General features: G+C 44.2%; 1 long non-coding RNA gene across 2 annotated transcripts; it reads right to left on the reverse strand.

The window, feature by feature from the left end:
- Positions 1-9,513: 9,513 nt before the first annotated feature.
- Positions 9,514-54,419, reverse strand: LOC144797811 (uncharacterized). 2 transcript variants are annotated; one of them, XR_013603469.1, is made up of 3 exons: positions 54,281-54,419; positions 15,354-15,442; positions 9,514-9,583 (listed from the first exon to the last, which is right to left on the reverse strand). It is a non-coding gene; the product is annotated as an uncharacterized LOC144797811 (long non-coding RNA). The 2 variants fall into 2 exon arrangements; XR_013603468.1 differs by having other exon boundaries at positions 54,267-54,419.
- Between the last annotated feature and the right edge of the window lie 17,670 nt (positions 54,420-72,089).

Genomic DNA, 72,089 nt, shown 5'->3' on the forward strand with positions numbered 1-72,089 from the left:
TGGGTTTAATCCATCACCGTTCTTTAGCCCACTCTGCCACCCCAGTTCAGACATGGCCATATGCAAATCAGTCTGACCCTGTGCCTCATGGGAAGAGTCCAGCCCGAACTGCCAAGCCATGCCTTCCCTGGACCGGAAACAAGCTTCCGAGGACCGGTTTCTGGCATTTCAGCCGTTTTCAGCCCAGATTGCTTGAATCCAGTGGCAAAGTGAGCAAGGGACTCACGTCTGAGCATACCCTGCCAACTTATGGCGAACAAAGTGGTACAAAAGGGGGTGGTGATGGACGGAGCATCTGAACCAATCAAACACTCACACCCAGTCAACAGATCTGTGTTTAATCCATCACCGTTCTTTAGCCCACTCTGCCACCCCAGTTGAGACATGGCCATATGCAAATCAGTCTGACCCTGTGCCTCATGGGAACAGTCCAGCCCGAACTGCCAAGCCATGCCTTCCCTGGACCGGAAACAAGCTTCCGAGGACCGGTTTCTGGCATTTCAGCCATCTTCAGCCCGGCTTGCTTGAATCCAGTGGCAAAGTGAGCAAAGGACTCACGTCTGAGCATACCCTGCCAACTTATTGCGAACAAAGTGGTACAAAAGGGGGTGGTGATGGACGGAGCATCTAACCCAATCAAACACTCACACCCAGTCAACAGATCTGGGTTTAATCCATCACCATTCTTTAGCCCACTCTGCCACCCCAGTTCAGACATGGCCATATGCAAATCAGTCTGACCCTGTGCCTCATGGGAACAGTCCAGCCCGAACTGCCAAGCCATGCCTTCCCTGGACCGTAAACAAGCTTCCGAGGACCGGTTTCTGGCATTTCAGCCGTCTTCAGCCCGGCTTGCTTGAATCCAGTGGCAAAGTGAGCAAGGGACTCACGTCTGAGCATACCCTGCCAACTTATGGCGAACAAAGTGGTACAAAAGGGGGTGGTGATGGACGGAGCATCTGAACCAATCAAACACTCACACCCAGTCAACAGATCTGTGTTTAATCCATCACCGTTCTTTAGCCCACTCTGCCACCCCAGTTGAGACATGGCCATATGCAAATCAGTCTGACCCTGTGCCTCATGGGAACAGTCCAGCCCGAACTGCCAAGCCATGCCTTCCCTGGACCGGAAACAAGCTTCCGAGGACCGGTTTCTGGCATTTCAGCCATCTTCAGCCCGGCTTGCTTGAATCCAGTGGCAAAGTGAGCAAAGGACTCACGTCTGAGCATACCCTGCCAACTTATTGCGAACAAAGTGGTACAAAAGGGGGTGGTGATGGACGGAGCATCTAACCCAATCAAACACTCACACCCAGTCAACAGATCTGGGTTTAATCCATCACCGTTCTTTAGCCCACTCTGCCACCCCAGTTCAGACATGGCCATATGCAAATCAGTCTGACCCTGTGCCTCATGGGAACAGTCCAGCCCGAACTGCCAAGCCATGCCTTCCCTGGACCGTAAACAAGCTTCCGAGGACCGGTTTCTGGCATTTCAGCCGTCTTCAGCCCGGCTTGCTTGAATCCAGTGGCAAAGTGAGCAAGGGACTCACGTCTGAGCATACCCTGCCAACTTATGGCGAACAAAGTGGTACAAAAGGGGGTGGTGATGGACGGAGCATCTGAACCAATCAAACACTCACACCCAGTCAACAGATCTGTGTTTAATCCATCACCGTTCTTTAGCCCACTCTGCCACCCCAGTTGAGACATGGCCATATGCAAATCAGTCTGACCCTGTGCCTCATGGGAACAGTCCAGCCCGAACTGCCAAGCCATGCCTTCCCTGGACCGGAAACAAGCTTCCGAGGACCGGTTTCTGGCATTTCAGCCATCTTCAGCCCGGCTTGCTTGAATCCAGTGGCAAAGTGAGCAAAGGACTCACGTCTGAGCATACCCTGCCAACTTATTGCGAACAAAGTGGTACAAAAGGGGGTGGTGATGGACGGAGCATCTAACCCAATCAAACACTCACACCCAGTCAACAGATCTGGGTTTAATCCATCACCGTTCTTTAGCCCACTCTGCCACCCCAGTTCAGACATGGCCATATGCAAATCAGTCTGACCCTGTGCCTCATGGGAACAGTCCAGCCCGAACTGCCAAGCCATGCCTTCCCTGGACCGTAAACAAGCTTCCGAGGACCGGTTTCTGGCATTTCAGCCGTCTTCAGCCCGGCTTGCTTGAATCCAGTGGCAAAGTGAGCAAGGGACTCACTTCTGAGCATACCCTGCCAACTTATGGTGAACAAAGTGGTACAAAAGGGGGTGGTGATGGACGGAGCATCTGAACCAATCAAACACTCACACTCAGTCAACAGATCTGTGTTTAATCCATCACCGTTCTTTAGCCCACTCTGCCACCCCAGTTCAGGCATGGCCATATGCAAATCAGTCTGACCCTGTGCCTCATGGGAACAGTCCAGCCCGAACTGCCAAGCCATGCCTTCCCTGGACCGGAAACAAGCTTCCGAGGACCGGTTTCTGGCATTTCAGCCGTCTTCAGCCCGGCTTGCTTGAATCCAGTGGCAAAGTGAGCAAGGGACTCACGTCTGAGCATACCCTGCCAACTTATGGCGAACAAAGTGGTACAAAAGGGGGTGGTGATGAACGGAGCATCTGAACCAATCAAACACTCACACCCAGTCAACAGATCTGGGTTTAATCCATCACTGTTCTTTAGCCCACTCTGCCACCCCAGTTCAGACATGGCCATATGCAAATCAGTCTGACCCTGTGCCTCATGGGAACAGTCCAGCCCGAACTGCCAAGCCATGCCTTCCCTGGACCGGAAAGAAGCTTCCGAGGACCGAGTGCCTCATGGGAACAGTTCATTTAAACCGCACTGGGAGGCAAGATGGCGCCTGCACGCCAGGCGTGTTTGTGAGAGCTCCGTTTTGGGCGTACCAAGTTGCAGCTGTACCTGAGCTTTAGGCGGTGATTCTGGTACCGCTAGACTTCGTCTTCATCCCGTTGCTGTTTCTCTGCTGTTTGCCGATATTTTGCCGCATTTTGGAGCTGCATAGGGGAGCTTTTCTGGAGTGCCCTGGCTCAAGGAGTATGACTCTCTGCTGAGTGGGAGGCACCCGCTGTGCCGAGCGGGGCTGTTGCACGGCTCTGCAGCGGCACCTGGAGTGAATCGAATGCTGATTCTGGTGTATAGAGAGACATACAGAGGAACGCCTCAGCACGCCAGGAGTCGATAGTTGAGAGCGGAGAGCTGCATGAAGCCACTACGGAGCGGATACTGGAGAAACAACACTAAAAGCCGTTGAATTTGGCCAGGATAAACAGCACGGGGGTAATTGAGTAAGACTCTTTTCTTTTTTTTCCCTGAAGCGGAATTAAAAGCAGATAAAGCAGATTTAAATGCAGATTTAAATGTAGTGGAGGAGGAAAAAGAAAAACGCTGGTACACTATTTTTTTTTCTTTATTATAAAAACGGACTTTTGAAGGGTCTAAAAGGATTTCCAAGCTTAAAGAGACTTAAAGAGACTTGATAAACGGCGTGATCAATATAATTGGCAGAGCCTATTAGCGGAAAGGGGTCTTTGCAGCTATTTCTATAAGTTGTATGGTATAAGGATTTTTTTTCTCTTCTTCTTTTTTTACAATATGGCCCCAAAAACTGCGCGCGGTGGTAAAATCAGACCTAGCGGCAATAATCCGGTCGGGACTCGAGCTGCACTAGCAGCAAAATCAAGGCAAGATACTAGCAATAATGACCCGGATAACAGCCAATTGGGCACCCCAAAAATTCCACAAATGTTCAACTCCAAAGTAAAAGCAACAACCATAACAATCACTAAGCCTCAGAATGACGGCAGTGGAGCTGAAAAGGTTGGTTTACCTCTGGATAATGATCAAGATGGAACTTTGGTAGAGGCACTCGAACAGTTGATAGTTTCTCCGACAACCTTTTCAATTAACCCACTCACATATGTCCCTCCATCTGATCCCCCTGCATGGCCAGAAACGCAAAATGCTGCTGCTTTCAATGTTAGCGATGTGAGGGGGGGTGAAGGGGATGTCGAACTGGACCCATCTCGAGCTGAAGGGTTAGAATGCGATGGCGACCCCATCGGTAGTAAAGATAGTGAATTTTACTCACTTTCAGAAAATTCCGAGGGGTCTGATTTGGAAGAGGATTTAGAGGAGGGGATGGGGGATGGGAGTAAGGTAAATACAAGCAAGGAAATACGTCCTAGTGCTACAGGTGATATGCGGTCAACTAGATCCTGGAGTGAGGAAACTTCAGAAGGCGATCCAACTATAATAGATCAAGATCTAGATCAGGATCTAATAGATCCAATTCAACAAACCAGCTCTAGTCCTGGATTTCCTAATCAAACGCCAATAGATATTATACTCAAAGCCATCTCAGAACAACGACTAGAGGCAAAAGCAGAGCACTTGAAAACTCACAATGCTTGTAAAAAACTCCAGAACACGGTGCGACGCTTAGCCAAGTCATGTAATGATTTTACAGACAGGATGGCAGAAGCGGAAGGACGTATATCTACATTAGAGGACCAAGTAACACACATTAAAACTAGTATCGATGACTCCAAGGGGCAGAAAGAAGATGTGAACTCTAAACTGGTTGACTTGGAGAATAAACTTCGTCGCAATAATCTGCGAATATTGGGTGTTCCAGAAGGAAGCGAGGGGCAAGATGTACGTCAATTTGTTGTGGAACTTTTTGAAGATGCTTTTCCTGACGTTAAAGAGTGGCAATGGTCGCAGGAGATTCAATGGGCACATCGCTTTCCTTTTCTCAAACAAACAACACGGAACACCCAAACTCGGCAATATCCTCGAGCCATTTTGATATCCTTGAACAACTTTTTGGCAAGACAAAAACTGTATGATCTTGCAAGGCCGGATAAGAAGCGCTCTGGGAAGGGTATAGAGTTTTTTGTACGCCCCGATTATTGCCACTCTACCGTTGAGAATCGCTGGAGAATACGTCAAATGATCGAACCATTTCAAAAAAAGGGCGCACAAGCTTTTTTGCTTCAACCATCTACATTAAAGATTGTATATAGGGGTCAAAATAGATTCTTTACCGCCGAAACTCTAGCAAAGGCATATTTGAATACATTAGAATGAGGATTAAGATTTGAGTGTTAGATATCAGATGTATTGTGCGGCATAACTCATTCTCTTCTAATGCTTAGAGTTTTGGATACGCCCAAACATCTGTGGTGCTCTCACATACATCACCGGGGCAATAGGCCCCTTTGCCTTAATGTTGGGGAGGGGTCACTGGGGGGGGGATGCGGTGTTGGGAAGTGGGTGGGATGGGTTGTTCACGGGAGGTGTGCTGGGGGTGAAAAGGGGGAAAAAAAATTCAGTCAAAGTCATAGAATATTATGTTGAAATGAACAGCCTTTTCCTGGATGATGGATCGGTACAATGGTATAATTTAATTTTTGCAATGAACTTATACATCTGCCATGGCGAGCTGTAAGTTTCGAATGTGTTCATTTAATGTATGTGGTCTTAATAATGTGCAAAAGCGTAAGCGTGTGATGCATGAAATTCGTTTAATACAACCGGATATATTATGTATTCAAGAGACGCATATACCATGGGCGAAAAGACAAGTATTGAATGATCTTGGACTCATAGTATTGGCTGCTTCACAACAATCTACTACGAATAGATGGGTGGCTATTTTGGGTCGACGCTCTGTAATCACAATGGGGAAAGTTAAAGTGGATAGTCTAGGACGCTGGGCAATCGTGGAATGTGTCATCGGCAATGTTGTAACTACGATTTGTACAGTATAAGGATCCAATATGGATGACACTGCAGTGATAGAGTATTTAAATGTAGAATTAGCACTATGGAGCACCCCAATATTTTTATTGGGCGATTTCAATATTCATGGGGAATTGAATACATGGGATCCAAAATATACTAGATATCAAGGTAGGAAACCCAAGGTATTTAAGACACTACGCCAACTCTTATCTCAACATGGGTTGGTTGATGGATGGCCTGTGGCTCACCAGAAGGATCCTGGTTACACTTTTTTTTCTTCGCCGCACAAGAAATTTGTGCGAATAGACTATATTTTTATACCTAGACACATGGGGCAAGGATCTAGTATGCTAGTTAAACCACGTATCACTTCAGATCATGCTCCAATTGTCATGGATATACCTATACCTAACATCCAACGAACACAAAGATCTTTCACTTTTAATAGGAAACTATTATCAGATGAAATATATGTGAAACAAGTTATGGACTGGGCTCAGCAATTTTTCGATTTTAATAGAGGCTCTACATCTTATGCAATGGTATGGGATTGTTTTAAGGCAGGATTACGAGGTGAAACCTGTAGTTATAGTTGGAGTATACAAAAGAAAAGAAATAATATAATGACAGAATTAATACAAGATCTAATCAATGCAGAACATGATTTAATGCGCGATATTAGATTACATCGAGATAGTGAAACTTCACAAAACGAAGTTGCGAAGCATAAAGCTAAGATAAATGGGGTCTGGAGTCAGGACATAGCACAACAATATAAGGTTTTTCGCGCAGAAAGATATGAATATGGAGAAAATGTGGGTAGATGTCTAGCTCAGAGAATGCGGGGAAGACAGACTTTACAGCGTATAAATTCTATAGAAAATAATCAGGGAACCCTAATAGAATCACTAGAGGGGATATTGCAGGTCTTTTATGAGTATTACACAAATCTTTATACCCAAGAAGATCTTTCATCTGATTTACTTAATCAATATATAGATAAATTGGAATTGCCCCAATTAGATCTGGCACAACAGGAACAATTAGAGCTCCCAATTACAATTGAAGAACTTGAGACCTCTCTGAAAGAACTGGCCCCGGGGAAGGCTTGTGGCCCTGATAAACTCCCATTAGAAATTTATCAAATGATATTCCCTATAATCAAGAGCGATATGCTCGCAACGTTTTTAGAAGCTCAGAGAGGCCACCCCCCACCATCATGGGAAGATGCTAGCATAGTTATATTTCCCAAAAAAGACAAACCTTTGCATCTACCCGGGTCATATCGTTCCATTTCACTAATAAATGCGGACGCAAAATTGTATTCTAAAATTCTTGCGCACCGTCTGAGTCAAATTGTCCCAACCTTAGTTTCTGAACAACAACATGGCTTTCTCCCTGATAGAGGCACTATTAACCATATACACCGGGTTATTGCAACACTAGATTATGCTACTGCAGAACATAAAGACGTCGGATTGGTGTTTCTAGACGCAGAGAAAGCGTTCGACCGCGTCTCATGGGCTTTTCTGTGGGCAATCTTGGTGAAAATGGGATTCGGATCACGATTTATATCTGCTTTACAAATTATGTATAGGAACCCGAGGGCTAAGATCTGTATTTCAGGACAAGAGTCAATGGCAGTCAATATCACGCGGGCACACGACAGGGGTGCCCCTGCTCACCCTTGCTATTCGCTATCTATATAGAACCACTGATTAAGGCATTAAAGTCATCTCAACAAATTCAACCCATGGTTTTGCCTGGAGGTGATATACGGGTGTTAGCCTATGCTGACGACATTGCAGTTATAACATCTGATCCAGAATCTGCATTAATTGAAATAGAAAATCTGACTCGTGAATTTGGCAATGTTGCTGGGTACAAACTTAATAGCCAAAAAACACAGGTCATATGCTCAGTAGGATTGTGTACTAATGACAGCAGGGTTACTCTAGAGGCTAAATATCTAGGCATAAAAATTAGATTGTTACCCCAACAGTTAGTTATGGCAAACTGGTCAGATATATTAGGATCAGTTAAAAGTCAACTAGAGAAAATTGAATGTCTACACCTATCATTGGTTGGGAGACGTAATGTCTTAAAAATGACTATGCTACCGAAAGTTTTATATTATTTTCGAGCAATACCACTGGAAATACCTACACTACAACTGAGGAAATTGCAATCTATAACTGATCGATTTCTATGGAGTGGGAAATCATCACGGAGAGCATTCAAATATATGACATTACAAATTTTAAGGGGGGGCTGGGGAGTCCCAAATTTTGCACTATATTATTTGGCATGCCTTATGCAAAATGTTAAATATTTTTCGATAGGCGGAACTCCACCTACATTTGAAAGCCCTGATATCTTTTCTCTTCTGTTAGGCCCACAATCTCGGCAAATGCTACTCCGTTGTATAGAACCTAGTTACTACAAAAGAACCAGATTTAAACTTATAATGTCCGCCTTTAAAGCATGGCGTTCTATACGGAAGCTCATTTCATTGGGACGTATCAATTTTTACACTCCGTGCAACTCTATAGAATTGCTCCCGTTAACATTCAGGGATCGTATTATGGGTATATGGCGGGAAAAGGGTATAATAGCCATTGGTGACATGGTTAAAAATGGTACAATTGCCTCATTCCAGGAGCTAAGAGATGAATACAGCCTTTCTAAATACGACTTCTTTAAGTATTTGCAAATACGAAACTTTATTTATACACATCCAAAAATTGTACCACTCTGTCCTAATGAATTTATGGAAATACTCAGAAAACCAACACGCATAGGGATTATTTACAATTATCTGATAAATCTACAGCAGGATGATACGGAACAGCAGGTAGCAAAATGGTGTATGAGATTAGGGACATCCGTAGTACCTTTTCAAGAATCAATATGTATGGCCGATAAAATTATTTTATCGGCCAATTTATATTCACAGCATTATAACACTTTGTTTAATCTCTATCATACACCACTTAAAATGCTCAAATGGAGTAATAAAAACAATGGGAAATGCTATAGATGTCAATGTGATCTGGCAGATATTATACATATATTTTCAGACTGCCTTATATTAAAACCGTTTTTTGTATCCATAGAAACTTTTCTAACACATATTAAAAAATGCAATGTTAAAATTTCTAGAGAGATGATTATTTTTGGATTATCAAATGATAATGAACTGTTTCTAGGGCTTCAGGAAAATAGATATATTATATTCATGGCCATGGCTGTAGCTCGCCTTTGTATATCATCAATGTGGCTAAAACCTGACGCACCTACATTTGAAATGTGGCGAGCAAAGCTCTATAATATTTTTTATTTAGAGTTTAATTTATATCGCATTAAATCAATTACGAAAAAGAGAAGAGGATACAAAATATGGCAGACTTTGATAGATTACTTGGATCACTAGCTATTATTATTTATGTATTTAATAAGACAAAGCTGCTGTTCAGACTATATCTATGTGATGTTGAAATCATTTTCTATTGTTTTTATGTTTATTTATGATTGAATATGCTAATCACTAAGATGAAGCATTGATATGTGTATTTTTTTCTATATATGGCTTTGAACTGAATCAATAAAGAAATTTTAAATAAATAAATAAACCGCACCCAGCCTTCTGGAAAGCGCTTTTGCCATCCGCCTGCTCAGAGAAAGGTCGTTCTGTGATCCCTCGCTCAAGAAGACGGCCGCTTACCTCAATAACGATCCTGGAACTTCAGTCTTCAATCCTCGGCATATTCCTGAATGATTAACAGCTCAGCACTTTCATTTCAGCATCGGTATCTGCAAAGACAAAAGAGATAAGTGTTATTTCTTTTTAGTTTAAGGCGCTCTTTGCAAGAAAGGTATCCAGAACCATTTTTGGAACATTCAATCAAGAGAATACTCAAGAATCTTGGACTTGGTGATTTATATTAGGTATTTAGGAGTGTGAATTGTTTTGTAAAAGAAAAGTCAAGAGGTGATCCCTGTAATCAGAAAGAAGTGATTTCTGTATGCCATACCTGTTATTTTTCCTCGCGTTGTGTAACCTCTAATTTTAGATTGCAAGTCACAGAAGTAAAAGACATAGATTCATACTCTGAGTAAGTGAAGAGGGGTAAGAAGCTTTTTTCTTAAAAGAAGGATTTGTATCAGGAAGGGTCAGAAGGGTTTTTTTAACAACTGTTTGTTTATTTCAGTGACTCTTCAAAAGACCACGCTAACAAAAGGACAACAATACAGGAGACAGAAAAATCACCCGACTCAACTGACAAGAAAGACATTCTGGACAAAAGACAGACAACAGCTGTACGCAGGTAGGCGACAGATTGAAAGTCTAGAAAGAGAACAATAGATAGAAAGTTGTAATTAACAAAAGAAGTGAGTACAGAGTAAACTCAAGGTTCTTGTTGTTTCGCAGGTCGTCAGCAAGAACACTTACGTCCAGTACTGGCCCTCCTCCACATTGTCTAGCTAATATCTTGTAGTGTATAATACTTCCTCAAGGTAGGGGTTAGTCTCCAGGGAGGTTGGTCCCTTGTGTCTCTGCGAATCTGCTACTCGTCTCAAAGAATACATATCAAGACCAGGTAAGAGACGACATAGTTTTTGTCTTGACAGAAGGCAAAGCCCAAGAATAAATTCGCCTGGACGCAATGGACCAAGTATCCCTCCAAGATATAGCAGCCATGTTAAACGAGTTAAAACAGGAAAATGAAGCCTTGCGTAGAGACATGGCTTCTCTCCAAACTTCAGTTCAACAACAGCAAAAGCCAATTCTAAAGCCAGCTACCTTCCAGGGAGGAGCCTCTTCTTCCGAAGCTCAGCCTCAGATTCAAGTAGTCGCACCTGTTCCTACACCTTTAGCCCAACCCGAGAGGTTTTATGGAGACCCTAACAAATTTAGCATCTTTCTTAATCAGTGTCATTTACATTTTTTGGCTAAAACCACAGCTTTCCCAGATGATTCTTCCAAGGTGGCTTTTATGCTATCCTATTTAGGAGGGGACGCAGCTCTATGGTCCGTCCCTTTGGTAGAAAGAGACAATCAAACTTTATATAATTTTAGGGCTTTTGAACGGTCCTTAAAAAAGATTTTTGCAAAGCATGTCTTTGTACAATCGGCAGACAGTGAACTCTTGAATCTAAAGCAGGGATCATCAGATTTGCTTCACTATATTTCTGTTTTTAATCGCTTGGTTCTAGAAGCTGATTGGCCAAATGAAAAAAGGGTGTCTTTGTTCTATCGCGGCTTAAGAGACGAGCTTAACCAACTGACCCAAATCTTGGAAACTCCGGAAAAGATCAGTGAATTTATTGACCTTGTAGTGAAATTGAATCATAGGCTATCTGAAAGAAAAGGAGAAAGAGGAAGATTGGATCACAAGATTTTATTTAAAAAAGAAAGGGGCTCGACCCCTTGTGAAACAACCCAAAAATTAGATCCGGTAGAACCTATGCAAATAGGATCTATTCGCAGACCTTTAACAAGAGAGGAAAAGGAAAAAAGACGGAAAATGAACCAATGTTTATATTGTGGAAAAGCTGGACATTTCGTGAAATAATGTCCTTCTAAACCTAACAAGGGGAACCCAAGTCCTCAGAAGTAGCTTTAACTTCTGAAGGGGCGGAAAACTAGAACGCTCGATGAAAGAAGAGGTCAGTTTGTCGAGTGTTTGTTCTAGTTCAGCCTCTACTGTCCCACCCAAGGGGTGTCGACATTTCTGTATTGTTGTGGAATTAAAAAGTTTAGCCAATCCAGTAAGTTCTTTGAAAGTAGAAGCAATAATTGATTCAGGGGCTACTGGAAATTTCATTGACACACATTTCTTGAAACATTTAGGGTTTACCTCTATTCAAAAGATTCACCCAGAAACAGTGAGGGCAGTAGACGGTAAGGAGCTGACTTCTGGACTCATTAATAAGCAAACAGAGGTCTTACAAATGGACTGTTCTCCTATCCACAGAGAAAAAATCCAGTTTGATGTGATTGACGCTCCTCAATTCAAACTAATTTTGGGAATCCCTTGGCTTGTTTTACACAATCCAAATATCCATTGCAAGCAAGAACTTTAACTTTTAAATCACACCATTGTATGAGTCAATGTTTTTTGTTAGACAGGTCAGAAGACACTATTCAAGGTTTTGACTTTTCTGCAGACTCTTCTAGTATCCTGCTCCTTGAGGGAGTGCCTACAGTATATTCGGACTTACAGGACGTTTTTGATTTAAAAAAAGGCTAACACTCTTCCTCCCCATAGGGATTTTGATTGCAGGATAGATCTTGTGCCTGGGGCTACTTTGCCTTGCAGCAGAATCTATGCCTTGACTGAGAAAGAGAATGAGCATTTAAGAGAATACCTGGACGAATACCTCGCTAATGGCTTTATCAGGCACTCTAAGTCTCCTGTATCATCTTCTCTTTTTTTCATTCCAAAACGAGGAGGGTAATTAAGAACGTGCATAGATTATAGAGCCCTGAACAATGTTACAATAAAGAACAGATACCCCTTGCCTCTCATTCCGACTCTTTTAGACCAAGTAAAGAAAGCAACCATTTATACAAAATTGGATCTGCGCGGAGCTTACCATCTTGTCAGAGTCTGAAAAGGCGATGAGTGGAAGACAGAATTCCGTACCAAATTTGGTCTCTTCGAATATCAAGTCATGCCTTTTGGACTCTGTAACGCTCCTGCAGCTTTCCAATTTTTTATAACTGAAGTTTTGCACAAATTCATTGATGTTTGTTGTGTGGTCTATATAGACGATATATTTATTTACTCGCATTCTGAGGAAGAACATGTACAACAAGTTCGCGCCATTCTTCAGAAACTGCTTTCTAATTCTTTGTACGTGAAATTAGAAAAGAGTCTCTTCCATGTGTCCAAAGTAGATTTTTTGGGATACATTATTAGTCCCTCAGGAATTGAAATGGACCCTAAGAAAGTGGAAGCTGTAAGCTCTTGGCCCAGACCCTCTTCTGTGAAACAGATACAAAGCTTTCTAGGGTTTGCAAATGTTTATCGTTGTTTTATCCAGGATTTCTCCGAGATGAGAACCCCCATTACCAAATTACTTCGAAAAGGAGTACAATTTGATTGGACAGAATCCGCTGACCAAGCCTTCCATGACTTAAAGGAAAAGTTTACATCAGCCCCCATTTTGAGCCATCCAGATCCTAAACAACCATTCATAGTTGAGGCGGATGCTTCTCAGTTTGCTTTGGGGGGAATTCTGTCACAACGAAATTTGGAAACTGGTCAAATGCATCCCATCGCCTATTACTCCAGAAAGTTGTCCCCAGCAGAACTAAATTACGCAATTGCTGATAAGGAACTATTGGCGATAAAAGCAGTTTTCGAGGAATGGCGTCACTACTTGTTAGGGGAGCGTCACCCAATCACTATATATACAGATCATAGAAATGTGCAGGCTTTACAAAAGGTGAAAGCCTTATCAGCCAAACAATTAAGATGGTCTCTTTTCTTTAATGACTACAATTTTGTAATTACTTACCGTCCTGGAAAGGAAAATCTAAAGGCGGATGCATTGTCTCGCATAGGAGAAAGTAGTGTAGAACAAGAAATAGTAGTCCATCCGGTATTACCTACTACTTGTTTTCAAGCATGTTTATCTGTCAAGAACATTACAGATGATATAAAGATGGAACTAAAGAAAAAAAGTTTTGAAGAATGGAAAAAGGAGTACCCATATCTTCAGGAGAGAGAGAAGCTTCTTTTTGTACATGATATAGTCATGGTCCCTACAAAAGCTCTACAGGATACCATTATCCACCTTCTCCATGACACCCCTCTCTCAGCTCATCCGGGTGTGGCCAAAACCTACGAATTAATCAAGAGGCATTTTTGGTGGCCTACAATGTTTAAAGATGTTCAATTTTATATAACCACCTGTAGTGTTTGCATCCAAAATAAGGCCTCCCATCAGCCTCCTAGTGGTTTCTTAACACCTCTTCCTATTCCACCTCACCCTTGGCATTCCATATCTCTAGATTTTGTTGTTGAGTTTCCTTTAACACAAGAAGGGTACACTACTATTCTCACAGTCGTAGATCAGTTTTCACGAATGGCTCATTTTATTCCATTGAAAAAACTTCCTACCTCCATGGAATTAGCAAACTTATTGATTAAGCATGTCATCAGATTACATGGAATTCAATCAGTAGTGATTTCAGACAGGGGGTCCCAATTCATATCTCATGTTTGGAAGAGTTTAAGTTCTCTTCTTCAAATGGATATTCGTTTATCATCTAGTTACCACCGCCAAACTGATGGTTTAACCGAACGCACTAACCAAACCATCGAACAATTCCTTCGTTGTTTGTTGACTACAGTTTCAGGAGATTGGTCTGATCTTTTAAGCACATTGGGATTTGCATACAATATCGCAGAACATACGTCCACTAACATGTCTCCTTTTTTCTGTAATTTTGGCTTCCACCCTAAGAATTTTCCAGAAGACATTAAGACTCATATTTCTGTACCTGCAATCTATGATTATATATCTGGTTTGTCTTCTATTCATGAGGAAGCACGTTACACTTTGGCCAAAACTAAAGAATATCAAAAGAAGGCTGCTGATAAACACAGAAGAGAACAACCCCAGTACAGTCCTGGAGACAAGGTTTGGTTAAGTACAAAAAATTTGACTATAAGAGGAAGTAAAGAATTTAACACCAGGTTTATAGATCCATTTCCTATTGAAAAGGTTATCAACCCAGTTTGTGTGAAATTACTCCTTCCTCAGAAGTATCAGATCCATCCTGTATTCCATTGTCCTTAATTAAGCCTTTTGATCCTCAAACCCGGTTGATTCGACCTCCATCTGCCATCTTTATCAATGGACATCCTGAATTTGAAGTCAAAAAGGTTCTGGACTACAAAAGAATTCGAGGCAAACTTTTCTACTTAGTAGATTGGAAGGGGTACGGTCCTGAGGAAAGATCATGGGAACCAATTGCTCATTTACAAAATGCTCCAAAGGTTTTAAGGTCATTTCATATGCAAAACCCCTCCAAACCAAGACCTATTGCTACAGTCTTAGCGGGGATCTTGAGGAGGGAGTACTGTCACGATTCTCTATGAAACCTCCACTGGAAGCTCTGATGTCATTTTGGCGCTATTCGCCTAAAAAACCCACCCCTTTGCTGTGCACCTGCACTCCATTATTATGTGTGAAGAGGGTGTATGTGTTCTTATTACTGTATTTGTACACTTCGTAGTTCTGATTTATAATGTAAACTTCGTAACTCTGATTGTACTTTGACCAAGCATCTCAAAGGCTCGTTTAGAGATTTCGTTCAGTTTAAACATGTCTGGTAAGCTTTTTTCTTTAGGTTTAATTCAAGCAAAAGCGCTTCAGGACAAAGACAGGAAAGCAGTTCTCTCGCGTGCGCATCAGCCCGTTTTGGCTGAGCGCACGCATACGTGGGGTGCGGCTGGGTGCGGTCGAGTATTTAAACCGCACCCAGCCTTCTGGAAAGCGCTTTGCCTTCCGCCTGCTCAGAGGAAGGTCGTTCTGTGATCCCTCGTTCAAGAAGACGGCCGCTTACCTGAATAATGATCCTGGAACTTCAGTCTTTAATCCTTGGCGTCTTCCTGAATGATTAACAGCTCAGCACTTTCATTTCAGCATTGGTATCTGCAAAGACAAAAGAGATAAGTGTTATTTCTTTTTAGTTTAAGGCGCCCTTCGCAAGAAAGGTATCCAGAACAATTTCTGGAACATTTAATCAAGAGAATACTCAAGAATCTTGGACTTGGTGATTTATATTAGGTATTTAGAAGTGTGAATTGTTTTGTAAAAGAAAAGTCAAGAGGTGATCCCTGTAATCAGAAAGAAGTGATTTCTGCATGTCATACCTGTTATTTTTCCTCGCGTTGTGTAACCTCTAATTTTAGATTGCAAGTCACATAAGTAAAAGACACAGATTCATACTCTGAGTAAGTGAAGAGGGGTGAGAAGCTTTTTTCTTAAAAGAAGGATTTGTATCAGGAAGGGTCAGAAGGGGTTTTTTAACAACTGTTTGTTTATTTCAGTGACTCTCTTCAAAAGACCACGCTAACGAAAGGACAACAATACAGGAGACAGAAAAATCACCCGACTCAACTGACAAGAAAGACATACTGGACGAAAGACAGACAACAGCTGTACGCAGGTAGGCGACAGATTGAACGTTTAGAAAGAGAACAATAGATAGAAAGTTGTAATTATCAAAAGAAGTGAGTACAGAGTAAACTCAAGGTTCTTGTTGTTTCGCAGGTCGTCAGCAAGAACACTTACGTCCAGTACCGGCCCTCCCCCCCATTGTCTAGCTAATATCTTGTAGTGTATAATACTTCCTCAAGGTAGGGGTTAGTCTCTAGGGAGGTTGGTCCCTTGCGTCTCTGCGAATCTGCTACTCGTCTCAAGGAATACATATCAAGACCAGGTAAGAGACGACATTGTTTTTGTCTTGACAGCCATATGCAAATCAGTCTGACCCTGTGCCTCATGGGAACAGTCCAGCCCGAACTGCCAAGCCATGCCTTCCCTGGACCGGAAACAAGCTTCCGAGGACCAGTTTCTGGCATTTAAGCCGTCTTCAGCCCGGCTTGCTTGAATCCAGTGGCAAAGTGAGCAAGGGACTCACGTCTGAGCATACCCTGCCAACTTATGGCGAACAAAGTGGTACAAAAGGGGGTGGTGACGGACGCAGCATCTGAACCAATCAAACACTTACACCCAGTCAACAGATCTGGGTTTAATCCATCACCGTTCTTTAGCCCACTCTGCCACCCCAGTTCAGACATTGCCATATGCAAATCAGTCTGACCCTGTGCCTCATGGGAACAGTTCAGCCCGAACTGCCAAGCCATGCCTTCCCTGGACCGGAAACAAGCTTCCGAGGACCGGTTTCTGGCATTTTAGCCGTCTTCAGCCCGGCTTGCTTGAATCCAGTGGCAAAGTGAGGAAGGGACTAACGTCTGAGCATACCCTGCCAACTTATGGCGAACAAAGTGGTACAAAAGGGGGTGGTGATGGACGGAGCATCTGCACCAATCAAACACTCACACCCAGTCAACAGATCTGGGTTTAATCCATCACCGTTCTTTAGCCCACTCTGCCACCCCAGTTCAGACATGGCCATATGCAAATCAGTCTGACCCTGTGCCTCATGGGAACAGTCCAGCTCGAACTGCCAAGCCATGCCTTCCCTGGACCGGAAACAAGCTTTCGAGGACCGGTTTCTGGCATTTCCGCCGTCTTCAGCCCGGCTTGCTTGAATCCAGTGGCAAAGTGAGCAAGGGACTCACGTCTGAGCATACCCTGCCAACTTATGGTGAACAAAGTGGTACAAAAGGGGGTGGTGATGGACGGAGCATCTGAACCAATCAAACACTCACACCCAGTCAACAGATCTGGGTTTAATCCATCACCGTTATTTAGCCCACTCTGCCACCCCAGTTCAGACATGGCCATATGCAAATCAGTCTGACCCTGTGCCTCATGGGAACAGTCCAGCCCGAACTGCCAAGCAATGCTTTCCCTGGACCGGAAACAAGCTTCCGAGGACCGGTTTCTGGCATTTCAGCTGTCTTCAGCCCGGCTTGCTTGAATCCAGTGGCAAAGTGAGCAAGGGACTCACGTCTGAGCATACCCTGCCAACTTATGGCGAACAAAGTGGTACAAAAGGGGCTGGTGATGGGCGGAGCATCTGAACCAGTCAAACACTCTCACCCAGTCAACAGATCTGGGTTTAATCCATCACCATTCTTTAGCCCACTCTGCCACACCAGTTCAGACATGGCCATATGCAAATCAGTCTGACCCTGTGCCTCATGGAAACAGTCCAGCCCGAACTGCCAAGCCATGCCTTCCCTGGACCGGAAACAAGCTTCCGAGGACCGGTTTCTGGCATTTCAGCCGTCTTCAGCCCGGCTTGCTTGAATACAGTGGCAAAGTGAGCAAGGGACTCACGTCTGAGCATACCCTGCCAACTTATGGCGAACAAAGTGGTACAAAAGGGGGTGGTGATGGACGGAGCATCTGAACCAATCAAACACTCACACCCAGTCAACAGATCTGGGTTTAATCCATCACCGTTCTTTAGCCCACTCTGTCACCCCAGTTCAGACATGGCCATATGCAAATCAGTCTGTCCCTGTGCCTCATGGGAACAGTCCAGCCCGAACTGCCAAGCCATGCCTTCCCTGGACCGGAAACAAGCTTCCGAGGACCGGTTTCTGGCATTTTAGCCGTCTTCAGCCCGGCTTGCTTGAATCCAGTGGCAAAGTGAGCAAGGGACTTACGTCTGAGCATACCCTGCCAACTTATGGCGAACAAAGTGGTACAAAAGGGGGTGGTGAGGGACGGAGCATCTGCACCAATCAAACACTCACACCCAGTCAACAGATCTGGGTTTAATCCATCACCGTTCTTTAGCCCACTCTGCCACCCCAGTTCAGACATGGCCATATGCAAATCAGTCTGACCCTGTGCCTCATGGGAACAGTCCTGCTCGAACTGCCAAGCCATGCCTTCCCTGGACTGGAAACAAGCTTCTGAGGACCGGTTTCTGGCATTTCCGCCGTCTTCAGCCCAGCTTGCTTGAATCCAGTGGCAAAGTGAGCAAGGGACTCACGTCTGAGCATACCCTGCCAACTTATGGTGAACAAAGTGGTACAAAAGGGGTTGGTGATGGACGGAGCTTCTGAACCAATCAAACACTCACACCCAGTCAACAGATCTGGGTTTAATCCAGCACCGTTCTTTAGCCCACTCTGCCACCCCAGTTCAGACATGGCCATATGCAAATCAGGCTGACCCTGTGCCTCATGGGAACAGTTCAGCCCGAACTGCCAAGCCATGCCTTCCCTGGACCGGAAACAAGCTTTCGAGGACCGGTTTCTGGCATTTCCGCCGTCTTCAGCCCGGCTTGCTTGAATCCAGTGGCAAAGTGAGCAAGGGACTCACGTCTGAGCATACCCTGCCAACTTATGGTGAACAAAGTGGTACAAAAGGGGGTGGTGATGGACGGAGCATCTGAACCAATCAAACACTCACACCCAGTCAACAGATCTGGGTTTAATCCATCACCGTTATTTAGCCCACTCTGCCACCCCAGTTCAGACATGGCCATATGCAAATCAGTCTGACCCTGTGCCTCATGGGAACAGTCCAGCCCGAACTGCCAAGCAATGCTTTCCCTGGACCGGAAACAAGCTTCCGAGGACCGGTTTCTGGCATTTCAGCTGTCTTCAGCCCGGCTTGCTTGAATCCAGTGGCAAAGTGAGCAAGGGACTCACGTCTGAGCATACCCTGCCAACTTATGGCGAACAAAGTGGTACAAAAGGGGCTGGTGATGGGCGGAGCATCTGAACCAGTCAAACACTCTCACCCAGTCAACAGATCTGGGTTTAATCCATCACCATTCTTTAGCCCACTCTGCCACACCAGTTCAGACATGGCCATATGCAAATCAGTCTGACCCTGTGCCTCATGGAAACAGTCCAGCCCGAACTGCCAAGCCATGCCTTCCCTGGACCGGAAACAAGCTTCCGAGGACCGGTTTCTGGCATTTCAGCCGTCTTCAGCCCGGCTTGCTTGAATACAGTGGCAAAGTGAGCAAGGGACTCACGTCTGAGCATACCCTGCCAACTTATGGCGAACAAAGTGGTACATAAGGGGATGGTGATGGACGGAGCATCTGAACCAATCAAACACTCACACCCAGTCAACAGATCTGGGTTTAATCCATCACCGTTCTTTAGCCCACTCTGTCACCCCAGTTCAGACATGGCCATATGCAAATCAGTCTGTCCCTGTGCCTCATGGGAACAGTCCAGCCCGAACTGCCAAGCCATGCCTTCCCTGGACCGGAAACAAGCTTCCGAGGACCGGTTTCTGGCATTTCAGCCGTCTTCAGCCCGGCTTGCTTGAATCCAGTGGTCAAGTGAGCAAGGGACTCACGTCTGAGCATACCCTGCCAACTTATGGCGAACAAAGTGGTACAAAAGGGGGTGGTGATGGACGGAGCATCTGAACCAATCAAACACTCACACCCAGTCAACAGATCTGGGTTTAATCCATCACCGTTCTTTAGCCCACTCTGCCACCCCAGTTCAGACATGGCCATATGCAAATCAGTCTGACCCTGTGCCTCAAGGGAACAGTCCAGCCCGAACTGCCAAGCCATGCCTTCCCTGGACCGGAAACAAGCTTCCGAGGACCAGTTTGTGGCATTTCAGCCATCTTCAGCCCGGCTTGCTTGAATCCAGTGGCAAAGTGAGCAAGGAACTCACGTCTGAGCATACCATGCCAACTTATGGCGAACAAAGTGGTACAAAAGGGGGTAGTGATGGACGGAGCATCTGAACCAATCAAACACTTACACCCAGTCAACAGATCTGGGTTTAATCCATCACCGTTCTTTAGCCCACTCTGCCACCCCAGTTCAGACATGGCCATATGCAAATCAGTCTGACCCTGTGCCTCATGGGAACAGTCCAGCCCGAATTGCCAAGCCATGCCTTCCCTGGACCGGAAACAAGCTTCCGAGGACCGGTTTCTGGCATTTTAGCCGTCTTCAGCCCGGCTTGCTTGAATCCAGTGGCAAAGTGAGCAAGGGACTTACGTCTGAGCATACCCTGCCAACTTATGGCGAACAAAGTGGTACAAAAGGGGGTGGTGAGGGACGGAGCATCTGCACCAATCAAACACTCACACCCAGTCAACAGATCTGGGTTTAATCCATCACCGTTCTTTAGCCCACTCTGCCACCCCAGTTCAGACATGGCCATATGCAAATCAGTCTGACCCTGTGCCTCATGGGAACAGTCCAGCTCGAACTGCCAAGCCATGCCTTCCCTGGACTGGAAACAAGCTTCTGAGGACCGGTTTCTGGCATTTCCGCCGTCTTCAGCCCAGCTTGCTTGAATCCAGTGGCAAAGTGAGCAAGGGACTCACGTCTGAGCATACCCTGCCAACTTATGGTGAACAAAGTGGTACAAAAGGGGGTGGTGATGGACGGAGCTTCTGAACCAATCAAACACTCACACCCAGTCAACAGATCTGGGTTTAATCCAGCACCGTTCTTTAGCCCACTCTGCCACCCCATTTCAGACATGGCCATATGCAAATCAGGCTGACCCTGTGCCTCATGGGAACAGTCCAGCCCGAACTGCCAAGCCATGTTTTCCCTGGACCGGAAACAAGCTTCCGAGGACCGGTTTCTGGCATTTCAGCCGTCTTCAGCCCGGCTTGCTTGAATCCAGTGGCAAAGTGAGCAAGGGACTCACGTCTGAGCATACCCTGCCAACTTATGGCGAACAAAGTGGTACAAAAGGGGGTGGTGATGGACGGAGCATCTGAACCAGTCAAACACTCTCACCCAGTCAACAGATCTGGGTTTAATCCATCACCGTTCTTTAGCCCACTCTGACACCCCAGTTCAGACATGGCCATATGCAAATCAGTCTGACCCTGTGCCTCATGGGAACAGTCCAGCCCGAACTGCCAAGCCATGCCTTCCCTGGACCGGAAACAAGCTTCCGAGGACCGGTTTCTGGCATTTCAGCCATCTTTAGCCCGGCTTGCTTGAATCCAGTGGCAAAATAAACACGGGAGTCACGTCTATGCATACCCTGCCAACTTGTGGCGAACAAAGTGGTACAAAAGGGGGTGGTGATGGACGGAGCATCTGAACCAATCAAACACTCACACCCAGTCAACAGATCTGGGTTTAATCCATCACCGTTCTTTAGCCCACTCTGCCACCCCAGTTCAGACATGGCCATATGCAAATCAGTCTGACCCTGTGCCTCATGGGAACAGTCCAGCCCGAACTGCCATGTCTTGCTTGCAGTGCTGGCTGCTTAGCCACATGTGACCCAGGAAATAGTGGTGGCTGGGTGGGCATGCTGGATGTATTTTGGCCCTGACATTCACACATTTGGATGTATGTGTGCTCAACATGCATGGTGTGGGGCCTAGGCAGAGTGCCTTAGCAGTTGTGCACGGCAGTACTTGACATTGTGATTGTGGTCATTAGGTTGTTCTTACCAGCCTCCATTCCCTCAGCTATTCCTTCCATGCTCTCTGGGTGCAGTATTCCAAGCACCTTCTCCTCCCATACAGTGTATGGTATTGACTGGATGGGACTTCCTGGGCCAGTACGATCGGCCCGCTCGGGGTTCTTGGCTCTCATGGACTTCACCTTTGCCTTGAGGTCGTGCCACCGCCTCTAGATGTCTCTTTTGTTTCGTGGTGCGGTCCCTGATGCGTTCACTCTGGTGACTATCCTTTTCCACATTTTGGTTTTGTTGGCCAGTGTGGTCTGTTGTACAAGGTTTCCAAACAGGTTGGGTTCTACGCGTATGATCTCATCCACCATGACTTTCAGCTAACTCATTTGGGCTGTTTCTTGTGGGCCATGGTGTGTGCTGTGCAGGGTGTTGGGGTGCAGGTGTGTGCTTTGTTGTGATGGTGTTGTGGTGGATGGTGAGGTGTGTGTGTTGATGTGCAGGTTGTTGTGTTGCTATAGGTGTAAGTGGTGCTGTGCTCTGCTTTGTATGTGGTGCTGTGCTCTGCTGTGTGCCTCTTCCTCTCAAATCTGCTGTGAGCCTCTTTCTCTCGGTTCTGCTGTGATGCAAAGGATTGTGGGGATGGGAGGGGCTCCTTTTATTTTCGTCTTTGTGGATCTGTCCCAATGAGATCTCGCAGACAGGTATGTTATGGGTACGGGCCCTTGCCTGTCAGGTGTTCCACCATGGGGCTTTGTTTTTGATGTGGGTTATTGGGGGAGGGGTGTGTTCTTGGTAGATGTGAGAAGTTGGCCTGATAACAGGTGGAAGTTGGCCTGATAGGTGATGTTTCCAATTCTGGAACCACCTGTTATCAGACCAAACAATCCCTTATGGTGTCTGGTTGTAAGTCAACCTTATTAGACAAGCTATCCTAAGGGTAGCATGGACTAAGCAGCCTAAAGGCTTAACTTAAGAGGTTGTGTTAAGCAAGCTGTTTTACCACATACAATCCTGTAATATCAAATGAAAGGACACCACACAAGTATATATTATAAAAATATATGTGTTTATTACTAAAAACAATCCCCAGTACTCTTTATGAATAAAGGGGCACAAGCGTTAAATCAAAAGCACAGTTTAAACATATAAAGTTGCACAAATATGGATGAGGGCGGGGGGCCACTCAAACCATATACTAAACAAGTGGTATAAGAGATACCAATCGAACAGTGGTTAGGCCTAGGGCCTAGGGAATCGCTGGGAGCAGTCGGGACAAGCAATGCTGAAGTCGGGAAAGGCCCACGGGATTCGGGTGCAGTGCGGAAAGCGCACGCATGCACCAATGTTAACCAATGGTGCGTAAAAGTTGTAAAGTTAAAGTTTGAGGACACTTCCGCTGAACCTAGAGGAACAAAACTTGAGACACAGACCCTAGAGATGTGTACCAGTGTGGGAACACCGGCAGAGCAAAGTTACCTCACCCACAGGAAGCGGGTGCACAGGGTCGAAGTTGAGTCGGGTTTCGTCACGCAGGCTCTTGGTGCTTGAAGCTGAAAGGGCTGCAGGCGGGGTGAAAGAGAAGTGTCCGGTGGAGTCCAAGGGTGGACTCAAGTCGAAAAGTACCTGAAAGCAGAGGGGACAGAGTCTGGGTCACTCAGCAGTGACCAGGGTGGAACCAGGACGGAACCAGGCAATGTCGGGCGCAATCAGGTGGTCGTCGAGGAGCTTCTCTCTGCTGTCACGTGGGCTCGGGGGCATCTACGACGTCCAGGAGCAGGTCACGATCTGTCCCACGCAGGCTCTCGCCGTCGGCGCTGTCGGCTTCAAGATTGGAGCAAACAACACTTGGCAAAAGCAATCCACGCGGAACCGGGAGATTGCTTCTCACTCGAACCAGGAGGGTCAGAGTGGGGGCTCCTTTTCAGGGGAGCTGGTGCAAATCTGGAGCAACCAGAATCGCAGGTCGAATTTCACGTTTCTTTGGCACAGGGGCCACAAGCCGGCTGGCAAGTGACCGGGCCAACGCGTTGAGCCAAAAGAAGCAGAAGGGCCCCACACAGCACTCGTCGAGTGTGGAGGGCTGAACTTCGGTGCAAGTGTGGCTCAGGGTTGGGGCTTCTCAAACCCCGGTGTACAGCTTCAAGGGTCACTCGTGGGCTGCACGGTCAGCGTCTCGTGGTCTTTCCAAGATGGCGTGCCCCACGCTTCCGGTCACCTCCACGGGTCTCAGCTCTGCAGGGACTGTGGATCGGGCTGTTGGAGGGCAGGCAAGCTTGATCTCGTCGATCTCTGTCGCTCGAGTTCCGGCGGGAACTGCGACAAAGCAGACGTCGATGGCTGGATGGTGCCTGTTTGCACAGGGTGGTCACTCCTTGACCACAAGGGAGATTCTTTGGGCTTCTACGTCGAGTAGGATGTCGAAGGGTCCAGAGTTTCGTTTCTTATGTTTCATCAGGATAATCTGAAGTGCATTGGCACTGCTCCCAGTCTTATACTAATTTTGGGGGCTGGATTACCTGCTAGGTCCCCTCCTATGGGTGGGACCCAGGAAGGGGGTGGATACACCCCTTTCCTTTGATCCAGGCCGCCCTGGCACGAGGGCTGGAGTGCCCCAGAACCGGTTTGGCCGGATTATGCAAGGGGCAGCCTTGTGCTCCCCATGCAGTGTCTGGTTTCTTTCAAACCTCCCTGCTACAATCCACTATCTCCTGTCTGGGGGGGTGTAACACCTCCCTGCGACAGGAAACCCTTTGTCCAGGCCCCATTTGGCTGAGTTTCGGTCAGCTTCAGGGGGTCAGACTCGTGTCTGTGGCAGAGGCATCCATTTTGTGAATCCAAGGTCCTTTTAGAAATTAACCGCATTTAAGTAAAGTAACATGTCTTACCCCTCTAGAGGGGTGGAATGCTATCCCCGTTGCCAGAACTGGCGAGGGGATAGTATTCCAAATCGTATGACACCTTACACAACATGTTTTGATAAAGCCAAACCAAAGTTGCTATATAACCGCGAGGATTATAATGCACTTAAGAGTATATGGTATGGCATTATCCTGAAACAGCTTAGGGAGTTGTTCCCGACAGCTGCAGACAGGCTCAGCTCATGCTAGAGCTCCATCTCACATTAAACCACGCACTCTGCCTCCAGGATTGATGAGGCCTTCCATAGGAGTGGCTCACAGGTTTATATGTGTCCAGATATAGGTTTAGATATAGGTATACTATATCTAAGCAAGGGGTGATTACACCACCTTACCCCAGCTGAGTGATCAGCCAGTTGTGTCAATTTAAGAACCAGCCAGGGGTGGCAAAAGATATGCTGCAGCCCCTGGGAGGCCTTGGTGGCCCCTATGCCCTGGGCACCTATAGTGCATTATACAGGGGCTGACAAGGAGTCCATTTCCAATTGTGGTATGTGCCTATAGCACATGTATCATTAATTTAGTGAGAGAACAGCAGGCTGGGGGTCTGATCAGCAGGCCCACAGCCTCAGTAGTCGAAAACCAGTGAAGCAAAAAGCAAACATTTGGGGTGACCATAGGATAGCAGACCCTACTCTCCTACACAACCCCCCCCCCCCAAACGCAGGGACATTAAACTAACCTTGACCAGATAAGTCTTCATGTTCTAAGTGGAAGTACCTGGAGAGACCATCTGCATTACCATGGTCAGTCCCTGGGCGGTGCTCCACTGTAAAGTCCATCCCCTGTAGGGAAATGGACCACCTGAGCAGTTTGGAATTTTCACCCTTCATCTGATTGAGCCACAAGAGGGGCTTATGGTCTGTCTGAACTAGGAAGTGAGTTCCAAACAAGTAGGACCTCAACTTCTTCAGGGCCCAAACCACAGCAAAGGCCTCCCTCTCAATGGCTGACCAACGTTTCTCTCTGGGGGTCAGCCTTCTGCTAATAAAAGCAATGGGCTGGTCTTGACCATCTTGATTAAGTTGTGAGTGCACAGCTCCCACCCCCAACTCAGAAGCATCTGTCTGTACAATGAACTGTTTGGAGTAGTCAGGACTCTTCAGGATAGGTGCAGAGCACATGGCCTTCTTCAGGTCATCAAATGCCTTTTGACAGCTAACTGTCCACTGAACCTTTTTTGGCATCTTCTTGGATGTCAAGTCATTTAATGGTGTCACTATAGACCCATAGTTTTTCACAAACTTTCTGTAATACCCAGTCAGGCCCAAGAAGGCTCTGACTTGTGTCTGGGTAACTGGAGGAGCCCAGTCCTGTATGGTCTGGATTTTGCTCTCCAGTGGCTGAACCTGACCCCCACCTACTAGGTGGCCCAGGTACACAACCTTACTCTGCCCTATCTGGCACTTAGTAGCCTTGATAGTTAGGCCTGCCTTTTGCAGAGCCTCCAAAACCTTCTTCAGGTGGATCAGGTGATCCTCCCAGGTGGAGCTAAAGGCAGCAATATCATCTAGATATGCTGCACAAAAGTCATCCAACCCAGCAAGGACTTGGTTCACCAACCTTTGGAAAGTGGCAGGTGCATTCTTCAAACCAAAGGGCATTACCACAAACTGATAATGTCCACTAGGGGTAGAGAATGCTGTTTTGGCTTTTGACTCCTCAGCTAGTCTGATTTGCCAGTAGCCAGCTGTCAAGTCAAATGTGCTCAGAAACTTGGCAGAAGCCAATCTGTCAATGAGCTCATCTGCTCTTGGAATGGGGTGAGCATCTGTCCTAGTGACAGCATTGAGACCCCTGTAGTCCACGCAAAATCTCATTTCTCTCTTTCCATCTTGGGTATGAGGTTTTGGCACAAGGACTACTGGGCTGGCCCATGGGCTCTCTGATGGCTCAATCACTCCAAGCTCCAACATCTTCTGCACCTCAGCCTTGATGCAATCCCTGACATGGTCAGGTTGCCTGTAGATCTTATTCTTCACAGGCAGACTGTCACCAGTGTCCACCTCATGGGTGCACCAGTTAGTCTGGCTGGGTGTGAGTGAAAACAAATGCCTGTGGGCTTGCAAAACTTGTCTGCAGTCCATCTGTTGCTGGTCAGTGAGGCTGCCCGCCAAGGCTACTCCATCAGCTGAACCATCATCAGGGTTCTGAGAAAGCAGGTCTGGGAGAGGGTCACTCTCTTCCTCCTGATCCCCATCTGTGGCCCTGAGCAAGCTCATGTCCTCCTTGTCCACAAATGCTTTCAAACGATTCACATGGATTACCCTGTGAGGGCTCCTAGGGGTTCCCAAGTCAACCAGATAGGTGACTTCTCCCTTTTTCTCAATGATAGGATAGGGTCCACTCCATTTGTCCTGGAGTGCTGCTGGGGCCACTGGCTCCAGTACCCACACCTTATGTCCTGGTTGGAACTCTACCAGTACAGCCTTTTGGTCATGCCAAGCTTTTTGTAATTCTTGGCTGGCCTCCAGGTTTTTGGATGCTCTCTCCATGTATTCAGCCATCCTGGAGCGGAGACCAAGTACATAGTCCACAATGTCTAGTTTGGGCTTTTTGAGAGGTAACTCCCATCCTTCCTTCACCAAACACAGTGGACCCCTCACAGGGTGGCCAAACAAAGTTCAAAAGGGCTGTAGCCAACCCCCTTCTGTGGGACCTCTCTGTAAGCAAAGAGCAAGGAGGGTAAAAGAATGTCCCATTTCCGCCTAAGCTTCTCTGGTAATCCTTTTATCATTCCCTTTAGGGTCTTGTTGAATCTCTCCACAAGCCCATTGCACTGTGGGTGATAGGGTGTGGTAAACTTGTAGTTTACTCCACACTCCTTCCACATTGCCTTCAGATAGCTAGACATAAAATTTGTGCCCCTATCTGATAGTACCTCCTTTGGAAAGCCCACTCTTGAGAAAACTGCAATGAGGGCTTTTGCCACCACAGGTGCTGTGGTGGTCCTCAGGGGAATAGCCTCTGGATACCTGGTGGCATGATCCACTACCACCAGTATAAATCTGTTTCCAGATGCTGTTTGAGGATCCATGGGACCCACAATATCTATTCCAACTCTTTCAAAGGGTACCCCCACCACAGGTAGTGGTATGAGGGGGGCCTTTGTTGTGCCACCTGACTTACCACTGGCTTGGCAAGTGACACAGGAGCGACAAAACTCCTTGACATTTTCTGACATATGAGGCCAGTGAAAGTGTGAAACAAGCCTGTCCCACATCTTGTTCTGGCCTAAGTGTCCTGCAAGGGGAATATCATGGGCCAAGGTAAGGAGGAAGCCCCTAAACTTCAGAGGTATAACCAACCTCCTGGCTGTACCAGGCTTGGGGTCTCTAGCCTCTGAGTAAAGGAGTCCATCATCCCAATACACAGTATGGGTACCTTGGGCATCCCCAGCAGCCTCAGCAGCAGCCTGCTGTCTGAGGGGTTCAAGGGAAGGGCAATCTAATTGAGCCTGCCTCAGGTCTGCCCTTGAGGGTCCCCCTGTCCCCAGAAACTCAACCTGGTCAGGTTCAAGTTCCTCAGAGACAGTCTCCTCTTGGACTGCAGAATCAGTTTCCTCTGAAACTTGATCCTCAACCTGGGGCAAGGTGGAAGGCTCAGCCTTTCCTCTCTTGCTCCTTCTCTTGGGTTGTGGTTGGTCTATTGTTCCAAGATCCACCACTGGTTCAGGAAGGCACTTCTTAGCCTGAGACCTTGTCACTGCAAGGACATGAGCTGAAATCCCTAGCATTTCTGCATGAGTCCTGTACTCCACTTCTGACCAAACTGAGCTTTCAAGATCATTGCCTAACAGACAGTCTACTGGGAGGTCTGCACTCACAACAACTTTCTTTAGGCCATCTACCCCTCCCCAGGAGAAGTTCACAACTGCCACACTATGGGAAGTAGTGGAGTTGCTTGCATTGGTCACTAGGTAACTTTCACCTAGTACAATCTGTCCAGGGTCCACAAAGTCAGGTGTCACCATTGTGACACTGGCACATGTGTCCCTGTAGGCCTGAGCCAGTTTCTCATTGATTAAGGGCGTCTGCCTATATTTGCCCAGGTTACTGGGACTCACTGTAGTGGACAAAGCTAGGTCCACATCATATAGGAGAACTGCCTGAGTAGGGATTCTGACTAGGCCAGATCCCACTTCAGTACCCAGGGTTAACCCTACTACACCCTTTGGCTGTGTTCCACCACTGTTAACTGTACTAGGGGGTGCAGGTGCTTTAGGAGCTGCAGTGGTGGGGACTGGATTTGTCTTGGTGCATTCACTGCCCCAGTGTGAAACTGATTTGCAGGTATTACACCAAGGTTTCTTTGGGCCATTATTCTTCTTCTTCTTGTTTCCATTTTGGGAACCACCCTCCTTACTATTAGTTTGGGGGCCTGAAGACTTCTGGTCTTTTTCTTTATCTTTCTGTTTTCCACCCTTCTGGTCTGTTTTCTTCTGGTCACCACCTTGGTTCTGGGGTTTCTGCTTAATCCTTGTTCTGACCCATTTGTCTGCCTTCTTTCCCAATTCTTGGGGAGAGGTCAGATCAGAGTCAATAAGGTATTGATGCAACAGCTGGTTTGTACAGTTATTAAGGATCTGTTCTCTCATGATAAGATTGTACAATCCCGTATAGTCTGAAACTTTACTTCCCTGCAACCAACCCTCCAGAGCCTTAGTGGCACAATCTACGAAATCAGTCCAGTCTTGAGTCTGTGCTTTTTGGGTGTCTCTGAACAACAACCTGTATTGCTCAGTGGTTAGGCCAAACCCTTCAATAAGAGCACTCTTCAAGACAGAGTAGTTTTTGGCATCCTCAGGTCTAACTGTGAGGAGCCTGTCCCTCCCTTTCTCTGAAAAGGAGTACCATAAAATTGCAGCCCACTGATCCTGAGGAACCTGCTGTACCATGCAGGCTCTCTCAAGAGCAGTCATCCATTTGTGGATGTCATCCCCTTCCTTGTAGGGGGCCACAATTTTTGTCAGGTTTCTATTATCATAGCTCTTGTCTTTTTCTCTAGGAATATTGCTGCCACCAGTGGCATCTAAGCCACACAATTTCTGCTCTCTTGCCAAGGCAAGTCTAGCTTGAGCCAAGGCTACCTTCTCCCTCTCTATTTGGAGTTTGACAGCCCTCATTCTGGCCCTATGCTCTATCTTCTGAGAAGCAGTCATACCTCTCTGAGATTCTCTTGAGGCACTAGAAATATGAGAGTCCCCTGAGGGAGATCTCACTCTTCTGTTGCCTGGGAGAATGACATGGTGGGATCTGGGGAGGTGCTGGCCCTCTCCATTTCCCAGTAGGTCTAAGTTGGCCTGGTTAAGCCTGGCAACAAGGACCTGGCTACCCCTCTGATCCTGTTTCTCTGGGTCCTCTACATCTGAGTCCTCCTCCTCCTCCTCTTCCTCCTCTTCTTCTTCCTCTGGAGGGGTATCAGTTACAGGGGGGTTCACTCCATCTCCTGACTCTAAGGGAACTGCATTCGCCTTTTCTAAGTCATCCTGTTCTAGAATGGCTATCAGGGAAGGACTGGTGGGACTTCTGCCCCCTTTTAACCCTCTTGAGATGCACAAGGCAACCAAGTCTTTGTGGGTTAGTTTGTCATAACTGGAAGTTGCCTTGGTAAGGTCAACTGTCACAGGAACAGACCCTGAGGCTTTCCCTGTGTCAGACATGACTCTAGTGTGGTGTAAGTGATGCACCTACCTACACTAAGTGTTTCCCTACTGTACCTTGCTAGTGAGTTGTAGTCAGGGTGTGCTAATCCCTTTAATCTACAACTACTAAGTTCAGTAGAACTTAAATATGCTAAGCTTTTGATTTATATGTACCTAGAGGTACTTGATGTGATCTTTCAATTTGATAAAAGATTGCAATGGTAAAACAACAGCAAGCTCAAATCCGCACCGCTGCTCACCAATGTGAGAAGTTGGCCTGATAGGTGATGTTTCCAATTCTGGAACCACCTGTTATCAGACCAAACAATCCCTTATGGTGTTTGGTTGTAAGTCAACCTTATTAGACAAGCTATCCTAAGGGTAGCATGGACTAAGCAGCCTAAAGGCTTAACTTAAGAGGTTGTGTTAAGCGAGCTGTTTTACCACATACAATCCTGTAATATCAAACGAAAGGACACCACACAAGTATATATTATAAAAATATATGTGTTTATTACTAAAAACAATCCCCAGTACTCTTTATGAATAAAGGGGCACAAGCGTTAAATCAAAAGCACAGTTTAAACATATAAAGTTGCACAAATATGGATAAGGGCGGGGGGCCACTCAAACCATATACTAAACAAGTGGTATAAGAGATACCTATCGAACAGTGGTTAGGCCTAGGGCCTAGGGAATCGCTGGGAGCAGTCGGGACAAGCAATGCTGAAGTCGGGAAAGGCCCACGGGATTCGGGTGCAGTGCGGAAAGCGCACGCATGCACCAATGTTAACCAATGGTGCGTAAAAGTTGTAAAGTTAAAGTTTGAGGACACTTCCGCTGAACCTAGAGGAACAAAACTTGAGACACAGACCCTAGAGATGTGTACCAGTGTGGGAACACCGGCGGAGCAAAGTTACCTCACCCACAGGAAGCGGGTGCACAGGGTCGAAGTTGAGTCGGGTTTCGTCACGCAGGCTCTTGGTGCTTGAAGCTGAAAGGGCTGCAGGCGGGGTGAAAGAGAAGTGTCCGGTGGAGTCCAAGGGTGGACTCAAGTCGAAAAGTACCTGAAAGCAGAGGGGACAGAGTCTGGGTCACTCAGCAGTGACCAGGGTGGAACCAGGACGGAACCAGGCAATGTCGGGCGCAATCAGGTGGTCGTCGAGGAGCTTCTCTCTGCTGTCACGTGGGCTCGGGGGCATCTACGACATCCAGGAGCAGGCTCTTACCGTCGGCGCTGTCGGCTTCAAGATTGGAGCAAACAACACTTGGCAAAAGCAATCCACGCAGATCCGGGGGATTGCTTCTCACTCGAATCAGGAGGGTCAGAGTGGGGGCTCCTTTTCAGGGGAGCTGGTGCAAATCTGGAGCAACCAGAATCGCAGGTCGAATTTCACGTTTCCTCGGCACAGGGGCCACAAGCCGGCTGGCAAGTGACCGGGCCAACGCGTTGAGCCAAAAGAAGCAGAAGGGCCCCACGCAGCACTCGTCGAGTGTGGAGGGCTGAACTTCGGTGCAAGTGTGGCTCAGGGTTGGGGCTTCTCAAACCCCGGTGTACAGCTTCGAGGGTCACTCGTGGAATGCACGGTCAGCGTCTTGTGGTCTTTCCAAGATGGCGTGCCCCACGCTTCCAGTCGCCTCCACGGGTCTCAGCTCTGCAGGGACTGTGGATTGGGCTGTTGGAGGGCAGGCAAGCTTGATCTCGTCAATCTCTGTCGCTCGAGTTCCGGCGGGAACTGCGACAAAGCAGACGTCGATGGCTGGATGGTGCCTGTTTGCACAGGGTGGTCACTCCTTGACCACAAGGGAGATTCTTCGGGCTTCTACGTCGAGTAGGATGTTGAAGGGTCCAGAGTTTCGTTTCTTATGTTTCATCAGGATAATCTGAAGTGCATTGGCACTGCTCCCAGTCTTATACTAATTTTGAGGGGCTGGATTACCTGCTAGGTCCACTCCTATGGGTGGGACCCAGGAAGGGGGTGGATACACCCCTTTCCTTTGATCCAGGCCGCCCTGGCACAAGGGCTGGAGTGCCCCAGAACCGGTTTGGCCGGATTATGCAAGGGGCAGCCTTGTGCTCCCCATGCAGTGTCTGGTTTCTTTCAAACCTCCCTGCTACAATCCACTATCTCCTGTCTGGGGGGGTGTAACACCTCCCTGCGACAGGAAACCCTTTGTCCAGGCCCCATTTGGCTGAGTTTCGGTCAGCTTCAGGGGGTCAGACTCGTGTCTGTGGCAGAGGCATCCATTTTGTGGATCCAAGGTCCTTTTAGAAATTAACCGCATTTAAGTAAAGTAACATGTCTTACCCCTCTAGAGGGGTGGAATGCTATCCCCGTCACCAGAACTGGCGAGGGGATAGTATTCCAAATCGTATGACACCTTACACGACATGTTTTGATAAAGCCAAACCAAAGTTGCTATATAACCGCGAGGATTATAATGCACTTAAGAGTATATGGTATGGCATTATCCTGAAACAGCTTAGGGAGTTGTTCCCGACAGCTGCAGACAGGCTCAGCTCATGCTAGAGCTCCATCTCACATTAAACCACGCACTCTGCCTCCAGGATTGATGAGGCCTTCCATAGGAGTGGCTCACAGGTTTATATGTGTCCAGATATAGGTTTAGATATAGGTATACTATATCTAAGCAAGGGGTGATTACACCACCTTACCCCAGCTGAGTGATCAGCCAGTTGTGTCAATTTAAGAACCAGCCAGGGGTGGCAAAAGATATGCTGCAGCCCCTGGGAGGCCTTGGTGGCCCCTATGCCCTGGGCACCTATAGTGCATTATACAGGGGCTGACAAGGAGTCCATTTCCAATTGTGGTATGTGCCTATAGCACATGTATCATTAATTTAGTGAGAGAACAGCAGGCTGGGGGTCTGATCAGCAGGCCCACAGCCTCAGTAGTCGAAAACCAGTGAAGCAAAAAGCAAACATTTGGGGTGACCATAGGATAGCAGACCCTACTCTCCTACAGTAGATTTGTGTCCTGATTTGATGGATTGCACAGTGCCTTGCTGCCGCCATTTTTTTTGCGGTCAGACCGCCGGGGGGGATTAGCTTTGGCCCTTCGCTCTTACTTACATTTGTCTATGTTATTTTCCGCGACGGTCGTGGAGGGGATTCTTTACGTTGCCCTGGCGATGTAATGCTAATCGTGTGGCCGGTCACTCCGCTGTACTGTCAGCGGTTGGGCCTGTTACCGTGGCCACTCCGTCTGCGGCGGTCGTCTTTTTTCAATGGTTCCATCCATGGTCGGCGGTCTTTGTTGTCATCCCTCCGCCGCGGACGGGTTATACTGTGGACTGCAGAAATCACAATTCGAATTGTTTTGATGTATTTATTGGAGAGTATTTTGTCATTTATGTTGTATTTTGTGAAGAGGAAGTAAGAAAAAGTATTCATGGTTGTCTGTGTGAGTATTGCCTTCAATTAACACTGCAGACAGCAGTGTTCACAATTTAGATCCAGTCGCTATCGTAGATGACGCAGTGCTGTAGGAAAAGACATTGCTCTAGTGCGCTCTGTCTGCACCATGCATAAGTATTATTACAGGCTCCGCACTCGCTTTTTTTTAGCTTCGCTTATGACAAACTGGGCTGGTCAAGTCCACGTTACATAGCTGTGGGCCCTTGCTGACCGCTCTCTCTGGCCTACACTGCAGACAGAAGTGTTCACAATCCAGATCGAGTTGTGATTGTTTAATTATAGAATCCAGTAGTCAAGTAACTACAGCGTCTATTAAAATATACACATTATCCTTTTATTGTACTTGCTTGAAGACATTTTTTTAGATGACTTACAGGTTTACTGCAATGACCAAATGTATCTTGCAAGTGCCAAGAAACACTGAATAGTCTACACTGTGGACAGCAGAAATCAGAATTTGAATTGTTTTGATTTTTTATTGCAGAGTTTTTGTAATTTATGTTGTTGTATTTTGTGAAGAGGAAGTGAGAAAAAGTATTCATGGATGTGTGTGTGAGTACTGCCTTCAATTAACACTGCAGACAGCATTGTTCACAATTCAGATTGAGTCGCTATTGTAGATGACCCAGTCCTGTAGGAAAAGACATTGCTGCTGTGCGTTCTGTCCGCACCACGCATACGCATCATTGCAGGCTCCGCACAGGCTTTTTTGTTGCTTCGCGTATTGCAAACTGCGGAGCTCAAGTCAATGCCACGTGGCTGTGGGCCTTTGCTGACCGCTCTGTCTGGCCTACACTGCAGACAGCAGTGTTCACAATTCAGATAGAGTCTCTATTGCAGATGATGCAGTGTTGATCGCAACAGATATTGCTCCTAGTACGGCCCGTCCGCAGCACGCATCATCGCTGGCTGTGCACATGCTGAATGCTTTTGATGTGAGTATGTGAGTGCACTAGAACTGATGGAGCGTTTATGTTATAATCTTTTTGTGTATTATTTCAGATCTATTGATTGTGTCTCAGTATACCACAAGTTGTGGTTCTTTTAAAATAGAATTTTTTCTGTATTATTTCACATCTATTGTCCCTATATTACTGAAGCACAAATTATTGTTTCTTTTAATATCGAATCTCTGTGTGTGATCCAATGATTACTGTTTATTTATTTATTTATTTAATTGCTTGTATCGCGCAGGAATCGACCAAAAGGTATCTCCGCGCTTTGCTCGCAAAAGTTCTAAAGTATGTTGTCTCTGTGGAAGCCACATGAAGAATTATGCCATCTGAAACAGGTTGTAGTTGTTGTAGTTGATGCTAGCAGCAACCCTTCCCTGAGGGTTGCTTTACACTCACCCCACACGCATCCAGCACAGACGTCACTGGATATGTGACGCTGGTAATAAAAGGAGTCAAGCGCAAGTGGCCATACCTACTTCCACTATCTATCTGTGTCCGTGTGTTGATTATGTGTGCATGATACTGCCTCTGGGCCGTACTACATTATATTGTTCTGTGGACAGCGAATGCAACCATGTTGCCTCTGGTAGTGGAGAAAACTTTGGTTATGTAACTTTTAGGTGTGTGGCTATCACAGGTGGAAGGCTACTTTACAAAGTATGAATATTGATGAAGACGATGGTTGCATGTTGTGTGTAGTGTAAGATATGTGTACATTGCAAAAAGTTTAGAAAAAAGCTCTCTAAGCAGAAGAGGTGTGTCTCATTAAATGCAGTACAGAGATCGACTAAAATGGGTGGCGTTTTCCAACAGTTACAATGGGAAATGTTATGAACTAATGAAATGCTTTTTTTATGGTCACATGGCAATCGCGCACCCAGTGACAAGGAGACTGCACCTAACGTGATTTTGAGAAAATATATTTAATATAATATACGTTTATTACATTTAGAAATATATAAATGTTTAAAATATTTTTGATTATCGCTTGCTCTCATATACACTTTAAAGTTATTTAGATATGGTTTTGAGACAAAAAAATGAGGGAATGGCGTACGCGGCGTGACACTGTACGTCTATGACGTAACACAGGGCATGGTAGCGTGCACTCGTCGCATACGCAACGCGCAGCGGCACGACCCCATACGTATATGACGTAACGTGCGGCTTGGTAGTGCGTACCCGTCGCATAACAAAGAAGCAGCTGACGCGACCACATATATATATGTTGTTATGCGGGATGCGGTGCCACAAACCCGTTCGATATGAAATGCGCATCATTTAAATGTGGTGGATAGGATTCACGTGCTGATCGAGCTTGGTAGACTACCGGTACCGGACTGTAGTTTTCTCAAAAACAAAAAAAAATGATATACATATTTTTGGAAGATATAAAACATTACATAATTTTTAAAGTTAAAAAAAGGATAATAGAGTTGCAAAATATTAAAAAACAATTAGAAAAAATATAGGTTTTATAAATATTAAAATATGAAATTAACATTTAAAAATCATTTGAAATTCACTGAAAAAACCATAGATTTTACAGACGTTGTAGTTAGGAATTAGCATTTAAAAAACCTTAGAAATTCACTGAAAAAAACATAGGTTTCAGGGACGTTATAGTTCGTTGGACATTTGACTCATATAAAACCAGAGAAATTCTCCAGTTATACTTAGTTGAGCTAACTATAACTTGCGTGCCCGCAATGCACTGCTGATGACGTTACATATTACATCACTCATGACATGGTCATTGACATCACTGATGACATCACTGATGAATATCACCAGTATACAGGTGAGTGAACTTACCTTGTATGCCTGTTTACTTGAGTGGTTAAGAGTGTGATGAAGATGAGGGGCATATTAGATACAGCAGGGTGTGTAGGGAAGCCTACAAACATTTGTCTTCATAGGGGGGGCAGTATGATCACCTTATATATGGGTTGAGGCATTGCCAGATGACTACAACTCACATGAAGATGAGCGACTGTCTGCCCGCACACAGCAATGACAACAGGGGGGTGACGGCATTGCGGCCGGCTTATAAGGCTCACCCACGCACACAAGTCTCTCCACGACCTGGGCCCCAAGTACCTCAACGACCGCCTGACCTTCTACACGCCCACCCGCCAGCTACGGTTCACCAGCCTCGCCCTCGCAGCCGTACCATGCATCCGAAGAGCCACCGCCGGAGGAAGATCCTTCTCTTACCTGGCTGCCAAGACTTGGAACTCCCTCCCCATCCACCTTCGGCTGACCCAGGACCATCTCGTCTTCAGGAAACAACTCAAGACCTGGCTGTTCGAGCAGTAGCATACCCCTCCCCCCAAGCGCCTTGAGACCCTCCCGGGTGAGTAGTGCGCTATACAAATGGCATGATTGATTGATTGATTGATTACGCTGCTGATTATTCATGTGTATTTAGCATTCTGGAGAAGTTTTGAAAAGGCCCTTGCAGGAGCAGTAAGAGTGCGTCTGCCCAGTTCTCCCCCTCCATACCCCTTGCTGCTGCCTTGCTTGTTTGTTGGGATCTCAGCGGGCACATCCAGTGTATATGTCACCAATTCTATTTTGGGACACACTCAACAGGAGCACCTCCTCCCCTTCGCACCGTGGATGCCAGGAGAACTAACATTGGCTCCGGCGATCAAACAGGCACATGCATCAAAAGAAAAACTGGTCGCAAACGGGCAGATTCTTAGAATCTGCCCCTTTGCAACCTATATTTTTTCATTTGGGATGCATGATCCCAAATGCAAAAATCGCAATTTAAGTAATCTCTAAATTGCGATTACTTAAATTGCGATTGAATTTAAGGAATCACAAATTGAGATTCCTTAAATGCAATGCATTTAAGTAAAAAAGTGAGTGATTTCGCTAATACGGGGCGCAAATTACCATGAAGTTGAACTTCATGGTAATTTGCAAAAACTTAGAAAAATGCAGTTTTGTGCATTTTTCAAAGTTTCATGTTGCACACACACATGCCCTTAGGGCATGTGTGTGTGCAACGTATGTGCACATCACAATTTCAGGGGTGCAACAGGGTGTCATTTTTACACTCTTGCACCCTTGAAATTGCATGAGCAACTTCTGAGTACCTACTGGTACTCGCAAATTGCGCATGCAATCTCCCATTAATTCTTATGGGCCTATAGGCCCATAGGAATGAATGGAAAGGCATTCCTTAATTGCGAGTCGCAATTTGCGAGTCGCAATTGAGGAATGTTTAGGAATCGCTATTTTTATAGCGATTCCTGCATGCATAGGCTTTTGCGATTCCTTAATTGTGATTCCTTAATAATCGCAATTTAGGAATCGCAAAAGCCTACCTTGATGCATGTGTCAGTAAGAGAGGTATCTTTCAGCCTCTAGACACTGTGCAGTGGGGTTTGTGAATTGGTCTTCATTTGACTTGGGATCAAGGCTCTGTGAACCAAAGGAGTGTAGTTGACTACTTAACAACTGATTGCTTTGGGATTTTTGCCTAATGCTTTGATTTGTGGGCTATAGATGTGAAATAAGCTATGTGTCAAAATGGATTCATGTGAAACTAATTGCATTGTTAATATGCCATTTTAAGAAGGGGTCTCAAGAGACCCTAAGTTAGTTCTTCCCCTGTGATGCAGGCTTAATGACCCCTCTGGGGGGTATTGCGGAAACCCTTAGAAAGCTTGTCCAGTTTAAAGTGGTTACTTCTCGGATAAGGAAATAATAGGTAATAATGAACTCTCTATATTTATGATATTACGTAAAATCTTTAGTAGGAATTATTGGGACAAGAATATTAATTATCCCCTTCCACATAGGAACAAAGCCTTTTTGCTTTGTAGGTAATTAAGGGCAGTCTAATATATATATATATATATATATATATATATATATATATATATATATATATATATATATATATATATATATATATATATATATATATATATATATATATATATATATATATATATATATCACCATCCTGACAGCATTCAATCAAGCAGGCACCGACACCGTGATTATTCGTGGCACAGGGAGCTGTTTATTGCATCTGCAAGGTCAGACGCGTTTCGGCGGTACAACCGCCTTGGTCACTGCACTGCATTCCTGTTGCCGCTGCTGCTTTGGCACTTCAATTCTGAGGAAAGGAGCACGGACCACATCTCAGCGCATTCAAATATTTTTATTTCCTTGAGGTAAGTCAGCCATAACGCGTTTCAACTCCGTAAAGCCTTGATCACATGGTACGCTTTAGATGTCATATGACTGTTTAAATACCATTTTTTATGTGTTTCTTTCCCTTCTCTTCACCGTGAGTGTTAAAGTGACAGTGCTCAAAAACAGTTTTTTATGTGTATTCACATTGCCTGGTTGCTCAGTATGCAATTAGTTGTGGTACCAATACCTGGACATTAATTTTGCCCCTTCATTTACAATTTGTAAGGGTGTGGATGACTTGTAGCATCTGTTTGTTTACAGTCAATTGTGCAAAATAGTGCAAATAGTATATTCATTTACTTAAATACATAAATAAATAAATAGATAAATAAATATGAATATAAATATAAATACTATGATGTACATATAAATAGAACATGTTATATGAAATTACAGATTTTAACATTCATAAAATCCATAGATAGAGATAAGAAATATGTAAAAACAATCCTGGTGTAAATACCTAGTTAGTCCCATTTTCTCGATTTTTTATCTCTTTGTCTATCGCACTATTTAAAGAGATGATATTTGTGTCATCATAATCCAACATATTCTTAAAAGCTTGCTAATGGGACATGAGACATCCTAGGCCCAACCATCTTTGTATTCTACCATGGTGTCTCTGGATCACCCATTGGGCATCTGAGCTGACAAACATTTTTGTGCAAATTAGTGCAAAATGTGTGCAAATATTCAAAAAACTTTATTGACAAAAGCCTTTGTCAATTAGATATTTTAAAATATCATAAAGATGTTAAAAACACACCAAGATATAACTTATATCTTGTGTCAACTTCTGTATGTTGTGAGGTTCAATTTGGCTGCTGTATAACAGTTTGTAGCTCAGACACGTTACTAGTTAAATTTCATGAAAAGACAAAAATTCTTTATATATTTAAATGAATACTAGATTGGCAATCATAAAAAAGAAGAAGAAGACGAGGAAGAGGGGGAGGGAGTGTATAAGGGGACGGGTAACTGGAAATGATTTTAAACGTCAAAACATCTTGGATTTAGTATCTTCGGCATGTTATAAATAAAAAGTATGCAGGTCTTCTGTGACATTCAGACCGTTAGGATTTTTTAAATCTAATTCTAAGATGTAGCGGGTTTCTAACTGTCTTAATGTCTTTTCTCTGTTGCTGCCACGCCAGCTAAATGGAACACAATCAATGATAAAATACTTGAAATGTTTTGGGTCTGATTGGTGATGTTCCATAAAGTGCCGAGCCACGGGATATACAGGGTCTTTGTTGGTTATAGCTCTTATGTGTTGTAAAATCCTCTTGTGCCCCTGCAGCTTGGTACTTCCCACGTACTTAAGTCTGCAGGTGCACAAGAGAACATACACTACATATTCTGTTTTACATGATAGGGCTTTATCAATAGTGTATTTCTGTTCGCTAAATGCAGTTTTGTATGTTGATGTGTTAGTGCCAAATTGGCACACTTTACACGTTCTGCATGTAAAAAAACCTTTCTTTGGCTTAACCAATTACCTTTTGGTTTGTCAACCGGATTATTCTTTACCACCTTATCGCGCATGCTAGGAGCTCTCCTGTTAGTAATGGAGAGTTTAGTTGGCAACATGTGACCCAAAATAGGATCATTCTTCACTAAGGGCCAATTCTTTTGTATAATGCGGTTGACTTCCCTGCTTTGCTTATTATATCCGATTATCATCCGAAATTGATCATTTAATATCGGTTTCGGTTCGGATAGTGTCAGAGACGGCTCTGTGGTTTCGACTTTTAGAAGGGTATTCCTGTCCACTAGCCCACTTTTCTGAATTGCTGCATCTATACATTTTTTGCTGTACCCTAGTTGGAGAAATCTAGACTGACTAATCTATTGGGCCTTGACTAGTTCACCTTCTGTACTACAGATTCTTTTTAGTCGGATTATCTCCCGGTAGGGGATATTTTGTATAAGATGTTTGGGGTGCGGGCTGGTTGCATGTAGCACCGAATTTACTGCTGTGGGTTTTCTGTGGATTTTAGTTTCAATTTGCCCTTTCTCAGTGTATACTTCTACATCAAAAAATTTCACCTTTTCAGCACTGATGTCAGATGTGAAGTTCAAATTGATCTCATTCACGTTTAGTTCATCAATAAATTGTTTAGCCTCCGTTTATGAACCATCCCATATTAAAAACAGGTCATCGATGTATTGCCACCAACATTTTACTTTCTGTTGTAGGGTGTTGGTGAAATTTCTATGGAGGACCAGTTCCTCCCACCAGCCCATATGAAGGCAGGCGTAACTGGCAGAGAAACTGGCCTCCATAGCTACACCCCACAACTGTTGGTAAACTGTGTTCTGAAACAAAAACAAATTATTGTGGAGGCAAAAGTCAATCTAATCGATTAGCATCCGATTATGTGGTTCATGCTTGGCATCTCTTTTTTCCAGATAGTGTTTTATTGCCCGCAGACCATCCTTATGGTTGATCCTCGTATATAAAGCAGAGATGTCCATAGTTATCGATAAATACCCCTGTTGCCACTGTAAATTCTGTATCTTTGTTAAGAAATCGCCAGTATCTCTCAAGTATGATGGCAACGCTTGTACGTACTCCTGGAGAAAATAATCTATATACTGTGATGCATTCTCTGTCAGGCTATTGATAGCAGAGATGATTGGACGTCCAGGCGGGTTAGTAGGGCTTTTATGTTATTTGGGTGTAAAATAGATAACTGAGGTAGTAGGTGTATTGTTCCTTAGAAATCCATATTCATCTTTGTTGATTAGACCCAAGCTCCTCCAAGCCATAAGTTTGCTGTAATAGCTACGGTAGGTTGCTGTTAGCATCAGTTGGTCACTTCTACGGTAGCATTGTTGTTCTGTGAGTTGACTTAGGGCTTCTTTATTGTAATCTTCCTTTGCCCAAATTACAAAATTTCCGCCCTTGTCGTCGTTCCTTATAATTATATCATTATTGCTTGATAGTTTTTTCACTAGTTGTTGATATTGGGTTCTCTGTTTATTCCTTTTCGTCCTCTGGGTATCTTTATTTTTTTTTACTTTAATGTTCAAATCCTTAAGTCCCATTATAATTTGCTCGTGGTATGCATCTACGGCATCTCTAGGCATGACTGGAACATAGACTGAACGTGGTTTGAACTTGGTATTTACATTTGCCTCATCTGTGCATTTTACATTGATTGCCACCTGTCCATTTTGTTCAGAGGGGGAGGATGCCAGTGCTTGCATGTCTTTGAAGAGTGGCATATCCTCATCAGTTAATCCATAGATTGAGGGAGAACAACTGAGAGAAGGCGATGTAGCTATATTTTTAGCAGCGCTTACTGCTTTGATTAAGTGATATTTCTGGTGCTTTAGCTTTCTTATTGCCTTGAACAGGTCTACCCTAGTTGCAGCATAATTAAATTAACTTTCTGGGCAAAAGGAGAGTCCTAAAGAGAGCACTTGTGTTTCTGCTGAATTTAAAGTCATCGTTGTCAATTTGGTTATCGTGATGTTCTTTGTATTGCCCTGTACCTCCATCATTTGCGGTTCCATCGACGTGTTTGGTACGGTCTGGTTTGTTCTCCTTTGTTTTGCCCTTCTCCTTTCTCTTTGCTTGGCTGTTTTCTTGTTGGTTGTTGTTGTTATCTTTTTGGTTGAAATGTTTGTTTTCTTTCATCGACTAAAAAATCAAGTTCTTCAGCAAGAGAAATGGCAACTGGGACTCTCTTATCTCTGTTTTCAGCTTCGGTTTCACTTTCGATTACCAAGCTCAGATCTGAAGCGGATGACATAATTTGTTTAGAACTGTTTTAACCTTTGGATGGCATCTGTGACTTTCCACTATATTTAGATATTTTCATATTTTCATATTTTTTGGCAAAGGTAAAAATGTGTCTGTATTCATAATCGGCTTTGTCCCGATGGTACTTGTATGTTTTGCGGTCCCTTATTTTATCTTCTTCTTTCTTTAAGCGTTGTATTATTTCCGCTCCCAGTTTTTTCCCTTCATCACTCTGCCCCATGGTTTCTATTTCATTGGTTAGGGTGTCTATCTGTGTAGTAACCATAGAGACAGTGGTTAATGAATAAAAGCCTTTATTCATGAGAGTACATCTTCATATGTGTACAGCGACTTCCAGCTTCTTCAACTGACTGTCTTTACAGAATCTCTCAGTGATGTCATTTCATGGCGTCACTGAGTTCTACAATGAAAGCATAAAACTCCACACATCTCCTCCCTTACAAGGAATTATAATAAAACGTCAGTAAATATACATGTCAAAATCCATAACAGGAAATAAAACATTCATATGTTATAATAGCTAATATCCAAATAATCACTCAATAGAATTTGGAACATCAATTTTGCATAAGTTACCCATGATCCACATTTTTCCAACATCAAGAGTTGCCACTGAGTTCATTACTTTTATCACTCTTTGTGGCCTCGAATATTTGCTTTCTCCTTTTCTCACAAATCCCATTTTTTTAGTAACCACCCAATCACCATTAACAATTTTAACAGCCTTCACTCCTTTTCTTTTGTCCTAATCATTCTTATTCCTTTATTGAGACTCCTTAACTCTTTCTGCAATTTGCTCACGATCCACCCAAACCTGATCTTTCTTTTGCAGCCACACAGGAGATTCTTTGTTTGCTGGCTCTCTTCCTTTTAAAGCCACAAAAGGTGACACACCCGTGACAGAATGGTGATTCACCCTGGGAGCCCACATCATCTTGTATAATTCTTCTTTCCACCTTAATCCATTATTCAAGGATAATTGGATATTGTCCAATATGATGCAATTAACTCGCTCAACCAATCCATTTGCTTGTGGTCTGAATAACGCCACCCTTTCATGTTTAATACCCAGTCCTGTAAGAAACTTTTCCATGATAGTGGAAACAAGTTGAACTCCATTGTCCGTAACTAAACTCTTAGGTATCCCCTCTTCCAAAAATGCATTCCTCAAAAATTCAATGACAATTTCTGATGTAATATGTTCTACAGATTTCACTACAAACCATTTACGGTGGTAATCAACTACAACAATTGAAAACCTACTCCTTGCACCTAATCTATCAATTGGACCCAAAAAATCCATTGCTAACTTCTCCCAGGGTCGGTTAGGAACACCTACACATCCCAGTGGAGGTTGTCGGATCACTCTACATTTGTCACTATTGCTACATGCTTGACAGTCTTTTACAATCTCTTCTACCTCCCTATTCATTTCAGGCCACCAAAAATGTTGTCTCAATCTTCTTTTGCAAATGCTTCTCCCTAAGTGTCCTTTGTGTACAAGTTTGACTAATTTCCCTCTTAACATCCTAGGTGGAACTATACGGTTACATCTCAAAACTTTATTCATTTGAATACTCAACTGGTCTTTAACCTTTAAATATTTCTTTAATTCTTCACTCAAAGTCATCACATTTTTCCATCCCTAACCTATGACATCCTTAAGCTCCATATACTCCCTATCACTATTCAAGGCTTCATCCAACCCTTGTCGCCATAAAATGTAGTAACCACAGAGGCAGTGGTTAATGAATAAAAGCCTTTATTCGTGAGAGTACATCTTCATATGTGTACAGCGACCTCCAGCTTCTTCAACTGACTGTCTTTACAGAATCTCTAAGTGATGTCATTCCATGGCTTCACTCAGTTCTACAATGAAAGTATAAAACTCCACAATGTGCTCTTGTAACTTGAGACGATCCGACTCCGCATATTTAACTAACAGAATCACGAGTCTCCTTGAAGATTCCAGATTTGTCTCTGCCCACTCCTTCATCATCTGTGGGTCTGGCGCCTCGTAGCTCGGGGCAATTAGTATGCGCAATCCGTGTGGAATCCTTCCGACCTCTAAATATCGTTGGAGGCAGCGACCCACCCACAATTTACTCTGCTCGCTCTTCATCAACTTTTCCAAGTTCCGGTATTTGTTTCAGAGACTTGCATTCCTGGTCACAGTTGGTGCATTCTGGGCTATATAGTTTGTGCTTGGCGTGTTGAAGTCGCCAAACATCGCCGTTGCGGCCGCCTCACGATCTCTGAGCGTATCGGCTGACATTGCCTCAAGGGTTTAATTTAAAAAAAATATTTTATTGAATAAACATAACACAGTACAATAGTGAGCATCGCGCCACACATTGTCATATCTTACCGAATCGCCGCCCCCCCGTCGGGGAACATTGCGAGGATATAACTGCCCATGACTGCTATCTGAATAGCTTGTGGCGCGGGTGAAACCATTGTTCATTCGAAAAGTACTGTGCCCATAGGCCGTCAAGGAATCTATGACAAAATATCGACTACAAAAATATCGAGGTACCAAAATATCGCAACAAAAATATCGAGGACAATAATATCGGGATCCTATCTCTAACAAGGTAAGTACAAAAATATCGGGAAAAAAAATATCGATGTCAAAAATATCGTTTTTTAGAAAATATCGTTTTTTTAATTTAAATAAAATGTAATATTAACAAAATAATACTTATAAATATAATACACATAATTAAACATATATTATAATATTTAAAATTAATACATAATGTAATAAAAACTAAATAATAAAAATATAATACATAGTATATACTTAATATTAACTCTAAAATAATTATTTTACTAACTTATAAATAAATTAAAATATAATAAATTACAAATAAACTTATATACATTAAATAATAATATAAATAACAATTAATAACAATGTAAAACTAATTAAAAAAATTAAGTAAATTTTGGATAGCGTACGGGTAAAAATTACTATTCCCACTCCAGAGAGTGCAACAGTAGGGACAGTGTTGGATAGCGTAGGGGTAATAATTACTATTCCAACTCCAGAGAGTGCAACAGTAGGGAAAATGTTGGATAGCGTAGAGATAAAAATTACTATTCCCACTCCAGAGAGTGCAACAGTAGGGAAAGTGTTGGATAGCGTTGGGGTAAAAATTACTATTCCCACTCCAGAGAGTGCAACAGTAGGGAAAATGTTGCATAGCGTAGGTGTAAAAATTACTATTCCCACTCCAGAGAGTGCAACAGTAGGGAAAATGTTGGATACCTTAGGGGTAAATATTACTATTCCCACTCCAGAGAGTGCAACAGTAGGGAAAGTGTTGGATAGCGTAGGGGTTTAAAATTACTATTCCAACTCCAGAGAGCGCAACAGCAGGGAAAGTGTTTGGATAGCGTAGAGGTAAAAATTACTATTCCACTCCAGAGAGTGCAACAGTAGGGAAAGTGTTGGATAGCGTAGGGGTAAACATTACTATTCCCACTCCAGAGAGCGCAACAGTAGGGAAAATGTTGGATAGCGTAGGTGTAACAATTACTATTCCCACTCCAGAGAGTGCAACAGTAGGGAAAATGTTGGATAGCGTAGGGGTAAAAATTACTATTCCCACTCCAGAGAGTGCAACAGTAGGGAAAGTGTTGGATAGCGTAGGGGTAAAAATTACTATTCCCACTCCAGAGAGTGCAACGGTAGGGAAATTGTTGGATAGCATAGGGGTAAAAATAACATACTTATAAATAAATGTTTTATTTTAAATATTAAAAATATTAACTATTAAATAAATATAAACCATTTTCAAATACCAATACATAATTATTAAAAACATGTGAACAAAATATATGTAATTTTAAAAATTAATAAAAATACCATTTAATAATATTTAATTAACAATTAATACTTAATTGACAATTAGATAATTAACCAAACAATTAATTATAGAACATTATTACTTAATTACATTTAAATTACTTCCCACCTTATTCCCCTATAAACCCACAACCCGCTACAGAACATATTTATCAATTAATCAATTCATTAAAATTAATGACCAATTAATTAAAAATAATTACCAATTAATAAATATTAATTTATAATTCCTACTAATTAATAATTAATTTAACATAATTAAATTACTTCCCACCCTATTCCCCTATAAACCCACAACCCGCTACAGAACATATTTATCAATTAATCAATTAATTAAAATTAATTACCAATTAATAAATATTAAATTATAATTCCTACAAATTAATAATTAATTTAACATAGTTAAATTACTTCCCACCCTATTCCCCTATAAACCCACAACCCGCTACAGTACTAAAATACAAAATTTAATTAAATTACAAATAAATTAAAAATATAATAAATACTTAATATTATACACAAAAATAATTTAAACATCGATATTAGTAACATCGAAATTATTAACATCGATATTACTGACATCGATATTTAAAACTTCGATATTACTAATATCGATATTAAATTTATCGATATTACTTACCTTCTATATTTTGTCCCATCAATATTTAAACTTCGATATAATTGTATATCGATATTTAAATATCGATATTTTGTCTGCATACCGCCGTCAAGCTATCATTTTCAGAGATTACAAAACATACAAAATGCATATAGAACCAAGAACCTCCCCCCCACCCCCTAAGGCTCGGTAACACAAAAAATACAGCATAGTACATAATTGGCCTCAACCTGACCCTTCTGGTGTCGTTCATAGAGTTACACATCATCCGTGGTCGAAACCGTAAACCTCCCGTATTGCCCGTCATATTTGCTCTTCAATAAGACAAACTTCCATCAAACAGAACTCCTGTAGGGGAGCACTCCATAGTGGCATGGCTCTGCATCCCAGAGACCTCTGCCGCAGCCCTTTAACAAGCACAGAAGGGCACTGAGCATTGGAAGACATAGTCCAGACTATCAGGGAGCTAAATCTAATGAGCCATTAACAAACATAACTATCCCCACCCCAACATGTGCAACAGATCACTGGGTTCGAGTCACAGAATCGCTTAGGATCAGAAGGCAAGAGTAATAAATGCGCACAGAAGCCGGTCCACAAAACCACCCCCCACCATAGGCCCCGTCCACCCCCCTCCTTCCCCTCCCACCCTCTCCATACCCCCATACACAGGTCCCCCCAATCAACCCCCAGGGAGATTAGCAGGCGCAGCCGGGGCATCCAACCACAATCCTCTATAATCAGCACACCTCTTCCATATCTTATAATGTTTGCGTGGGCAGCCACGGGCCAGGAAAATGGGTTGTTCCAGCCCCATATTAAAGTCGAGGCCATTTTTCCAGACCGAGAGCGGCGGAGCCTGGGCATCCCTCCATCTCCTAGCAATATCACGCTTTGCTAAGGTAAGCCCCAGGAGCAACAAGTGACGTTCATATGCATTGTCCCCGACCCCCTCCATGAGATGTAAAAGAGCAAGCTGTGGAGTACGCGAGAGCGTCCACCCCAGGACCTCCGACATGCACGAAAACACCCCCGCCAAAAACGGTCCAAAGCGGAGCATGAGCACACCGTGTGCAGGAGCGTGCCTTCCTCCTGACCACACCTTAGACATTCCGGGGAGGCCACCATCCCCGCCCGCCACAGCCGGACCCTCGTGAAATAGACCCGATGTAGATATTTAAACTGTATGAGCTGGAGACGCATAGCTATTGCCACCCCCCGCGGAGCAGTCAGGGCCTCCCTCCAGTCCTCCTCCTCCAAAGTACCCACATCCTCCTCCCACGTCCCTCGTAACCCCTCTAAGGTCGGAGCACTGTGTGTAACTAGTGATTGATAGATCTTTGAAATCTTCTTGGTCTATAGATCTCCCATGAAGACCTTGACTTCTAGGGGGCTAAACTCCGGCAGTGTGGTAATACCCTCCAGACTGGGGGACAACGCATGAAGGAGCTGTAAATAGCGAAAGAACTGAGTTCAAGGCATGCCAAACTCCCTCTGAAGCTCCGTAAAGGACTTAAGAGACCCATGCCTCACCACATCTTCCATGGTCGAAACCCCAATGGCATCCCATCCCCTAAAGCCCTGCAGAGTCACTAGCCCTGGAAGGCGCCCATTATGCCACAGCGGGGTCTACCCCTTCAGAGTATTCCACCACCCTATACGTTTCAGAGACTGTCTCCAGATACGAAAGACCAGCCGCGTAGCCAGCGGCAAAGCCTTCTGCAGTGGTGCCGAGTAGAGAGTGGTGCGTAGTGAGTGTGGATCCATCAGGTGGCGCTCCAGCGCATATGCCGGGTCCCCTCTGTCCCCATACCACCATTCATTCAGCACAAGGAGGTGGGAGGCATGGTTGTAGGAGAGGACATCGGAGGTCGCCAGCCCTCCACAATAGATGGAGAGAAAACATTTGCGTATTGCCACTTGCACCACTCCACCCCCAAAGGAACTGCCCCAGCGCCGAGTTCACCTGCTGAAACCATTTGGGCACTATCGCAGTTGGTATAACATCTGGGGGAGCGTGACCATTTTGAAAATTGCCGACCGGCCTAAGATTGTGAGGGGCAAGCGCGACCAGAGCTTCATATCCGCACGAGCTCGGTCCCACACCGGTGCCAGATTCCTCTCCCATGCCACCTCCGGCCTGTCCGTCAGGAACACCCCCAAGTACTTAAGGCCTCCGTCGGCCAACTGCAGCGCAGAGGCCCAGGATCCCACCATCCCGGAGTCCCCCTGGACCAACAGGGTAGACTTCCGGGGGTTCATGTACAGCCCAGAGGACTCCCCGAAGATACACATGATCTTCAGTATCCTAGATCCCGACTTGTCCAGCTCGGTCAAAAGAAGACGACATCGTCGGCGTATAACTCAATCCTGTCTGAGACACCAGGTGCCCAGTCCAGCCCCTTCAGTTGCGCATCTATACGCACCCAGGCCGCCAATGGCTCCATCGCTAGGGCGAATAAGTATGGTGACAGGGGGCAGCCCTGCCTAGTTCTGCGCCGCACCGAAAAGGTAGATGACACGGCCCCAGCCACTCTTATCGAAGCAGCCAGGTCGGTATACAAAAGGAGGATATATGACAGAAATTAAGTCTACGCAGCAGGGCGAATAAATAGACCCAGCTGAGGGAGTCGAATGCTCAATCCAATTCCGCCAATAGGAAGGCTGCGGGGACCCCAAACCTCCGGCCCGCCGCCAACGCCACATGAGCCTTCCGACTATTATGCTGTGTCGTCCGCTGGGGCATAAAGCCCGCCTGATCTGGGTGTACTAAGGCCGATATATGTGGCCAGAGGCGATTTGCCAGGGCCTTGGCCAGCACTTTGGCCTCCACATTCAATAGGGAGATTGGGCGGTATGATGCGTGTTGCTCCGGAGGCCTGCCCGGCTTTTGAAACACAACCACCTCCACATGCCTCCAGTCTGGGGGAAGCCGGCCCACCTCCCTGGATTCTTCCACCACCGCTTGGTAGTGGGGGGCTAGCTGAAGAAAATATCTCCTAAAAAATTTGCAATGGAACCCGTTGGGGCCAGGTGCCTTTCCCGCATTAAGCTCCTCCAGAGCACCACCTACTTCTCATCCGAGAGGGGGGGGTCCAGTTGCCGCCGCATCTAATCAGAAACCACCTTTGGCGGGAGGTCCGCAATGAACCTCTCCACCCATTCCTCCGCAAGGCATTCCTGAGGGGCATATAGGGCCGCATAGTAATCGGCGAAGCTGTCTGCTATAGCCTGAGGGTGCACTAGCGGCGCTCCACTCACATCAAGCACTCCCGGAAGTGCCTAGGGGCTAAGGGTACCCTGACACAGCCTATGTAGCATTTTACCAGATTTATCTCTCCATTGGCAAATTCTGCTGCGTGTCGCCAGCCAAACTTGCTTTGCTTCTTCCAGGAGGATGGTGGCGTAGGACTGCTGCACCTGAAGCAGGCGTTGCACCCCCCCACCCCATCTGCCTCCCTCCTCTGGTGGTCAAGTCTTTCATTCTCCGCTTCTGCCCGGACCAGTTCCTCTCTGTGCTGCCGGCGAGCTGCCGCACACCAGGCTATATCCACACCCTGGAGAGTGGGCTTCATTGCTTCCCAAACTGTTGCCGCACCAGACACCGAGCCCACGTTCGTGGCTAGGAAGTCCGCAGTCGCAACCCTCATGCAATTATCATATCCTTCATTCGATAGGTGCCACACCGAGAGGCGCCAACGGAAGGGCAACCGCCTCCCGTTCAGCTGCAGCACCACATAGATCGGGGAATGGTCGGACAGCCCCCTTGGGAGAATGCCAGCAGACACCACCCTCGCAGCCACCCCTCTAGGGACAAAGAGGTAGTCCAACCTGGAGAACGACGCATGGACGGACGAGAGGTAAGTGAACCCCCTCTCATTGCCATGACAGAGCCGCCATGTGTCCACCCAGTCAAGGCTGGCGACCAGCGCGTGTAATCTCATGGGTTGAGTGCCCCCCCCTACTCTCACCAGACCTATGTCTGTCCTGGGATAAGTCCATAACGTCGTTCCAGTCCCCCCTATAGCTGACACCCCTTCAGGCATGTCGGACCATAACGTCAACAATCGCTCTACTAGATGCCACTGCAAGGGGGGCGGGGCGTAAATGCAGCCTAGCACAATCAGAACATCCCCAATGGTTCCCAGGACAAAGAAAAAGCGCCCCTGCCCATCCAACCACTGCTGTGCATGCTCATGGGGGACCCTACGATGTATAAGAATTGTAACCCCCCTGGACTCTTGTGTAAAGCCTGCGTGAAAGACCTGTTGGTAGCCATAGCGCTGTAGACAGAGAACCTTAGAGCCCATCAGATGGGTTTCTTGCAAGAGGAGAACGTCAGCCCCGACCCTCTTGGCATGGCGCAGCACTGCACCCCGCTTAATTTTGTCGAGGAGCCCGCAGACATTCCAACTGACAATGCGGAGGGCTCCCGTGGACCCCGGAACAGTCATCAACTCACTAGCCATCTAAGAACATGCAATCCTTCTGCCCTATCCTGTAGACCAGATGGAGAGGGAACCTCCATGCGAAACCCAGTACGCAAGCGCATTGCAACCCCAAACCCAAACCACCCCAACCCGCAACAACCCCCCCACCCCACACCTCAAAAAACTCTGAAGTACCTGTTGTGGTGAGACGGGAACCAAGCCCCCAACGGGGGGACCCGGGCCCATCCCACCAATGGATCCCTAACTTACCACCCATGACAGTCCAACCTGCTGCCTACGGGCGTTGAGTCAATAGGGTCCGAGCCCTCATATGGGCTCCCTCAAGAAACCTGCAAGATGTTACACATGGTCCAGTTATGAGGACTCCTCAACATGATGTCCGCTTGCCGGGACAGACGACCCAGTGCTCGGCAACTGTGTCGCCGCATCGTCCACCAACACTGGACTGCAGGACAGCGACCACCTCTGGGATCTAGATTTCCTGCTACCCCGTCTGCGATGTCTCTGCGAGCCCTGCTGTAACCCCTCGCTCAAGGTAGAGTCAGAATGCCGTCCGGGCGGTGTATGGGCCCTCACCCGCACAGTTTCATACGTCCATTTAAAAACGTCCTCCGGGGTGTCAAAGAACAAGGTACGGGACTGAAAAACCACACAGAGGCGTGCCGGGAACAGCAGGGCATACGGCAACTTGAGCTCCCGCAGCTGGGCTTTGGCTGCCAGGAAGGACTGGCGCTGCTGCTGCACCAGGCGTGTGTAGTCGGGGAACACCATGATCCGCTGATTGTCATAGAACAGAGGTTCCTTGGCTCGAGCCTGCTTCAGAATTGTGTCCCGATCAAAATAGTTCAGGAGCTGCGCTATGACTGGGCGGGCCGAGCTCCCACCTGCGGCTTCTGAGCTAGCGCCCTGTGCGCCCGCTCGACCACAAAACAGCGCGATAAGGCATCTGGAGGGAGCCAGCTTTCCAACCACTGCGTGAGGAATCGCTCCATGTTGCCAGATTCACATCCCTCCGGAAAACCCACAAAGCGCAGGTTGTTACGCCTGGCCCTCCCTTCGGCATCCTCAATACGCAGTGCCAGGCTCCTCTGCGTACTCTCCAGCTTCGCCACCTTCTGCTTGAGAATAGCGACATCGTCCTCCACACCCGACACATGCTCCTCCACCTCCTTTATGCGGGATACTGCGTTGCGCAAATCCTGCCGCAGCAGCATTACATCCGACTGAACCGCGCCAATCTTGGCGTCCAGCATGTCCCTTGATTGGGTAATCGCTGCCAGCAGCGCTGCATTGTCCGGCGGGCCTCCTGTGCATGGCCCGCGGCGCCGCCCGCATTCCCCGGGCCAGTGAACTTATTGATGGGTCCCTGTGTAGCTGGGGTGCTGCCTCCCTTGCCCTCTCGTCATGGCGAGTGCCCGTTGGCACCCCGCCGGGGCACCCGGGGATGGACCGGCCGCAAACCAGCGCCCCCACTACAGCCACAGCCACCGCAGGTCCTAGTACCTCCCTCAACAGTGGCCGGCACCCCCGGACCCGGCACCCGGACTGATCTCAAGCAGGGCCGCCTCCAGGAAGAGGACACTGTCGTCCGGCAGGGAAGATGGGGGATCTACGCCACCAATACCTCCGTTATGTTGGGGCCCTCACCGCAGTCACCGGCATCTACAATATGGCGTCCCCTCTGGGTCCTGCTCACCACTGCTCCGCAGCGTGTGCCCCGCAGGATCTGCTGTCTCTGGCCCCTCTCCACTCGCCACTGCCAATGGCGCTAGGGGAGGTCGGGCCCCGTTGCTCTGGGCCACCAGCGCTACCCCTGGGCCGTGCCTCCTGGACGTGGGCCGCCTCAATTGCCCGGGCAGCTCCCACCGCGCCTCCACGCACCAATGCGGCCCAATCAGACCACCGATCGCAATCTCGGCCAAGAGAGAGGGTAACCAGGAGGAAGGGAGCCCCCACTCTGTGCCCCCAGCAGAGCGGCGATCACAGCCGCGAAGAGCCAAGATGGCGGCCACGGCTCCCAGCACTGTCGTTTCCGCCAGCCCTCCGGCTATGCAGGGTCAAAGGCTCTGGGCGGAGCGCTCTCCCACCAGCTCCTCACCGGGGGAGCATCTCGCCCGGTGAGAGCTGGCCGTCTGTCTGTCTGCCGAGAGCCGCCAGCCGCGACCTCCCGGGCCTCCTCTGCGGCAGTCCCCGGCTTAAAATATGGCCACTAGGCCGCGGCCCTCAGGATCAGCCGTGCCGGCCCGCTGACCCACCAGCCGTCCACATCGGGGTGCCGGATCGTCGCCGCCAGGGTCTGGAGACCAAGCGCCCCCTCCAGGACCAGCTACACGTCCGAGGGAGCCAGGATCAACGCAGGATAATCACCGGGCTGGACGGAGCTCTCTAGCATACGTCCGCCATGTCGGCCCGGTAAGCCACGCCCCCTCAAGGGTTTAATTTAATTGTCTCTAATACTGGACAGGCTGTAGAGTTTATAGAGCCGGTGCTTTAAAAATTAATTTTTAGTTAGCAGTCTCTGACTCTGCCTCGAGTCTGTAGCGCACCCCTCTACCCAGCTGTTTCACTTACTTTGCCGCTCCTACCTCTAGCCACCGTCGTCAGCACTTCCCGAGTCTGCCGACCCGGGTCCGTCCTGCTTGGCTTTGGCTTTCCTTCCGTAGGTCACATCATCCCTTTCAGTGCTGCTGGGGGGCTGAACACGCAGTAATCCTCCTGGATTCAAACAATGGTGTATGTTGCCAGACAGCCTCTTCCTTGTGCACTGTCAGCCCACATCGAGGGGGGGCCTGTGTACAACCAGGGAAGGCAAAAAAACGGTTTAAAATATCAAAGCACACCTGCTGCCGCTGCTGCTGTGGCACTTCAATTTCTGGAAGAAAGGAGCACAGACCACATCTCAGCGCCTTCAAATATTTGTATTTACTTGAGTTAAGTCAGCCATAACGTGTTTCAACTCCGTAGAGCCTTGATCACATGGTACGCTTTAGAAGTCACATAACTGTTTAAATACCATTTTGTTGTGTGTTTTTTCCCCTTCTCTTCACCGTGAGCGTTAAAGTGACAGTGCTCAAAAACTGTTTTTTATGTGTATTCACATTGCCTGGTTGCTCAGTATACAATTAGTTGTATCATGGTACCAATACCTGGACATTGATTTTGCCCCTTCATTTAAAATTTTCTTACCATTTTTAAAGGTGTGGATGACTTGTAGCATCTGTTTGTTTACAGTCAATTTAGCAAAATAGTGCAAATAGTATATTCAATTACTTAAATACATAAATAAATAAATAAATAAATAGATACATAAATATGAATATAAATATAACTACTATGATGTACATATAAATAGAACAGGTTATATAAAATTACAGATTTTAACATTCATAAAATCCATAGATATAGATGAGAAATATGTAAAAACAATATATATATATATGTACAACAAACTTCAATGTCCCATTCCAGCGCTGATAGGAAAGCACACAGGTATCTGATTTCAAAAATGCTTATATATATATATCCAACTCCTGCTGCTTGTGTCAGCCGTTCGCTGCTTCAAATCAGAGGGCACTTCGCCAAACTAGCCACCCAAGCAAGGTCCAATATTAATCAGCACACAATTCCTTAAATTAAGGATGACGAAGCAAAGTCTTGACAAAATAACGATTTATTTGTCAGCTGTCGGTTTTACAATAGTAGCTCTGTTTACAAAATTGACAATATGCCCACTTGGGCATGATTTGTAAAATGTTTATGCATTGCTATGCCATAGCACAAGCAATGTTAGTGGGGTTTTGTTCACAATATATTGACAATAAGCCTATTTGGGCGGGTATTGTAAATTGTTTTATGCATTGCTATAGAGTAGCGCCAAAAAATTACAGTGAGGTATGCTAAATCGCCCACTCGGGCAGAATTATATGAATTGTATTCCGCAACATGGCATTCAGCTAAAACGAGAGTGTCATCAGCAGCCAAGAATACTTAACTCGTGATTATGAACAGTGTACTAATTTTTCCATGCATAACAAAGTTTATCAACTGTCGTAATCGTAAAAATAAGTAGTATTTATTAATTTTGTAAATACGCTGTGATTCAATTGTAATCTTGAAGTTTTAAAACAAAGCGTTATGAAAGCAGGAAATATTGTTTGTCTTCTCATGCACTATGGTTGTAGTTTCACAAACGTTGATTCACGTAAACACATTTAAAATGGCTGAAAACTTTGGGGTATATTACCAACCAATAGAGATAATTTTTGTCTCTAACTTGTTTAGAGACAAAAATTATCGCCGCACATCGGCGATTTTTACCGCAGATAAACCTTGCTATTAGCAAGGTTTATCGCAAATGCGATAAAAAACGGCCGCAATGCATGAATATCGCTGAAAAGTCAGCGATATTCAGGCATCACCGAGCTAATGCTCTTAGCCATGTTATCCACCTCCCATTGGATAACATGGCTAAGAACTGCTCTGGGCAGGTGTTAGCTTTTGGAGATATTCGCGCTTAGCGCGAATATCTCCAAAAGTTGGTAATAGGAGATAGCGATGTTAGCGACTGTTTCCAGTCGCTAACATCTTGGCACGCCCACTTTGCATATCATTAGTGATAAATATCACTGACATGCAAAGTGGGGCCCATGATGGTCGCTATCTCCTATTAGCTGTCGCTAACTGGTGTTAGCGACAGCTTGGTAATAGGGAGATAATTTTATCTCCGCTTTCTTGGCTTTTAAAGCCAAAAAAGCGGAGATAAAACCCCTTGATAATATACCCCTTTATTAGTTTGTTGGTGAGCAAGCCTGCAGGTCAGGCGAAACGTATCCGACAGCTGACAAATAAATCGTTATTTTGTCAAGACATTACTTCGTCATCCTTAATTTAAGGAATTGTGGGGCATATTACCAAGCAATAGCGATAATTATCGCTATTGCTTGGTTAGAGACAAAAATTTACCGCTGAGCTGCGGTGATTTTTATCGCAAATAAACCATGGTATTATTAAGGTTTATCGCAAATGCGATAAAAATCGGCCGCAATGCATGAATATCGCTGAAAAGTCAGTGATATTCATGCATTACCGAGCTAATGCTCTTAGCCATGTTATCCACCTCCCATTGGATAACATGGCTAAGAACTGCTCAGGGCAGGTGTTAGCTTTTGGAGATATTCGCGCTTAGCGCCAATATCTCCATAAGTTGGTAATAGGAGATAGCGATGTTAGCGACTCTATCCAGTCGCTAACATCTTGGCACGCCCACTGTGCATGTCATTAGTGATAAATATCACTGACATGCAAAGTGGGGCCCAAGATGGTCGCTATCTCCTACTAGCTGTCGCTAACTGGTGTTAGCGACAGCTAGGTAATAGAGAGATAATTTTATCTCCGCTTTCTTGGCTTTTAAAGCCAAAAAAGCAGAGATAAACCCCCTTGATAATATGCCCCTGTGTGCTGATATATATCTATATATACCTATAAATAAATAAATAAATATATATATATATATATATATATATATATATATATATATATATATATATATATATATATATATATATATATATATATATATATATATATATATATATATATATAGCAGCTCCAGAACACCAACCAACCGCACTCTCGAGCGGGTGCACACAAAGCGGGGGTGTGCCCGCGGACGTATTGCAGCTCCAAATTCGCAGGATATTAAATCCAAAAGAATGCAGCACACGCAGGGGTGGTTCCAGACAAGAATCTTTAATGTCGGAACACTCACAGCAACAAGACGCGTTTCGCCATCGGGCTTTGTCAAATTGTGCAGAGAGCCGAGGCGCCGGTCAGCTTAAAAAGACGTCATTCTTGAAATCATAAGCAAAGAAGGACTTACATGTAACACGCTACAGTGGCCGCCATCTTAAAACGGTCACAATGTGAATTAAAGTGAAGAAATGACCTTATAATACATAGTTATACAAATGTAAATACAAGCGCCGAACATTACGATATAAAATAAACATCGCATTTTAAACAGTTATGAGTCCTGAATTGAGCCCTAGATGGGCTTGTACATGTAGACATTGCGCAAGCACAAAATACCACCAGTATCCGACTCAAATGGTAAGAATGGTGAAAAGACATAGTCATGAATATAACTATCAAAGCATAACAATTAGTGCAAGTTTGTGCAAATCTTGTTAGACGACCATAATGATAGTCAATACATAAGAATGCGCACTGCCGACAATAGAGCCCTGTATGGGCAGGACCTAAGACTCCACTTTAAATACAAGTAATGTCCTACTTAGCAGAATGACAATGATAAATATGAATTTCATACTATGAAAAAGGATGATTATTAAAATATTTTTTTAGAAAAATACCAAAAAGTTCAAAGTTTCAGAATTATGGATGATAAAACAATCTGCATTCCAATACTGTGTATCACAATTACATCAAAGGTCATCCCAAGTGTACTGATAACTCCTCGTGCATATTCAATCCATGTGGGATTTTACATTGCAAGTCAATTATATACCTGGATTCCAGGCGTCGTAATTTTAGAAGGCGATCCCCCCTCTGATGTTTGCAGGAACACTATCGAGACATATGTAAACCAACAGATCCCTGTTGCTATTGTGCTTTTTCTCGAAGTGCCTGGCTACAGGGTAAGAGGCATCCTTATTAGCAATCGCACGCATGTGCTCCAAAATTCTAAGTTTCACAGCATTGGCCGTGCTGCCTATATATTTCAGGCCGCAAGGACATATAAGAAAATATATGGCATAAGGTGTTGAGCAAGTAAGAAACTTGGTGATGCGTTTGGGGATTGCCAGGCCAGGTATTTTATATGTAAGCGTCCGCTTACTATATTTACATGCCTTGCACTTACCACAAGGATAAAAACCGTTAAGAACCGGCATCTTAGGAGTTAAAACTTGGGGCTGGAAATGACTGGAGACTAGATGGTCTCTAAGAGATCTGGCCTTTCTGTAGGTGACTAGGGGGTTGGGGGGCAGATCTGCCTTGATGGTATTATCTGTCAATAAGATATTCCAGTTTTTTCTAAATATCTTCTTGATTTGCCCAGCATTCTCAGAGTAGGTTGTGATGAGGCGAAACGTGCCATTACCGGTTTTGGTAGATTTTCTAGGCATTAATAGCTCTTGTCGCCTCAGCTTCTTGACTCGTTCATATGCATTGGTCAAGGTACCTTCACTGTAGCCCCTTACTCTAAATCTCTGTAGGCTAGACTTGGCTGCTCTCTCGTAGTCACACTCATTGGAATTATTCCTTCTTAACCTGAGCAATTCTCCATAGGGTATGCTCTCGATAAGAGGACGTGGATGACTACTAGTAGCGAAAAGGGTGGAATTTCCAGCCGTCTCCTTCCTGTAAAGTTTGGTTTGTATTCTACCATCCTCATCAATGTATATTGTGAGATCTAGGTAATTCACAGATGTCTGGCTAATTTGTCCTGAAAATCTGAGATTCACATTGTTGTTATTCAGAGCATCGACAAAATTACCCGCTGTTTCTATGGGATTCTCTAGGATGATAAACAAATCGTCCATGTAACGATGCCATCCTACAATTTTGTTGTTCCATTCTTGATTCTCATTACTCCAGGCTACTTGCTCCTCCCACCATCCCACGAAGAGATTCGCAAAACTGGGGGCGGAGCAAGCACCCATGGCAACGCCTGACAACTGTCTATACAACTGTTTGCCAAATAAGAATATGTTGTTATTGAGACTGAATGTCATAAATTCAAGTAACATCTTATTATGCTCATAGAATCTAAGTGGACGTTTTTCCAAAAAACTAGCCATAGCTGCGAGACCATCACCATGTGCTATACACGTGTATAGACTGGTGATGTCAAGTACAAGCATACAATACGTTTCTTTCCAGGAGATTTTATTGATGCAATTCAAGAAATGCTTGGTATCTCTTACATAAGAATCTAAGGACATGACTATGGGAGAAAGAAATGAGTCCACATAAATGGATAGATTTTCTGTTAAGCTCCCATTGGAGGCCACAATTGGCCGGCCAGGAGGATTAAACATTTCTTTATGTACCTTCGGGAGGTAGTAAAAAGTTGGAATGACAGGGCTCAGGCATCGTAGAAACAAGTATTCATCAGTGTTTAACATGTTCAAGTTATACCACTTTAAAATCATGTCGTGATATTCTTTCACACTTTGATTGTATACTTTTTCATGTACAGTCATGTAGGTGGTTGCATCACCCAACAGACGCAAGGCCTCTGTTTCGTATTGTGTCTTGGTAAGAAGGACAATATTGCCCCCCTTATCCGAAGGTTTGCAAACCAGGCCTGAATCCTCACACAAAGTTTTTAATGCCTTCTGTTGTCGTTGAGTAAAATTGTCTTTTGAAGGCAAATATTTATTAGTGTGTCTAAGCCTAGTGAGATCCCTCACAACGGCCTCTGAAAAAGTGTCAATGGCATCGGGACACATCATGGGCATGAAAGTAGAGACCGGTTTAAAAACACTGGCCACCCCTTTCTGCTGGACATCCGCATTTACTAACATTTGAGTGTTGGTTACCTCACCGACACCTCCGATGTTAATTTCCTGATGCAAACCTTCAATCGCTCTTAGACCTCCCAAATCTCTGCACCTCAAAGCGGTGCTGTCTTGCTCATTTGCATTCCTCTCCCCATTGTAAGTATTGGCACTGTCAGTATTATCTGAATGGGGTTTAAGTTTGAAAAACTTATAAAGTTTTAATTTCCTGGCAAATTTAAAAACATCAATCCTGGTTTGAGCAAATTCAAAATTCCTTCTTGGGCAGAAGGATAAGCCCAATGCCAATATGGAATTCTCTTCTTTGGTCAGGACTTTATCCGTGAGATTGATGATTGTCAGGTTATCAATGGGGCTCAGTTCTTCTTCTTGCTGTAGAAGTTCCGCTTGCTGCTGCGTGTGACAGGTGGGGACCCTGCTACGTTTCTTGCCGCAGCCCCCCGCCGCGTTTTCCTTTTGCTGTTTGGTTGTCGGGGGTTTTCCCCTGCCTCCCTCCAGCTGTTGTTTTCTCATGACATTGAACTCTACATGAAAAGAAGAAGAAGAACCTGCTTCATTACCATCCTCGCTCTCTGCTTCATCTGCAGTAGCCTCTGACTCTGAGGTTACGAGTTCGACAGTAGCTGGCTCGTTCATCTTGGTCTTCAATTGCTTTCTGGTGTTTTCGTATTTTTTTGCAAATGTAAGGACCCTGCCCATTTGATAATCTTTTTCATCCCTCTCGAATTTTTCCTCCTTTCGTTGTTTGATTTTCTGCTCATATTTTTTCAGGCATTTTTTTATTTGTTCTCGTTTATCTGCCAGAAGTCCCTGATCCTCCTCCTTTGATAATTCGTTTTCAAGATCCTTGATCTGAGACAGAGCCTTGTCTCTGTCGCTCCAGGCAAAGCGCACCAGTATAGCAAGGCTCCCCTTGCAAGATGCCGCCGTGTGTTCTGCCCACGCATCTAATAACAGGGGATCAGGGTTTTCATACGCCGGGATGGTGTAAATCCTCAGACCTCTGGGGACCCGGTCTACGTCAATATAATTCTGCAGTGATGTTGCCTCCCACCACTTTCTGATCTCCCTTTCGTACAAACGTTCCAGGGAGACCAGTTTGGTGTTAAGTGATGTACTGCCCCCATTCATTTGGCTAGTGCCTGCCTTAGATGTACCATCCATTTTTTTCTTATTTTTGAACATTGCTTGTTCAGCTTCTCGTCTCTCTGCCTCGCAAAACATATTTGGTGGTTCCGCAGCCGCGGATACCAAATCAAACGCTGTATCCCCCTTCGCTCAGAGTATAATGCCTGGTGCAGAGTCTATGAATGAAAGCAGCAAGCGGAACTTCTACAGCAAGAAGAAGAACTGAGCCCCATTGATAACCTGACAATCATCAATCTCACGGATAAAGTCCTGACCAAAGAAGAGAATTCCATATTGACATTGGGCTTATCCTTCTGCCCAAGAAGGAATTTTGAATTTGCTCAAACCAGGATTGATGTTTTTAAATTTGCCAGGAAATTAAAACTTTATAAGTTTTTCAAACTTAAACCCCATTCAGATAATACTGACAGTGCCAATACTTACAATGGGGAGAGGAATGCAAATGAGCAAGACAGCACCGCTTTGAGGTGCAGAGATTTGGGAGGTCTAAGAGCGATTGAAGGTTTGCATCAGGAAATTAACATCGGAGGTGTCGGTGAGGTAACCAACACTCAAATGTTAGTAAATGCGGATGTCCAGCAGAAAGGGGGGGCCAGTGTTTTTAAACCGGTCTCTACTTTCATGCCCATGATGTGTCCCGATGCCATTGACACTTTTTCAGAGGCCGTTGTGACGGATCTCACTAGGCTTAGACACACTAATAAATATTTGCCTTCAAAAGACAATTTTACTCAACGACAACAGAAGGCATTAAAAACTTTGTGTGAGGATTCAGGCCTGGTTTGCAAACCTTCGGATAAGGGGGGCAATATTGTCCTTCTTACCAAGACACAATACGAAACAGAGGCCTTGCGTCTGTTGGGTGATGCAACCACCTACATGACTGTACATGAAAAAGTATACAATCAAAGTGTGAAAGAATATCATGACATGATTTTAAAGTGGTATAACTTGAACATGTTAAACACTGATGAATACTTGTTTCTACGATGCCTGAGCTCTGTCATTCCAACTTTTTACTACCTCCTGAAGGTACATAAAGACATGTTTAATCCTCCTGGCCGGCCAATTGTCGCCTCCAATGGGAGCTTAACAGAAAATCTATCCATTTATGTGGACTCATTTCTTTCTCCCATAGTCATGTCCTTAGATTCTTATGTAAGAGATACCAAGCATTTCTTGAATTGCATCAATAAAATCTCCTGGAAAGAAACGTATTGTATGCTTGTACTTGACATCACCAGTCTATACACGTGTATAGCACATGGTGATGGTCTCGCAGCTATGGCTAGTTTTTTGGAAAAACGTCCACTTAGATTCTATGAGCATAATAAGATGTTACTTGAATTTATGACATTCAGTCTCAATAACAACATATTCTTATTTGGCAAACAGTTGTATAGACAGTTGTCAGGCGTTGCCATGGGTGCTTGCTCCGCCCCCAGTTTTGCGAATCTCTTCGTGGGATGGTGGGAGGAGCAAGTAGCCTGGAGTAATGAGAATCAAGAATGGAACAACAAAATTGTAGGATGGCATCGTTACATAGACGATTTGTTTATCATCCTAGAGAATCCCATAGAAACAGCGGGTAATTTTGTCGATGCTCTGAATAACAACAATGTGAATCTCAGATTTTCAGGACAAATTAGCCAGACATCTGTGAATTACCTAGATCTCACAATATACATTGATGAGGATGGTAGAATACAAACCAAACTTTACAGGAAGGAGACGGCTGGAAATTCCACCCTTTTCGCTACTAGTAGTCATCCACGTCCTCTTATCGAGAGCATACCCTATGGAGAATTGCTCAGGTTAAGAAGGAATAATTCCAATGAGTGTGACTACGAGAGAGCAGCCAAGTCTAGCCTACAGAGATTTAGAGTAAGGGGCTACAGTGAAGGTACCTTGACCAATGCATATGAACGAGTCAAGAAGCTGAGGCGACAAGAGCTATTAATGCCTAGAAAATCTACCAAAACCGGTAATGGCACGTTTCGCCTCATCACAACCTACTCTGAGAATGCTGGGCAAATCAAGAAGATATTTAGAAAAAACTGGAATATCTTATTGACAGATAATACCATCAAGGCAGATCTGCCCCCCAACCCCCTAGTCACCTACAGAAAGGCCAGATCTCTTAGAGACCATCTAGTCTCCAGTCATTTCCAGCCCCAAGTTTTAACTCCTAAGATGCCGGTTCTTAACGGTTTTTATCCTTGTGGTAAGTGCAAGGCATGTAAATATAGTAAGCGGACGCTTACATATAAAATACCTGGCCTGGCAATCCCCAAACGCATCACCAAGTTTCTTACTTGCTCAACACCTTATGCCATATATTGTCTTATATGTCCTTGCGGCCTGAAATATATAGACAGCACGGCCAATGCTGTGAAACTTAGAATTTTAGAGCACATGCGTGTGATTGCTAATAAGGATGCCTCTTACCCTGTAGCCAGGCACTTCGAGAAAAAGCACAATAGCAACAGGGATCTGTTGGTTTACATATGTCTCGATAGTGTTCCTGCAAACATCAGAGGGGGGGATCGCCTTCTAAAATTACGACGCCTGGAATCCAGGTATATAATTGACTTGCAATGTAAAATCCCACATGGATTGAATATGCACGAGGAGTTATCAGTACACTTGGGATGACCTTTGATGTAATTGTGATACACAGTATTGGAATGCAGATTGTTTTATCATCCATAATTCTGAAACTTTGAACTTTTTGGTATTTTTCTAAAAAAATATTTTAATAATCATCCTTTTTCATAGTATGAAATTCATATTTATCATTGTCATTCTGCTAAGTAGATCATTACTTGTATTTAAAGTGGAGTCTTAGGTCCTGCCCATACAGGGCTCTATTGTCGGCAGTGCGCATTCTTATGTATTGACTATCATTATGGTCGTCTAACAAGATTTGCACAAACTTGCACTAATTGTTATGCTTTTATAGTTATATTCATGACTATGTCTTTTCACCATTCTTACCATTTGAGTCGGATACTGGTGGTATTTTGTGCTTGCGCAATGTCTACATGTACAAGCCCATCTAGGGCTCAATTCAGGACTCATAACTGTTTAAAATGCGATGTTTATTTTATATCGTAATGTTCGGCGCTTGTATTTACATTTGTATAACTATGTATTATAAGGTTGTTTCTTCACTTTAATTCACATTGTGACCGTTTTAAGATGGCGGCCACTGTAGCGTGTTACATGTTAGTCCTTCTTTGCTTATGATTTCAAGAATGACGTCTTTTTAAGCTGACCGGCGCCTCGGCTCTCTGCACAATTTGACAAAGCCCGATGGCGAAACGTGTCTTGTTGCTGTGAGTGTTCCGACATTAAAGATTCTTGTCTGGAACCACCCCTGCGTGTGCTGCATTCTTTTGGATTTAATATCCTGCGAATTTGGAGCTGCAATATATATATATATATATATATATATATATATATATATATATATATATATATATATTTATATTCACTGAAAAAACCATAGGTTATAGACCATATATAGTTAGGAATTAGCATTTACAAAACCCTATTTTACTCACACAAAACCATTGAAATTCCATATATAGTTAGTTGTACTAACTATATATCGCGCACCCGCAATCCACTGCTGATCATGTCACATATTACATCATTCATGACATGGTCAGTGACATCACTGATGACATCACTGATGACATCTCAAATGACATCACTGATGACACCACTGATGACATCTCAAATGACATCACTGATGACATCACTGATGACAACATCCAGTGACTGTATGTTTCTGTAAAGTTAAAATATGTCTTACATATTGAAGAATGAGTGGATGTATAAGTGTCTGGATGAAGGATTTAGTAGGTGCATGACTGACTGTATGAGTGAGTGATTAAATGTGTCTTACTGAGTGCATGGGTTAGTGACTAAACTGTCTTAATTTGTGCATCATTATGTCTGTTGTTCTGTAAACTGCCGCATGTATTAATCATTAGCTATATGATTAACTATATGGGTTATTGATTGGTTGCCCAAGTATTTGTATGGGAGACTGAGAGTGTGTATGGGTGGCTGGGAGGTGTATGACTCTCTGCATAGATGTGTGAGCAGTTGATTCACTAGGTGTATGGGTTCAAAAGTGCATGTGGAAACATCTGTATGGGCGGTTGACTGTGTGCATGAGTGCATTGGTGAGTGAATGGATATCTCAGTGCTATATGTCAAAGTAAGTACATATGTAAAACACAGTACATGTGAGAGTTGACATATATAAATAACTGTGCATAAGAGCCAGTGAATGTGTGAGTGGCTGTATGAATCATTGTGAACTTGTATCAGGGATTGTATAAGAGAGTAAATATGTGTTAGTATATGTTTGAATAAGTAAGGTGTGTATAACTGTATAGTTGAGGAAATGGAGGTGTGATTGATTCTTTGCATGACTGACTAGGTGTGTGAGTAACTCCATGGATGAGTGACAGTCTGTGAGTGTCTGTTTACACTGAGTGTATCTAAGGTTATATTAGAGTCTGAAGAGGTTCATCGGATTATCACATGAATGATGTCATCAGTGATGTGATCAGTAATGTCAAATGAGATGTCATCAGTGATGTCATCAGTGATGTCATTTGAGATGTCATCAGTGATGTCATTTGAGATGTCATCAGTGATGTCATCAGTGATGTCATTTGAGATGTCATCAGTGATGTCATCAGTGATGTCATTTGAGATGTCATCAGTGATGTCATCAGTGATGTCACTGACCATGTCATGAATGATGTAATATGTGACATGATCAGCAGTGGATTGCGGGTGCGCGATATATAGTTAGTACAACTAACTATATATGGAATTTCAATGGTTTTGTGTGAGTAAAATAAGGTTTTGTAAATGCTAATTCCTAACTATATATGGTCTATAACCTATGGTTTTTTCAGTGAATTTCAATGGTTTTTTTAATAGCAAATAACAAAAGCTTTAAAATGTATTTTTCTTCAAATCAAAAAATATATTTTGCATGTTTTTAATACAATTTCTTTATTTAAATAATTTTTTTTGTTTCGCTCCCGGTCTGCGAACCGGTTAGCTTCCCGTTAGCTCAATTTGGTGCCGCGACCTGGTCCGCGAACCGGTAAACGTTCCGTTTCCGCAACTGTCGCGTTAGAAAACAACATCGTGACGCGTCGCGTCAGAGTGACATATCGCGTTGTCGCGTAATACGTCATATGACGCGCCACGTTAGCGTACCCGGAAGCGAACCGGTACGCGAAGCGAGGCACGAAGCGCAGCTTCCCAGAAGCGATCCGGGACGCGGCGCAAAGCGCGTAACGTAAACACAACAGGTCATGTGACTTGGTAATAACACTTTTCATTGGTTCATTTCACTTTTGGTTTCCTAATGATGTAAGACTAGGTCATGTGATCTAAAATTAACACTTTTCATTGGTTTAGAACTTTTGTTTTTCCCAAATGATGAAAACCCCTCCTTCTTTCCTCACTCTGACTTTCATCTTTGTGAGAGGAAGACCTTTTGTGATCACTGAGCAATGGCTTCATTAGTAGCTTCAGCTGGTGCTTCCCCACCACCTCCACCACCTCCAAGGAAGAGAGGACCACCTGCTGAAGTTATCATTCAGCAAGAAGAGGAAGAAGAGGAAGAAGAGGAAGAAGAGGAAGAGCAGGAAGAGAGGCAGTTTTTGCGAGAGGAGCCCAGGAGGTCTCATGTCAAAGAAAATTATATTTTGCAATTTTTTAAATATCCCCGGGGCCAAAAAAAAGTCAATGCCCGGTACGTAACTTGCCTTATATGTAAAGATAGACTGTCCAGAAGGACAGACAAGAAGTACAGTTACGGCAATTATACAATGCATCGCCATATGGATAGGTGGCATCCTATCAACTACAGTGCTGCGCAGTTACGTGACCAGCAAGATAATCCCCCTTCTATGGCCAGAAGATCAGTTGTACAGGAAGTGACGGGACCAGAGGCGAGGGAGATGGTCCCAAATATACAGATGAGATTCGGGGAAGTGAAACAAGTGTGCGTGCGTTGTAATCAGTTCATTTGCTACAGAGAAAGTAGCATCAATCTAATCAACAGAGCTATCGACAATCATGTTTGTCCGAAACGCCCCAGAGAATAAATTCTTTTTTTTTTGTTGCTCCTGTTGAGCCCTTTACAATGAATCGTTTTCGTTTCCCCCCCAAAAAAAACCCCCAAAAATATAAAACCGTTCAGAAAATACAAAAAAAGTAAAAAAATGTTCAGAAAAATAATAAAAAAAATATAAAACAACAAAAACAATAAAAAAAAGTTCTTATCAGAACTACCTCCCCGTTATAAAAAAATTGGTAGAATATTTGGAACTCTGCCAACCTCTATTTCTTTTGGTTCGCTTCCCGGTTCGCTCTCCGGTACGCGAACCGGGAGCGAACCAAAAAAAAATGTTAAAAAAAAAGAAGAGTAAGTATAAGGGAAGGAAACAGACAGTTATGTTAAAAGAAAGACAGCTATAGGGAGTAAACTAGAGATACTGTTTAATAGATCTATTTACTGAAGAAAAGATTTAAGAGGGTATAATTGTGAAAAACAAAATAGATAAGGAAGTGAGAAAAAAAAAAGGAGAGTAGAAGAATAACAAACAAGAGTTTCTTAGAGAATGTGACTGAATGATCAAATTAAGATTAAAACATTGGAATAACAGAGAGAAAAAACACAATGCAGAAAAGAAGAAGTAACAGAAAAGGAATGATTGAAACAGCAAAGAAATGTAAATAACATAGGGGCATATTATCAACATAGGCGATAACAATTTTGCTGCTTTTATTAGCAGAAATCTGACGCTAAAGACGCTTTTGCGGCAGTTTTCTGCCGATAATTACTGCTTTTATCGGCAGAAAACTGCTGCTAAAGCTGCTTTTCCGGAAGAAAACTGCTGCTAAAGCCACTCTTGCGGCAGTTTTCTGCCGATAAAAGCACCGATAATTTTATTGCCTGTGTTGATAATATGCCCCTTACTGTGCTTGAACTACAGAGAGAAAGCATAATGAACAAGTAGTGAAAGAGTGATCAGTCAGAAACAGTGAGAGTAATAGAGACAGAGTGAGTGAACAAGAGTGAGGAAGTATGAGAAGAGAGGGACTGAGAAAAATAGTGGAAGGAGTAGAGTAAGTAAGTAATAGAGAAAGGAATGAGGGAAGTAGCAAAGGCAGGAAAGTGAGGGTTAAAAGTAGTGAAACTAATAGAAGTTAAATGTGATAGAAATGTAACGAAAAGAGTACAAAACATTTACCTTATAATTGTCGTTAACTTAGTCACTTGTTATTTTTATACTTTCAATCTGTGAAAGAGAGAACAAACATTTGAAAAATATTAAAACATGTATTTAAAAATAAAAAAAGACAAGGGAAAAGATTGAAGGACAAACAGTTTTTCAACAACTTTGACACTTACAGAAGCCTCTGCTTCTCCATGCCCCTACACAGTCCTAAAAATATAAATTTTAAACTAACAGTATCTTGATGCAGATGAAGTGAGGCCTATCTTGCAACATGGTGCATCTTTTGCACTGCTGCTGTCTCACAACAGTGATGCAATGGCAGCGCAAAAGAGGTGCACAGCCATCATAAAACTGTCCCTAACATTTTAAATGATTGTTTCAGGATGCCAATAAGGTGTGTCCTATCCAGAGGTTTGTTTGAGGTGAGGCCTACTCAGGGTTGCAGATGAAATTTAGAGTTGTTGAAGAGTACAGAGGAGATAATACATTTGCAGGCCTACCAATGAAGTGAGTCATGTCCACTGCACTCTTGAATGAAGGCCAGACCTCCTCTGTTTCCCTGGACAGGCCTAAACTTGATCTGCACAATGTGATGTGTAATGTTAGGAAACACAGGTGATGTAATTGAAAAACGTGCAATTTCTTTTGCTCATTTCAGAATCACATCACTTGTGTTTCCTTTGCTTAGGTATCTCGTTGTGCAGATGTAGTCCAGCATATGAAACAGTACCCAGAAGTGCAGCACTGCATGCAACAACTTTGACACTTACAGAAGCCTCAGCTTCTGCATGCCCCCTACACAGTCCTAATTATATACATTTTAAACTGACGGTATCTTGCTGGAGATGAACTGAGGCCTATCTTGCAACATGGTGCATCTTTTACACTGCTGCTGCGTCACAAAAGTGACGGAACAGCGGCGCAAAAGAGGCGCACGGCCATCATAAATCTGCCCTTAACATTTTAAATGATTGTTTCTAGATGCTGATAAGGTGTAACATATCCAGAGATTTGTTTCAGGTAAGTCCTACTCAGGGTTGCAGATGAAATTTAGGCTTGTTGAAGAGTATAGAGGAGATAATACATGTGCAGGCCTACCAACAAAGTGAGTCATGTCCACTGCACTCTTCAACAAATGTCAGACCTCCTCTGTCTCCTGGAACAGGCCTAAACCTCATCTACACAATGTGATGTGTAATGTTAGGAAACACAGGTAATGTAATTGAAAAACGTGCAATTTTTTTTGCTCATTCCACAATCACATCACCTGTGTTTCCTTTGCTTAGGTATCTCATTGTGGAAATGTAGTCTATCATATGAAAGACTACGTAGAATGTGAGCACTGTATGCAACAACTTTGACACTTACAGAAGCCTCAGCTTCTCCATGCCTCCTACACAGTTCTAAATGTACATCATAAATACAAAAAGTACAGAATTAATTATACATGTTAAATGGTTTATTTTTGCTGTTCTCAGAATGTATCAAATTTCACTAAAAACAGTGACTTGAAGGTATTCATCATATAACAGCGGGGAAAAAAAAACACAATCAAAATGATTGTGTTTAAAAAACCCATATAACATAACCAATCAGAAATCAGAACTCCTCAAAATTAACTTACTTTCCATGACGTCGAAGGATGTCCTATGAACAGCTTACACTCTGTTGTGCTGTTTTTATTTTCAGCCCGCCACTTTCTGAAAGAAAACCTCCATCGTTTTGAAAAATATGTTACATACAATAAATGACTTGTCGCTCTCTACCACACGTTTCCACAAGGCCAAATCATGTAAGAGCCATTTATAACTCTTGGAATTCTTGTAAGCAAATCCCGTCATTTTCTATTTCCGCAGCTTTCAGAAAGAAAACGTTCAAGATCACTTTCACAATCCTGGACTAGTAATATCTTACCCTTCTTGCTCACTCATGTTCTACATTTCCTATGACACTGATACTGCTTACTATGAAGCAGACTTACACTACCTCTATGACTACTACAATTATTTAATTCTCTACATCACTTTTAATCACAAAGCAATATAAAACAGTAGATAAAATTATATCAAACCCTAGAATTATTATACGCCAGTTACCTACCCTAAATTCTCTTTTCTGAAAACAGAAAGTAAGAATATTTTTAAGTAAAAAGGCAACATTGTATCGTAGTCAAATGGGAATCATTTCCGAAACAGCAATTTTTTTTACATTTTCAATAAGCTGTGTAATAAGCGGATCTTGTCAAAGGACCATCATGCCATATAATAGCTGCAGTTACAAATGTTCTTCCTAAAATCAACGACTGTGTAGCCACAACATTTGTAATTAAAGTTGAAGACTTACTTTCATCAGGTTTATATAGTTGGATTTTTAAAATGACATTATAATCAAAAGTTTGGACCAATAATCTAGACAGCATTGCAGACTTACTCCATGTTTTGATTGGCTGCTTGAATTAGCTTATAAAAAGAAACAGTTTTTCTGAACTCATTCAAAGTGCAGTTATTTTTCCATGACGTCAAGTGTTATGGTAAGAACACCGTTTGCTTTGGGAAATACTCTGTTGTCCTTCAACTAATCTGTGCCCACCACTTTCTGTAAGAAAATCTTCTTATTTTCCAGGAACTATTTAAAACTCAAAAATAACTTTTGACTCTGTACTACACTTATCCTCAAGGCCAAATCATGTAGGAGCCATTAGAACCTCTTGAAATTCCTTAGAGCAAATCCCGAGATTCCTTCTCTAAAATTTTGGTTTTAAAAACACCAGGTAAGAATTTTTAAGGTCAAAAGGCAATTTTTTTTTAAAGTTAAAACAGAATCGTTGCAGAATGACCAGCCATTTCTAGACTTTAAATAAGCTGTGTAATGTCCTGATGTTATTGAAGGACCGTCATGATATATAATTGCTGCAGTTATAAAAGTCCTTCCGGATATTGACAACTGCGAAGCCACAAAATTTTTAATTAAAGTTGTCAATTTTGTTCCATCAGGCCTACATCGTTGGAACATTAAAATGACATACTGGCCATATGTTTGTATAAATAATGTTGACATCATTTCAGATTTACATTGGCTACACTCCATGTTGTGATCAGCTGCTTTTACTAGCTTATTAAAGGACACTGATTTACTGTCTGGCAAAGTTAAATATATAAATCTTTCTGAGTCTACACTAGTAGTACTTGATACCCTACAGTTCTCGCAGTCATGCTGCCATTGATAAGAAAGCCCAAACAGGTGATCTACATCTACACCTTCAGCATGCAATACATCAAGCATATACATTAAAAACTCCTGACAATCTTGCTGAATATTTTGAGAGAATTGTGTTTGACCTGAACATCTGTCTAACAGATTTCGAATTTCAGACACACTTTCTATTTTTGTTCTATCAGTGCTACATTTCTCTAACA

The sequence above is a fragment of the Lissotriton helveticus genome, chromosome 12 (genome assembly GCF_964261635.1).
Source record: "Lissotriton helveticus chromosome 12, aLisHel1.1, whole genome shotgun sequence".
Classification (NCBI taxonomy): Eukaryota; Metazoa; Chordata; class Amphibia; order Caudata; family Salamandridae; genus Lissotriton; species Lissotriton helveticus.